The sequence below is a fragment of the Camellia sinensis genome, chromosome 7 (assembly GCF_055761805.1).
Source record: "Camellia sinensis isolate YWXY chromosome 7, ASM5576180v1, whole genome shotgun sequence".
Taxonomy (NCBI): domain Eukaryota; kingdom Viridiplantae; phylum Streptophyta; class Magnoliopsida; order Ericales; family Theaceae; genus Camellia; species Camellia sinensis.
The window spans coordinates 34313762-34374709 of record NC_138967.1 but is presented as its reverse complement, the minus strand read 5'-3'; the positions used below and the strand labels follow the sequence as shown (position 1 = coordinate 34374709).

General features: G+C 38.3%; 1 protein-coding gene and 1 long non-coding RNA gene across 2 annotated transcripts; both read right to left on the bottom strand.

Moving 5' to 3' along the window:
- Positions 1-1340: 1340 nt before the first annotated feature.
- LOC114269016 (long-chain-alcohol oxidase FAO1) lies at positions 1341-13051 on the bottom strand. Its single transcript, XM_028210265.2, has 3 exons — positions 12672-13051; positions 11561-11836; positions 1341-3306 (listed from the first exon to the last, which is right to left on the bottom strand). The coding sequence occupies exons 1-3, from the start codon at positions 12897-12899 to the stop codon at positions 1546-1548; spliced, it is 2265 nt and encodes a 754-aa protein (XP_028066066.2). The 5' UTR covers positions 12900-13051; the 3' UTR covers positions 1341-1545.
- Positions 13052-24399: 11348 nt separating this feature from the next.
- On the bottom strand, positions 24400-26613 carry LOC114269047 (uncharacterized). The gene is made up of 3 exons (XR_014334552.1): positions 26322-26613; positions 24798-24849; positions 24400-24627 (listed from the first exon to the last, which is right to left on the bottom strand). It is a non-coding gene; the product is annotated as an uncharacterized LOC114269047 (long non-coding RNA).
- Positions 26614-60948: the final 34335 nt, after the last annotated feature.

Below are 60948 nucleotides of genomic sequence, written 5' to 3'. Positions count from 1 at the left end.
CCACCTATTACCATCAGTTATTGCTGATTCAAGAGATGTGCTAACAAGAGCAGATGCCCTTGAGATAGGTGCAACTACACCCGGGTTCAAGAGGTTCCTTCCCCTAACTGATGCTGCAAAAGACCGCGAGAATGGGCCTTTCAGGAACTCTTTAATACATGAGGGGGAGATCCAACATTAATCACAATCCACATAGTTTGGATTGCTCTTTTTCTTGTATGCTCTGGTACATTACTGCTTTCTTCTATTCATATAGCAAGTAACAATTTTTTGTGTCAAAAACATGTATAGTGTCCAAACATTTTGACAAGCTTTTTGGGTAATTAAGGGGGGGTGGGGGAAGAAAGAAAGAGCAAAGAAACAAAGAGCAAAGATTTTCCAACTTCATCGAATACATTTGACATTGCTGAAGGACAGGGCCGGCCCTGGCCTAAGGCCAGTAAGGCCTCAAAATTTTGGCCCAAAAATAGGGCCTCCAAATTTGGTAAAATATTATAGGCTTAATGTTTTTCTTTTTTTGGTTTTAGGATCAATTTAAAGGGCCTCAAAATATTTATTGGGTCCATGTATGGTTTAGCCCATACTTATTTATAAGTGTAGTTTTTTGCTTATATTTATTAAAATGAAAATATATATATATAAAAAAAATATTTGGGCCCAAGAAAAACAATACATACAATATATGGGCCCTATTTTTTTTTTTTTTAACCTTCTTTATCTATTAGATTTTAGTAGAATAAATAATTTTGCCCAAATTTTTTTACCTAGGTCTTTATCAGTTTTAATTGAATAATTTTTTCCTTATTTTTTTGTCCTAATTTTGTTTCATTAAATTGTTTTGTTTATAATTTTAATGATTATATGTGTAAGTAAATTTTTTTGTGACTACAAATAAATAAAAAAGCTATAACTTATCGTTTATTCATGAATTTTTTTTTTTCAATGTAAGACGGACCCCCATTTTCAAAGTTCGCCTTAGGCCCCCTCAACCTCAGGGCCGGCCCTGCCGAAGGAGGGGGGATATATCCTTAAATTACAAATTCAACAAAATTTACATATATGTTTGCTTTTTTGACATTGCAAACCTTTAGAAGTCTAAATCACAATGGCGTTATAAGTTCTAATGCTTACAATGAAGACCATGAAAATTCATCTGAGTCTGAAAAAATGTATGCAAACGTTTCTTTTGTCTGCATGGAAGTTGCCAGTATTCCTTGCAAAAGGAATGGACCATACAAGTGACGTAGACATAAAAGCATGTTTTGCTATTAGTCTAGATGACAACTTATCTTTTGGGTTATGGTTTAGAGTTCTCAAGCATGTTCCGTTTGGCATTGTTTAAAAAAAAAAAAATTGTTTTTCTTTCAAATTTGAAGAGATCGTGAACATCTCGAGTCTAATTTTGTTCATTACACTTTCAAAATTTGTAAACTATTACTTCCACAAAAATGAAACTGATACAGACAATGAATTTTTTTACTGAATCATTTATTGCTTTTGTCTCCTAAAACACCAAATATGAAAATGAAGAAAACGAAAACACATCTAGAGAACTTCCCTATTTTCCAAAGACTCTACTATCTTTTTTGAGATGCAATAAGCAGTTGCTTGGATGGTGATCATGGGGTTGACACCAACAGCAGTAGGCAAAACACTAGCATCACAAACAAACAGTCCTTGTGCTTCCCAGCTCTCCCCATTCTCATCAACAGCCCCTTCTCTCTCACTCACTCCCATCCTACAACTCCCCATTTGATGAGCTGAGCAATAAGTGTTCCAATTCTCAACCATTGCCTTTGGTCCTCCAGCTGCCCAAACACTATCCAAAAACTCTCCCAATTCCTCCTCGCTAACCCCTTCACATTTCAATCTCTGCCCATCACTCTGGTGTGTCCCCACCTGCACCGCCCCCGCTGCCACCAAAATCCTCAATGCCCGCCTCAACCCTGCCTTCATGTTTTCCCGGTCCAGCTCACTCAACTCATAACTCACCCTCCCTTCCTGCCTAATCTCCCCCGAGCCCTGGTCCCTGATCATCGAAAACAAATGAGCCGTCCTCGCATACCCGAGCAACCGGTTCTTGATGTCGAGTCTTGACTCCCAAGGACATATTGCGGCGAATTGTCCAGGGCCCAATGTCGGAGTTTCAATCAGGGCTACGACATTGAAGTCCTCCTCGGACATCACTTTATGTACCGAGGTGATTATCCCACCGGTGTAACTTTTCCCTTTGGGCTCTGAATCAGAGTTTGGAGGAAAGTACCCCCACGCCATTAGGACCGGATGGAGGTGGAGGTTGCGTCCAATGTGACGGTTTTTTAGCCCGCTGGCGAGCATTAGGGGAGGTGTCAAGAGGGAGCCACAAGCTGAGATTGTTACTTCGGCTTCGATTTGCAGCCTCTTTGCTATGTTTGTGTTTTGACTTTTTGCTATCACTCCCAAGCATTTGTTTCTTCTTTTTATCCCCCCTCCAGCATTGCTTTTCTCAAGTACTAGTTGCTCGGCTTTGCATCCGGTTATGATCACTGCGCCATGATCCACAGCATCAACAAGCCAAGTTGAATCAGTCCCTTTTTTGTTTCCTGTTTTGCACCCAAAACAGCAAGAACCACAGTAATGATCTTCCGTGGAATTTCGCGGCACTGGCTCGACATCAAGACCCAGCTTTTCGCACCCTTTACGGAGCACTTGGTTCTTGAACCCCTCTTGCACACATTTCTCTGTAACACCAATTCTTTGACACACTACATCCAGGGCAGAGAGGTACTCAGGGCTTGAAAACAGTGAAAGTTTACAGTCCTTGGCCCATTCTTGGAGCACGAAATTCGGGGTTCTGATCGATGCTGACCAGTTCACGGCCGAGCCACCACCAACCGTTGATCCTGCCAAGATCATCATTTTCCCATCAAGACTAGCGAAAATCCCTCCTTGTTCATATAGTTGACTCATGGATGGTCCTTCTAGTGATGAATAATCTGATTTTGTAAAGTAGTTTCCTTTTTCGAGAACGACTACTTTCCGGCCGGAACTTGCCAGAACTGCAGCCGCAACACCGCCGCCACAGCCGGAGCCGACTATTACGACATCACATTTGATTTTGTATAGGTCTTGTTTGGGGTCTTTTGTGACTTTAAGGCCTTTTTGAGTGAGGGAATGGAGTAGGGTTGAGTCGTTAGTCTCATGTATGGTTTCTACAAGTCCTTTTTGAAGAGGTCTCTCCTCCTTTTGGTCATTGGACAAGTTTTCAGTTGTGTCTGGTTGATACCCCATTGCTTCCCATGCTGGATTGTCAAAATTTTCATCAACCTATAACAAAAATGGAAATGAGGTTCAAAACTTTTGCCTATTTAGTGGGAAAATTAAAAGAGTTTTGCTATTAAAATTTATCTTAATTTTTTTATTATTCTAACTTTAGTTGTATTTAGTAGAAAGATTGGAACTGTCTACAGTGTGGAAGCATCTACCAATCTTTGCCAAGTACAAAAAATGGCATCTTCAATTGCATTACATTCCAATTATAGGTTTATTAGTATATAGTATTTCTCTAGGTGTGCTAGCTAAAATTTGTCTTTTCTATAGATCACCATAGAAGAAGAATCAATAAAAAAAAAATTGTGCGGGAGAAAAAGGAAAACTTCATTCATACATAAGATAATAAGTTTAAGTGCATGGGTGAAATTTACAAAATGGGTTTATATCTCATTGTGTAAATTTTTTCTGTATTTCTAACGCACTTGTTATATAAAAATAAAGTAAAAATGATGGGTGTTTTGTTTTAAAATAAAAGTTTCTTAACATTTTGTTCAATAATTATGTAAGAATTTTTTATTAGATAAATTACAAATGCACCCCTTGAATTTTGATTAAAATACGAATCGCACTTGTGATTTTGGAAATTACATTCCACTTTCTGAGGTTTCTAATTTCATAACAAATCGTCATTTTTATTAATAAATCATCAAGTCAATTAACAGTTTTTAATGATGTTAGAAATATGTTTCAATTAATAATTTAAGTAATTTTATTATTGTATAAGAGAGCAATTATAAATTTTATTTTTTTAGTTAATTTTATTAAATAAAAAATACGAACAAGGAGATATTTGTAATTTTTCAAATCACAGGAGGCAATCTGTATTTATATAATCACTAAAGATAAAACTTAGGCCTCGTTTGGGAACCATCCCTTTTAGCCAAAAAGCCAAAAAGTTACTAAATTAGCCAAAAAGCCAACAACCCATATCAAAAAGTCAAAGATTCTCTTTTCTCTTTATTTTTTGCACATCTTGTCGTAAAAAGCTAAAAAGTTATCCCAAACATACTAGTTTTTTTTAGCTCATATTTTAGTCAAATAGCCAAAAAGTTACTAAATTAGCCTATTCTCAAACGAGGCCTTATACATTTTATTTAGAAAATTTTGCAGCAAAAGGTGGGTAAAATTTTGCTAAGGTATATTTGAAATATTTCAATTTGAAGAGAGTTATATTTTCCAATTTAACAAGACTAATATTAATTCTAAACTTTATGGAAAATTCAAACATACACACTCTTCAAAGGGGTGCACCATATACACTCCTAATTATGTCATTTTCTTCTTTAATTATAATCAATTTTTTTCTTTAATTATGATATTGTTTTAGTTATGACTCATGAATTTTTTAGTTATGCCTCATGTTATATTTAGTTATAACATTTTTTTTTAGTTATGACTATGAAAATATAAAATTATATCATTTTTTTTTTTGTGGGGACATAATTTTTGAATGATAACACGTGGCCGAGGTGTCACCGAAGTGCCAGCCGAGGTGCCACGTGTCCTGGTCATGACGCCGAAATGATCTCGGCTAGGCCGAGGTTATCTGCGAAGATACCGGAATCCGGAAGTGCCAGCCAAGGTGTCATGTGTCCTGGTCATAACGCTGAAATGATCTCGGCTAGGCCGAGGTTATCTGCGAAGATACCGGAATCCGAAATAAGCGGATAAATGATAAGAGTCCTAGAATGAGAGAGGACTTTCGTTTGGGTAAAGATAAGACTCTTAGAGAGTTTATCCTAATCCTACTGGGAGTCTAAGATTAGCAGTAATCCTAAGTCCATTGAAGTTAGGCTTCTATTGGGATTATGTAAGTGTTACCTATAAAAGAGAGGCACCCCCATGGGTCTAAGGTATGCTTTTTATGCTCTGAATAGTGAGTTAAGCACTTTTGCTATCTTTGAGAGATTACTGACTTGATCGTCGGAGTGTTCTCGGGTAGACGAACCACCGCTGGAATCTCTTCTTTCTGTTGCAGGTCGTTCGGGCTTAATCTATTCTGCCGGTGTTCTCCAGCTGAATACTTAGTTAGCAGTGTGGTTGGAAATTGACACACACAATTTGGCGCCGTCTGTGGGAAAGAAAAAAGAATAGATGGCCAACAACGGACAGAAAGAGAAGGTTGGGGACGACACCCCTACTGAAAGTGGGAAACATATTGACCTTGACGTTGAAGAAGACAATTGCAACGAAGAGACTCGTGATAAGAATCACGGAGGAAAGAACGTCGGTCAGGAGGGCGGCGTACCGAAGAAATCGGAAAGATAGATGCCTGCGGAGGGACGACGAGATGAAAGGAATGGCGAACAAATTGGCGGACCTGCAAACGGTCGTCAATTTCCTGATGCAGAATAACGTCATGCAGCCACCGTTCCCGCTACAAGATACGCCGATTCCAGTGACCAAGAGAGGTGCCTAGAAAGGGGGGTAGAAAACGGTTCTTGCAGTCCCTCAACATGGCAGGACCAAGGGACATTCTCACTGGCTTTCGCGGGAGGTCGGGCATGGAGAATCCCAGAAGACACGATCTCGGCTTAGATGATTAGGTCCGAGAAGAGAAGAGCTCAGCCTAAAGTGGGCAGATCCCAGATTCCAGAAGACAAGATCTTGGCCCAAATGATTAAGTCTGAGAAGAGAAAAGCTCAGCCTAAGTTAAAGACTTTTTATATAAGGTCCACAAAGGAGTAGGTGGAAGCCATGCAGGGGGCAGATCCCTTGCCCATAGAGCAATATCGCAGGGATTCTTTTGGCCTTACATGCAAAAGGAAGCTAAAGTCTATGTAAAAAAGCGTGAAAATGTTATTGAAATCCACCTGCAACGTGCTAGAGAACAGCAATTCGGCTGGGGGCATACCAGCAACAACTTTCTAGGGCTTACAATAAGAAGGTCAGCCCAAGAGAGTTCAAGGTTAGAGACCTCATCCTGAGAAAGGTTGTCGGCAATAAGAAGGATAATAGGGAGGCCAAACTTGGGCCAAATAGAATCATCTCGGTTGGCGGCAATGGGGCATATCGGCTGAAGTAATAATAAAGTTTGACTTTTGTGAATTTGAAATCTGTGCGATAGGATCGACCAGTCCTATGACGATATTTCTGATTGAAACATGACGAATAACTTAGACTTATTATATGGCAGAGTTCCTACTTGCATATAAAAGAGTTGAACTAAGTTGGCGATATTTCTGATTGAAACATGACGAATAACTTAGACCTATTATACGACAGAGTTTCTACTTGCATATAATAGAGTTGAACTAAGTTGAATTAACCTGGACTTGCCATATCGGCAGAGTCAAACACAGATTGAAACTAAGTGCACTTGGGTAAGATTAACAGAAGAACCAAGGTTGAGAACATCGGCTAGTCTCTGTTTAAATATAGACTTTTACAACGAGGTCAGAGCCACATGCTTAATGAGAACCCAAGTGGAACTTAAGTTCACATTAGGGGGCAGAGGGCTGGAAAATAATGCTTAGGAGTTGGAATTTTCAAGCCAATATCAGTTTAACACTTGTTGAAATTTTTAAGAAAAATTTACGAGTTGAAGTTAAACTGAGGACATGTTTAACACTTGTTGAAATTTAAGAAAAATTTACGAGTTGAAGTTAAACTGAGGTCATGTTTAACACTTGTTGAAATTTTTAAAAAAAATTTACAAGTTGAAGTTAAACTGAGGTCATGTTTAACACTTGCTGAAATTTAAGAAAAATTTATGCGTTGAAGTTAAACCGATGTCATGTTTAACACTTGTTGAAATTTAAGAAAAATTTACAAGTTGAAGTTAAACTGATGTCATGTTTAACACTTGTTGAAATTTAAGAAAAATTTACAAGTTGAAGTTAAACCAAGGTCATGTTTAATACTTGTTGAAATTTTAAGAAAAATTTACAAGTTAAAGTTAAACCGAGGTCATGATTAGAGGAAGATTGGTTTAACACTTGTTGAAATTTTGAGAAAAGTTTACAAGTTAAGCCAAGGTTGTATTGAAAAGAAGTACCTATGTACTTGCTGAAATAAACTGATAGTGGTTTAACCGAGGTATTCCACCCCGAGGAGGTTGCACAGTTAAGGTGTACATTGAAGACATGAAAATTATTCTAAGTACAGAATCATGCAAGAGTAAAAAGAAGATAAACATACAAGCATTTGAGAGAGAAAGTTTGAACAAGAATGAAGATGCAAAAGTGAAAAGACGGAGAGAGATGAGTGATTTTGATCAAACACACGAAATGGCGGCACAAACGCATTTAGTGTACCTAGGACGACGTATTTGTCAGACGGCGCACGCAAGTGAGATGCGACTTAATGGCGCGTATCAGACACGACTCAGTAGGGAAAAGACACGTGGCAAAAACGGTTGAGTTGCTGTGCGTGACAGCTCATACGCGTGATGAAACTCTTGGAGTTCTTAATTTAATGGAGCAGGACCTCGACTAGGAAGACGATCTTGGTTGTGAAACTTGAATAAAACTTGATTTTTTGGTTCTAAGGCATTGATGAAAACAAACTAAGTCTTGGTCATATTTGAGCTAACGAATGATAACCTCGATAATGAAGGATAAAGCGAACTTAGCCGATATGCTAAATGAAAGAAATGATATAGGTTCCATCACCTCAGGATACCGAGGTAATAGAACCTAGGGGGCAGTTGTGAGGACATAATTTTTGCATGACAACACGTGACTGAGGTGTCACCAAAGTGCCAGCCGAGGTGCTACGTGTCCTGGTCACGATGCCGAGATGATCTCGGCTAGGTCGAGGTTATCTGCGAAGATACTGGAATCCGGGATAAGCGGATAACGGACAATAGTCCTAGAATAAGAGAGGACTTCAGTTTGGGTAAAGATAAGACTCTCAGAGAGTTTATCCTAATTCTACTGGGAGTCTAAGATTAGCAGTAATTCTAAGTCCATAGGCTCCGTTTGGCAAAGAGGTTTGGGGCTATTTTAGTCACAAAAGACAAAATAGACTATTTTAGCCACAATAAACAAAACATCACATCCAACTCATAATCATTACACTCTTCTCTCACAAAAAAATTCAAAAAAGCCAAAAAACCCTTCCCAAACCAAGCTTTTTAGCCTAGGCTAAAATAGCCAAAAAAGCCAAAAAACCAAAAAGCCAACCCACTTCCCAAATGGAGGCTGAAGCTAGGCTTCTATTGGGATTAGGTAAGTGTTGGCTATAAAAGAGAGGCACTCCCATGAGTCTAAGGTATGCTTTTTATGCTCTGAATAGTGAGTTAAACACTTTTGCTATCTTTGAGAGATAACTGAATTGATCATCGGAGTGCCCCCGGGTGGACGAACCACTGCCGGAATCTCTTCTTTCTGTTGCAGGTCGTTCGGGCTTAATCTATTCTGCCGGTGTTCTCTAGCTAAGTACTTAGTTGGCAGTGTAGTTGGAAATTGACACACACAATTATATAACACATATGTTACACCTTTTGAATGGTGTGGACCAGTGTTTCCCAAACTTTACATGTTGAGATTGTTATATACCATTATATGTTGACGTTGATATATACAATTGGATGAATTTTATCGTTTTACTTTTTACGTGGATTCACATAGCAAATACTATATTTGTTGTTTGAATTTACATTAAAAAAATGGGGATTTTTTTTTTATTTAAGATTTTTAATATTAAAATTTTATAAAAAAAAAATTACAATATTTTCATGGTAGTTGGAGTTCCTCAACATTTTCACAGAAAAAATTCAATACAGAGATATTTCACCCTGACATAGAAAATTTTTGGCCCGACACAAATAAATTGTTCTAATTTTATAGAAAAATTTTATAGAGACCTTAGTTTATAAAAAAGAAAATATTAGACCACTCCTATTATATAAAGTTATTTCATTAATTTTTTTTAAAAAATAAATAATTTGTTCACCGTCAAAATATCACATTTCTATATATTCAGTTCTGTCACGCCATCTTATCTAATCAAATTGCAAGTAATGTGTAAGAAATAAAGAAAAGACACTAGAAGCATTAAAATTATTTGTCCAAATGTTTAAAGTAAATGAATTGACAGATTACGGAAAAATGAAGAGTGAAAGATGCTTTTATCAACCACGAATTTAGTGCCACCTCCCTATTTGAAAGGGACATAAATCTGTCTCATTATTATCATATAATATATAGGAAAGTGCAGTATTGTCAATGATTATGTGAATACATTTTATATGATTTATGGGTCCCTTTCAATTTAAAACCTACGGACCATATGGTGACAAGACAGTTTTTTAAGTCAATATCTTTTAAAAGTACTTTGATAGTAACAATAATTATTAATATTAGGATTAATTACAATAAAATTCTTTAATTATTAGTAAAACAATAAAATTCTTTAATTATTAGTAAATATAATAGGATTAATTACAATAAAATTCTTTAATTATTAATAAATATTAATTTACTTTTAGTAAATATTAATTTACTTTACTCATTTATAAATTCATATAAATATTAACCTCCTTAACTATGAAAATTATATATTTTACAGATGATTTGGAGTAGGTCTACAAAGTAATATATTTCTATAATTGAGAATGTCAAAATATACCAATTAAAAGATAAAGGGAGTAAAGTAATATTCACTAATAGTTAAAGAGATCTTCGTGTAAATAACCCTTAATATAACAACCAAATTTAATATTAAAAAGTATCATCTTCAAGAATCATATACTGATCTTACTAGTTGAAAAAAAAAATCATCTAATTTTCCCAAAATAAGGCAAGAGATGACCAAGATTATAGTAAGGAATTTTTTTTTAAGGTTCTGATATTTAAATTTTATAAAATAAATGATATACAATAATTTCATAATAATTAAAGTTCCTCAACATTTTTATAAAAAAAATTCGATACAAAAAAATTTCAATTACCACAAAAAAAATTTAAAATTTTTCTAATATGTTATGTGTGTCTTTGTACTGGATTTGCTTCTACTTTTCTTTTAAAATCTTAATTATGGAAAGATATATTTGTGCTTTTAATGACTGAGATTTGTTCCATCTGTTTGAATCATGGCCAATACAACACTTGGTTGACAGGATTCAGATTATTAATATATATAACTCACATTCTATTGTTTGATTAAAAAATTTTTTGATAGATATTTTATTTAACAAAATTGATAAATTTTTAAATAATAGAATTAAAAATAAATTATAAATACACCTCTTGAGATTTGATTAAAATGCGAATCTCCCATGTAGTTCTGGAAATTATATTCTATCCCCTGAGGTTTTCAATTTCATAATAAATCGCTTCTTTTATTAATAAATTATTAAGTCAATTACCAATTTTTAATGATATTAGAAATATATTTTAATTAATAATTTAGGTAATTTTATTATTGTTTAGGAGAACAATTATGAATTTCATTTTTTAGTTAATTTTGCTAAATAAAAAATTCTAACAAGGGAATATTTATAATTTTTCAAATCACAGAAGACAATTTGTATTTTAAGCAAACCTTAAAGAATATATTTGTAATTTATCCTAAAATTAATAATACGAAACAAACATAAAGTTTAAATTATATATTTCTATATCTATTGTAAAACAAACGTAAACAAGAAGAGTTGTATACCGCCAATTCAACTAGCTAACTAATCATTCATTAATCACGCTAGTCAAACATGTCCTAAGATTATTATTAGAGATTCATCACTTTCTATTACATTTTTTTACTGACAATAGGAATGGGATCCACACTCATTATGAGTAGGTGGTAGAAAACGAAATAGCAAAATTTTGGCCAATAAATTCAAAGAAGTAAGATCCCTTTGTGAAAGAGTCAAATGCGCTAGTACTCCTGATTTTCTCAGCATAGGCTATCCAATAATGGTTTCACGTATATTTATTAATTTGAAATTTATTATTTTTGTGTCTAATAATAAGAAAATTGAGTAACAAATCTATTTATATTATCTAGGTATAGGAATTAGAGGGGGAAAATGGGTTAATTATGCCAAAATTACATCCTCTATTAGTAAATATTACTTTACCCAATTAATTTATGAACTCGTACAAATGCACCATCTCAATTTTGAAAATCGTATAAATACGCTCTTTTTTGAAATGGTTTAGAGGGGTGAAAGTAATACATTTTCATAGTTAAAATGGTCAAAATGTATAGATTTATAAATGAAAGAGGTAAAATAATATTTGCTAATAGGTAAAGGTGCTAGTCTAATTAACCCAAAAGAAATTTGACAAGTGAGAAACAATACCTGGGAGAAGAAGACAAAGAGGCATAAGAATTTGATGAACACAAACGCAAGTCTGATGGGAGTAAAAAACCTATGCCTTAGCCATTTCTGAATCACTTTCTCTCTCTCCTCAAGAGAGATATCTGAGAATTTTTTAATGTATGGCCATTTATCACCACAAAGACAAAGAGAACCACAGAGCAACAATGTCCCCAGCCTTGTTGATAGAACTGCTAGAACTAGTTTCAGCAATATCACAGCTTCAAAGAATGTCCTTTTCACTATCATCTCTGCAATCTGTGTTCCCATTCCAACACACAAAAAGGGTATATTTGTCAAGTAGTATATGACTTTATGAATCAACTCTCAATATTTTTAATTACCCACAAATTTAATCTTGCATACACAAATGTTTTGCGTCCCATAAAAGTCAAACATGTGACCACTAGAAATTAGCCTATAATAAAGTTTTCATATTTAACTGTAAAATCAAACTCAAGATCTCTAAAAATTAATTTATAATAAAGTTCTTGTATTTAACTCCCTTCTCACTTGGCCACTAGTACAAAATTTTATGAATAAATTCTAAAATTTTTAAACATGCAATAATCAAAAAATGAAAATGATAGGTTTAAAGAAATTTTGTATTTAATTTATAATAAAAATGATATAACAATGACACTTATAAATTTATGAACACAATAATAAATGTTTTCATTATAAATAAAAAAATCATAACATTGCACATAAAGTATGTTCATATATCATTATTTATATACGAAATACATGTATTGATTAAATCGCGGATGAAAGTCATGTGTAATAGAACTTTCATGTTCAACCCTTTAGGCATTATGCCATTCGTGCACACACATATGGACAAACATATATATATTTATATATATCTTCTATACTAACAAATAAATAAATAAATAAAATTGGCATAGATGTCACTTAATTTTATTTTTTGAAAATATCCATAAATTATGATGATTGTTATAAACTGTTTCAATTTTTTCTAATTACTTCAAATAATTGCTATAATTACCTCTAGTATACATATATATATCTATATATATATATATATAGAGAGAGAGAGAGAGAGAGAGAGGGAGAGGGAGAGAATTGTAACCTCATCAGGTACTGGATTGTGAGAGCCAGAAGCCTTGTGAAAAAATTGAATGGACTTCTTGTTGGTTTGGGCTTGATTTTGAGCGACATCAAGAGAATTGAAAGGTGGGGGAGGTAAGATGGCTTCACAGACACTAGCAAGAGACTCCATCTGAGCTGCAGAGAAGCCATGACTGTATTTAGTTTCTCTCCTTCCTCCCCTCAATAAAGGATGACACTTTCTCCCCATTCTGTCCTCTCTCTCTCTCTCTCTCTCTCACTCTCTCATATATTTATTTATATCATAAGAAGTGGATTATTTATAGAGGGGTTAAACTTGAAAGTTGAAACCTGGAAGTGGGCTGAGTTTTTTTTTATCGGTTATGATACATCTTATTAAAAATGGTGCTCTAAAACATTACTAATAAGTTATCAAGTACTTTAAATAAAAAATAAAAAATAAGATACAAACAGTAAGTTTTGTCCATTACCATATCACTAATAGTGCTTTTAGAATATCACTTTCAGAGATCTCAAGTATTATTGTTTTTTTATTCACAATGACAGCTATAAAAGCAATTGACAATATGTCATCTATATGTTTGTTTTAAGACTTTATTGTTTTAAGTATTTCAAGTGTGCCAAGTTCCCTCTATGTAGATAATTACAATAATATTAGATAAATTAATTAGTATATCAATAAATTTAAGTGTACATATAGAGGATTAAATACAAAACATGACACATATGTTTCGTAAGGGAATAATGTTATATATATCAATTTGTGTACTAATTAGTATACCAATTGATGATGTGACATAATTTAAAAGATTTTTGAAATTTGTAAAGTGATTAATGAGTGAGGTCAATAATAATGTCATAACTAGTGTTGATACACTAGTTAGTATATTAATTGGTGCATGTAGCACCACCGTTCATAAGGAGTGGGGCCCATTTTTTGTGTGAAACTCGTCTTTTATGAGACATTTATATCCCATTATATATTTGGTCTCAGTGTTCCAGATTAAGGTTTGCTACTGTGCCCCAAGGCACAACAATCCTGCTATGAGTTGTTTTGGGAGTGTTTCTCTAGTCTATTTTGATTATCTGAATTGTTTATATTGTAGAGTTCATCGAGTATGCCATCTATAAAAAAAAAAAATCAAATTAATCAGATATCTATAGTCCTATGATCATATCTTATATTTTTTTAAAATTATCAAAAATCGTGTTAATTGTTTATTTTTAAAAAACTAAATTTGCTCTTGTTAATAGGTTACAAATGTCCAATCAATTTGATTTTTTACATGAATAATTTACTCAACGAATTATACAATATAAATAGTTCAGATCATTAAAAGATACTCAGGACAAGCCCTCGTCGAGCGTTTGGCACAACAATCCTCCATTCCATGTGTTCTTAGCATTACTAGTTAGATTTAACGTTAAGAGGGTTTCATGTCAACTGGTGAATCCCACGTGTATATATTTGTTGATATATTAATTAGTATTTATAGTGTTACTACAAAAATTATATCCATATTCAATTTATTCATTAGATCATTAAAAAAATTAAATATGAAAATTTTGAAATAATTGTGAAATAATTGAGACTTTAGGACAGGAAATCCTTACCCTTTGAAGTGTTGCGCTAAAAAAAAAATATATACAAAATTTATATATAGAATGTGCGTTATTGTGATCCTCTTATTTCCATTAACAAAAGACTTATCAATTTCAATATAATAAAAATACAAAAAGACCTGTCAATTGAGCTCATAATATTTATAAAAAAAATGTTATTTTTGTTTTATGATGGAGAATTCTAATCGTTCATGTCATTTTAACTTTGTGTTATAATTATTTTAACGTTAACTCAATTTGTTTATTTTATTCATATTATTATGTTGTATTATTTTTTTTTTGGTTTATGCGGGACCCTACGTAGGGATCACACCAATGTACGGTTTAAATTTAGCGTGCAGCACATTGAGCCTCCGTTTGGGAAGTGGGTTGGCTTTTTGACTTTTTGATTTTTTTGGCTATTTTAGCCTGGGCTAAAAAGCTTGGTTTGGGAAGGGCTTTTTGGCTTTTTGGCTTTTTTGGCTTTTTTTGTGAGAGAAGAATGTAATGATTATGGGTTGGATGTGATGTTTTGTTTGTTATAGCTAAAATAGCCTATTTTGTTTTTTGTGGCTAAAATAGCCAAAAAAGCCTCAAAACCATCTTGCCAAACAGAGGCTGAATATTTTGTGTTAAACAAAAAGTCAATTCAACCCTAAGAGATTTACTGAGTAGTAAAAATTTAAAAATAAAATTTAAGATTTTATGTTTGAATTATTTTAAGAGACCATTAAAAATTTACCTAATCATTTATTTCATACACTATCAGAATTAATTCGAGGTTGCGTAGAGTGGTCTTAACACCAACTTATTAAAAAAAAAAAAAAAAAGATAGTTAATTCTATGTCATGCGTGTTACAAGTTGTCAAAAAATATATATTTCAAAATCTGCGCATGTGGCTTGTAGTCAAATGACCTATTGTAAGAATGCCTTTGCCTTTCAAATGGATTAAGGGGTCTTCCTATTATTGTATTTTATTGAAAAAAATATTATCTTTGTATTAATTTAGTCAATGCTTAGACAAAAAAAAAAAAAAAAATTAAAAATTAAAAATTAAAAATAAAAAAATGTCGGCCATTGAAAATCAAGTAACACACTTATCAAAATATAGAAAAAATTACAATTCAATCTATTTGATTAAAAATATTTATAAAATTATGAGGTATAACTTTTTTTTTTTTGTTTTTTTTGTTTTGTGTGTGTGCGCGCGCGCGTAGAAAAATACAATAAAAATTGCACCCTCAAAATATTCTCAATTTTTGGTAAATTTTTTTCCCACTTTCAACTCAATAATAATTTCCAACAAAATATGTAAATACCTCCCTAAGATTTGGGATATTATAGTGGGGCCCACTAATTTGAAGAATTACATTGCTCACATTTCTTTTATAGTTTGTCTGAAAATTGTACCCAGAGGAAAAAACAAAAAGAAAAAGAAAAAAGAGTTATAGTTTCCCTTACATCGATTTTTTAACATATTATATCAATTTTTAATTTAAATTGTTGAATAAAACACTATGAATTTATGGGGAATTCATGGTTAGGAGAGAATGAAAAAAATATTTAAAAAATAATAATAAATATTATAATTATTAATAATTAAAATCATAAATTTTTTACAATGTTTTTTTTTTTAAACCCACCACTGAGTAATTTCCCCATGAATTTACAAAAACAACCTTCACCACACCATGCCATTATGGTTGCTCCAACATCCTCTTTCGATAGGCCACCGTCTCTTACTACTAGGAGTATGTGTGGCGTGATTTTCACGGTTTTGATAATAAAATTATAAATTAAATAGTGAATGATTAATTGATATATAATTAAATTATAGTTTGAGTAGTTTTAATTTGTTAATTAATTGAATAATTTTTTTAAACAATTATCAAGTATTTATATAATATTTTATATATATATAATACAAACTAATTATACATAATATTTTTCATTTATATAATTATTTATTAATTTGTAATAAATTTTACATTTTAAATTTCTTTCACACTCATTTTTATTTTGATATTTTTTTAGAGGTTAAAAAATATATGTATTAATTATAACAGAATAGAGCGGTTTCGAAAGCGATTATAAATTTCAAAATTTAATCTTGAATTAGTGGATAAATCAATATAAATTAATATAAATCGATACAATTTTAATAAATTGGACGATATTTTGCAGATTATGACGAAAAATTGTTTTAGTGGCAATAAAAATATCATAAAAAAAATCTAGTGACATTTCTCCATGAAGCGGGTCTCTAACCAGTGTCATTAATATTCGTACCGCCATATTGGAAGGAACCAATGTCATTAATACTCGTACCGCTATATTGGAAGGGGTTGGTTTCCCTCCGGTTCGTGATCGGATTGAAAGATATTATTGAATTTATGAAAATTCATCATAGGTCTCGTTTTAATAATTTGAACTGTTAAATGTGTAGAACTCATTGAGTACTATATGTTTGTAGGCATTCACGTTGATCGGATATCGATTGGTAGGTGATCAAATCAATTTTGTATATAAAAAATAGATGATGAAAAAATAAATAGTTAACAGAAATCTGATCCGATGAGATAACTATCGATATCCAATCAATGTGATTTTTTACAAGCTTATAGCACTCTATGAGTTCTACATATTGAACGATTCGGATTATCGAAACGAGACCCGTGATGGGTCCTTACGGGCAGTGACAGAGCCAAAAAATTAAATCAGATGGGGCACTTATTAATTACAATATTAAATTTTTTTATAAAAATATTTAACATAAATTTTTACCATTAACTTCAAGAAAGATAAAAAAAAAAAAAAAAAAATTAATCAGTGTGTTTGGTTTTAGTTTTCTGAATTTAGTTTTCTGAAAACTAAGTTTTTTATTTTTTGTATTTTTTTTGATTTTAGTGAATATTTTTAAAATTTTAAACAATTTTTTACTTTTTTAGATGCACATTATTTAAGATATGTATCCAAAAAGTAAAATATTTGTGAAAAAATATTTTAAAAAATTAATAAATACACAAAAATACAAAAAATGTACTAAATTTTCATATTATTTTTATATTTTTTGGTATTTAGTGTAATTTTTAAAGATTTTTTTCACAAATATTATACTTTTTAGGTATATTTATGTTAGGTGTGTCTAAAAATAAAAAAAAAAATTACTTAAAATATTTTAAAAAATTATTGAAAACATTAAAATACGGAAAATAAAAATATAGAATTTTTTGAAAACTGTTTCTGAAGACTAGAACCAAATAAGCTAAATATTATTTGTAATTAATGTATCATGAACAATATTAAAAAAAGTCATGAATATAAAGTTTTAAAATAAATTATATAATGATAAAGTAATTTTTTTATACAAAATATGCGTAAAAATTCAATATAATAGTTATATCACGTCATCATTAACATGTAATATCACTAACAAATAGTAAAGAAACACATAGAGAATGAACGCTACATGTCAAATGTAACTAATAATTCAATAAATTCTATATTTTCATTGAGATTAATTATGTTTGCATGTCAATAGTGATAGACATCACCATTACATTGAAATTTTCATAGATAATAATATCGTAATCACTTTATTTTCAATCAAAAGAACCATTATTATTCTTATTATTTTAAAAATGTGATTGACATTTAAAATAATATTTTTATAAATTTTTTTATTTAAAGTATTTTTTTTTTTGTTTGCTTTAAAAAAAATAAAAATTGCAAAACCTATGGGGGGCACGTGACCCCCCTGGCCCCTTAATAGCTCCGCCCCTGCTTACGGGCCCAATAATATGTTCTACCCTGATCACAACTAGAGGAGCCCATATTGGAACTACTTCATTGAAACTTATAAGTATGACTAGAACATGATTTGATTGTCATCTTTATTAGTATTTTTGAGGGTCATATGAGACATTTTTGAAAAAATTAGTCTAAGGTCCCTCTCCTATTTTTAGTAATAGAAGAGATTCACAATATTATTTTTTGATATCTAAGGTCCCTAATCATATATTAGAGAAATTTGACTCTTTGTCTCTCCTCCTCTACTGTAGAGCAGCACTTTCAATCTCTCTCTCTCTCTCTCTCTCTCTCTCTCTCTCTCTCTCTCTCTCTCTCTCCGAAACCCTAGAGAGAAGAGATGGGCAAAGTCAACCAACTATTTCATCTTGATCGATGCCAAGAGTGTTGAATGAGACTACTGTTCCTTTTGTTCCAGTGATGTTTTCACCAACCCAAGGGGTTTTTTCCTCAAATTTGGAATGGAATGGTTATCAGGCACTTGTATACCCTACACCAGTAAGGAGCCTCCCTACACCAACAACATTCCTTAACACTCGCTGACGAAGTTTTTCCAATGCAACCTGTACTGCCGCAATCTCAGCCTGTTTTCTGTCAATGGATGTGTCTGCAATGTGTTTGTTAGCGTAAGAATTTAGAAATCAAAAATCCAAATATGAGAGAAAGATCAGTGGCTTCCCATGAGGACACAACTTTGTAGATATCCAGAGAAATTCCTTATCATTTTCTCTGCCTTCAACAACAACAACAACCATCAAGCTTTGAATTTCTCTGGTCCAAACCAGAGAAATTCTCTCCAAACTAAAAAAATTCTCTCTAGTTTACTTAAATTTTTTTTGATTTGTTTACCATTTCTTTGCCTTCAACAACAACCATTTGAATAAATCAACCCCAACTATTAATTAAACAACAGATTTAAAAACATAAACCTTGCAATGGTTTGGACCAGAGAATTTCTCTGGATTGTTCAAATTTCTTTGGTAGGTCTTTGGTTTGTTTAAATTTCTCTGGTTATTCAAATTTCTCTGGTAGGTCTTTGGGTTGTTCAAATTTCTCTAGAAGCTTTGTTATTGCCTCATGCTACCTCCAGTTATTTATTTGTCATGTTGTGTATTTGTGTTGATGCTATCAAAGTGCTGTTGCTTGTATGGCTTTCATGGCGCTACTACAGCTACTTATTTGATGTAGAAAGAAGATGATGATGATGAAGGCTATCAAAGAATTTCTCTGGAGGAAGAATTTAATTTGAACTCAGAGAAATTGGTCTAAGGTCTGTCAAAATGATTTCATAAAATGATATTGTGATCTAGAGAAAATTGATTAAAATGAATCCATAGAAATTTGAATTTTCTTTGGTTTATAAATGAATCCAGAGAAATTTGAATTTGATTTTGAAACCAGAGAAAATTGGTCAAAATGAACCTAGAGAAATTTGAATTCTCTGTGGGTTGAACCCAGAGAAATTCTCTGGGAAGTCCAGAATTTCTCTGGAGCGAATTTCTCTAGATTGAAATTTCTCTGGATCAATGTTGAGGGACCTTAGACATTATGAAAATATTGAATGTCCTTTATGCTATAAAATCTTAATATTAGGACCCTAAAAAAAAAACCCCGACATTTTTTATGGCACTTATAATGAGAAACACTATGTATACATTATTTAAATGATGTGTATTATATATATTTTATAACTAAAAAAAAATATAATTTTATATTTTTATATAATTTTATATTTTTAAGTCATAATTAAAAAAATATTATAACCAAGCATAATATGAGACATAACTAAAGTAATGTCATAATTAAAGAAAAAAAAAAATAGTATAATTAAAGGGAGCTTTTTTGATAAATTCTTTTTTTAAGAGTTTTATTCCATCCAACCCATATTCTTTTTGACTATTTCATTAGGTCCTATTTGAGGTAAGAAGACCAAAATACCCTTTTCATCTACTTATGTTCCATTTAGTCCACATTATTTTCTTATGTTTCAATAAGTCCTATGGGTGACATAATTACCAAAATACGCCTAATGTGAATGTTCACACTATCAATGTGAATGTTTACACTGTCAATGTGAATGTTCCTATTTAAGGTAAGAAGATCAAAATACCCTTTTCATCTACTTATGTTCCATTTAGTCCACATTATTTTCTTATGTTTCAATAAGTCCTATGGGTGACATAATTACCAAAATACCCCTAATGTGAATGTTCACATCGTCAATGTGAATGTTCCTATTTGAGGTAAGAAAACCAAAATACCCTTTTCATCTACTTATGTTCCATTTAGTCCACATTATTTTCTTATGTTTCAATAAGTCCTATGGGTGACATAATAACCAAAATATCCCTAATGTGAATGTTCACATCCTATGGGTGACATAATTACCAAAATACCCCTAATGTGAATGTTCACATCGTCAATGTGAATGTTCACACCGTCAATGTAAATGTTCCTATTTGAGGTAAGAAGACCAAAATACCCTTTTTATCAACTTATGTTCCATTTAGTTCACATTATTTTCTTATGTTTCAATAAGTCCTACGGGTTACATAATTACTAAAATACCCCTAATGTGAATGTTCACATCCTATGGGTGACATAATTACCAAAATACCCCTAATGTGAATGTTCACATCGCCAATGTGAATGTTTACACTGTCAATGTAAATGTTCACACCGTCAATGTGAATGTTCCTATTTGAGGTAAGAAGACCAAAATACTCTTTTCATCTACTTATGTTCCATTTAGTTCACATTATTTTCTTATGTTTCAATAAGTCCTATGGGTGACATAATTACCAAAATACCTCTAATGTGAATGTTCACATCCTATGGGTGACATAATTACCAAAATACCCCTAATGTGAATGTTCACATCGTCAATGTGAATGTTCACACTATCAATGTGCATGTTTATATCATCAATGTGTAAGGGCTCGGCCCAGCCTGAGTCGGGGCAAACCTATGTAAAGCCTCGTGGGTGCTTGCCAAAATTCAGGCCGGGCCGGACCGGCCCACGGGCCAAAAAATTAGGCCTAGGCGCTAGCCCTGGTACAAAGGTATTTAGGCTTTGGGTGCCCCGGTGGGTCGAGCCAAGGGGCTTGGGCCTAAACTTGGGCTTGGGTGGGGCTTGGGTGAGCCTCGCCATTTTTTTTAATTCTTTTTAATTTTTCTTCTAAAATTTTATTATTTTCCACAAAAAAGGCACCGGGCCTCTGGCGGGCTGTGCCTTAAATGGGTATTATGCGGACCGAGCTTCAAAGTGATGGCCCAGGTCCTAGTCCAAGTTCTCAAGCTGACGAGCTTGCCCCGGGTCGCGGGAGGGCTTCGGATGGCCCACGGGCCGCGGGCCAATTTTACACTCCTATTAATGTGAATATTAATATGTCAATGTGAATATTCATATTGTCAACAGGTCGAACTCGTTTCGGGCCGCGGGCCAATTTTACACTCCTATCAATGTGAATATTAACATGTCAATGTGAATATTCATATTGTCAACAGGTCGAACCCGCTCCGGGCCGCGGGCCAATTTTACACTCCTATCAATGTTAATGTTAACATGTTAATGTGAATATTCACATTGTAAACGGGCTGGGCTAGGCCGGGCCCGTGGGCGAGTTTCTGGCCGCTTACGGGCCGCGGGTCAATTTTACACTCTTATCAACGTGAATGTTAATATGTTAATGTGAATATTTACATTGTCAATGGGCCGGGTCGGGCCCGCCGCGGGCAGTCCATGGGCCGCGGGCCAATTTTACACTTCTATCAATGTGAATGTTAACATGTCAATGTAAATATTCACATTGTCAACGGACTGGGCCCGCCCCGACCTAGGGGGAGTTTCGGACCGCCCACGGGCCACGGGCCAATTTTACATTCTTACCAATGTGAATGTTAAAATATGAATATTTACAGCCCGCCCTACCTCGGGCAACGGGCGGGCTTCGGGCCACCCACGGGCCGCGAGCCAATTTTACATTCATATCAATGTGAATGTTAACATGTTTATGTGAATATTCACATTGTAAACAGGTCAGACCGGGCCCCCGGGCGGGTTTCGGGCCGCCCACGGGCCGTGGGTCAATTTTACACTCCTATCAATGTAAATGTTAATGTGAATATTCATATTGTCAATGGGCCGGGCTGGGCCCGCCTTGAGCAGTCCACGGGTCGCGAGTGGGTTTCGGGCCGCCCACGGGCTGCGGGTCAATTTTACACTTCTATCAATGTAAATGTTAACATGTCAATGTGAATATTCACATTGTCAACGGATCGGGCCCGCCCTGGCTCGAGGGCGAGCTTCGGACCGCCCACCGGCCACGGGCCAATTATACATTCTTACTAATGTGAATGTTAAAATATGAATATTTACAGCCCGCCCCGGGCAACGGGCTGGTTTCAGGCTGCCCACGAGCCGCGGGCCAATTTTACATTCATATCAATGTGAATGTTAACATGTCAATGTGAATAGTCACATTGTAAATGGGTCGGGCTGGGCCTGCAGGCGGGTTTAGGGCTGCATGTGGGCCGCGGGTCAATTTTACACTCTTGTCAACATGAATGTTAATATGTTAATGTGAATATTCACATTGTCGACGGACCGGACCGGGCCGGGCCGGGCCCGTCCCGGGTAGCCCACGGGCTGCGGGCCAATTTTACACTTCTATTAATGTGAATGTTAACATGTCAATGTGAATATTTACATTGTCAACGAACTGGGCCCGCCCCGGCCCGAGGGTGATCTTCGGACCGCCCACGGGCCACGGGCCAATTTTACATTCTTACCAATGTGAATATTAAAATATGAATATTTACATCATAAAATTGCTAACCGTTCAAAAAATATTTATAAGGGTATCAAAATTAAATATAAGGGCATAAGAGTCTAAAAAAAGAGTGTAAATCAAGAAAAAAGACTTTATGAAATAAAATTATGCATATATGGGACTAAATGAGTTAATAAATTTCTTCATAGACTTTTTAGATTAAAACACTTCTTAATGGGATTTATCAATAAAAATTTCATAATTAAACGTGTATAAGGTGCAACTTTTTCAAAGTGCGTACGTTAAAATTTCCTCATTTGCAATATATCTGTTTGGTGTCATTTGCAATGCCACTGGAATTTTCACCTACGGCACTTGAAAATGCTACTCTTGACTTGGGGCTGTTTGATAATTTGAATTTTTTATTAAAATAATTAAAAGTAAAAAAATTTAAATTCAAAATTCAAAAAAAGAAAAACACGAAAAATATTATAAGTTATAAAGCCACCAAAAAAAGTCAAACATTTCAGTAATTTATAATTTTCAATACAAATAAAAAAAAATATTCCCAAATATATTTTTTTTTCATCTCATAAAAAAATCCATAAAAAAATCTAAAAAACCTTCTCAAATAAGATCTTATTAGTGGCACTAGCCTCTTAAAATAATCAATTTTTTTTTGCCATAGCCCTCTTATTGAGCTCCATTTTAGTGAAAATGACAGTCTGAAATTTTTTGCTTCATAAACTTCTTAAACAAGAGACGCCTACTTCATGAAGAACGAAAACATATATTTTTATTTTTTTAGACAATCTTGTCCTTTCATATGAGAGACAAATCTTTCATAGGATTGATGTTGAAGCTGTCGTTCTTTCCCTAACAAAATTTTCCTTCATTAATCGCAGTCCACACAGTTCGTAGTTGCAAGTTTGCAGAGCATGAGAGTTTGATTGAGTTTGCAAAACTTCATTTGATCAATGTTCGAGTTGGAGTTTGTCACGACCCAAATCCGCCCCTAAGGGTTTAGCATCGTAACCGGCCAGTATCCGTGATTACCAAAGGCCTGCTTAACAGCAATAACAATTATACAATGGAAGGGGTCGGCGGAAGCTTGTAAATATTACAACATAATGTCCAAAGAGCTGTGAGGACCTAAATGCACAAACAACTGATATATATATATATATATATATACCAATATAGACATAAGTTCAAGTCCATATTCAATATTTATGTAAAAACTGAAGTCCAAAACATGTCTAAGTACAAAATAAAAGCCATGTTGGGGAATTAAACCCCAAAGCCAAAACAACTTATGAAACATTCACTTGACTCCAAATGGCATTCATTCAAAAGAGGTGGATTTAGACCACTGAAAACAAAGCCTTGACAATAACGGTTTGGAATCTTGAGGTGAGGCGCAGTAGGTTGGCTTGACAAAATGAAATTAGGCTGACGTCGCTAATTTTGCTCCGGTGCCTGACCATCTACATATATACAATAAACTGTGAGCTAAAGCTCAGTGAATAACGAATGTGTAAAGGGAGTAAGAACGAATGTCCTTTCAGTAATTAAAACAGTCAATTGTATCTATAGATCAGTTATTCAATCAATGTCTCATATTTCATGTCATAACAGTCATTTAGAAATCGTAGCAATTATACGTGGTACATCCAATAGTAGAACAGTACAGTAGGTCGTCATAGACCGAACAGTCAGTTGATGGCCATCAATACAGTAACAGTAGATCCAAGAATAGGAACTGACAGAGATCTCTGTAACAGTAGCAGTAACAGTAACAGTCAGTCGCTATGGATGTCACGAGTACAGTTCATAAAATAGGACAAACATTCATTCGGTAAACAATGTCATTTCAAAAAACAGTACAGTCAATCATTCAGAAAATAATTATAATTGAACATAACTTTACAACATTGTTACTCACAGTGGGCTCCTCGAAACATGTGCTACAATGCACTAACAGTGCGGCGTCTGTCCTGAACAAACAAGTTCAAGCACAACAATTCAATACACAGTCCACTCGTTCAATCGATTTGTTGTTTTCTTAATCGGTTTTCATTCACTATTTACTCGTTTAGTTCTATCATTTGTTCTACACTTTATGGGTGTTCATGAAATGTAATGCATATGAAAAAATGTTTAAATCATGCAAACGAGGGCCCAGAAGGCGATAAAGTGGAGCGAAAAATAAAACCCAAGCCTGACCAAAACCGCACGTGCAGGATGCCCAATCCGCACGTGCGGACCACAATAGATTTTGTGCCTTGTTTTCCGAAATTTTGTTTCATGTGTGAAGCTCAAAGTTTGCAATTTCCACATCATTTTCATGCATTTCACTCCCAAAAATTCATATAAACATGCTAGAATTCGGGCCTTCAACATTAAATAGGAATCAAACTTGAAATCAACTCCTAAATCTTCCAATTTGAAGAAAGATTACAACATCAATGAAATTATAAAACATAAATCATGTGTTGTGAAGCTTCAATTGTCAAACCCCATGACTAATTTTCGAATTTCTAATACAAAAATCCCTTTGATCATTAAGATTAAAACTAATAATTTCATGAATATAATAATTTCACAATTCTTCTTTCTTTGTTTAATAAAGCATAAATTGAAGCTATAAGGCCTTTTCAAAAATATGTACATGTAAAAAATTTAAATCAAAATCAAACTAATTTTGATTCGCAAATATAAACGATAATTTATTTTCATATTGTCCCAATTTAGATTTAATTTATTTTCTACATATCAAACCCAATTCCGAACTCAAAACTTGGGTTCATACATGGCTTGTCTAAAAGCACACAAACTCTCAATTAATCAAGAAAATATGATCAATTTTAAATCAATTACATCAAAACTCATTTAATTTAAAAATTGAACTCATGTGTTCATAAATTCATAATTTTCCAAAACCTAGTTCTTATTTCATCAAAACATGAGATCAATTCCGAGAAATCTATGATCCATATAAATTTACATCTCATATATATCAAGGTTTCCAAACCCAAGCTCAATTGAAGAATTATAATTATTTTCATATTGATTAACCTTAACCATGTTCATGAATTAATCCTTTAATTTCTCCAAATTATATGCATGTAAAAATAAGACTCAAATTCATATAAGATATGCAAAATCAAACCTAAAATAATTAATTTCTAAGTTGATTTTCATAATCATTAATCTAACTCATTTGCATGGGCCAAATCTTTAATGAACCCTTGTTGCATGTAATTTATAGAACTTAATCCAAGAATAATTCTCTAAATTGAACACAAATTTAACAAATTAAAAGAATCATAACTCATGTTTTTCAACCTAACTTGATTTAACATTCAAAACCCAATTTCCTATCAATTTATATAATTAATCTTCAAATTACTTCTTAATTTCAACTTTTAGCTAAATTGTTTATAAATTCTAAATTTCAATTTCTTACCTTAACTACTCAATGGTTGGATTTCTTGAGTCCCCATACGGTTTCCAGCAAAAAGTGATTCTCTTCTTCAAAGAAATTGAGCCATCTCTCCCTCTCGGAATTCTCTCTCTGTTTTTCTCTCTCTCTCGGTGCTCTCTCTCTGCCTTTCTCTTTCCCACGGTTTCCTTAGCAGAACTTTTGAAGCCAAGAGGGTTAGCACACTTGCACTCCTTTTGATTCCATTTCCTTTATTATTATTATTATTATTATTATTATTATTCCTCCAGCCAAAGAATGGCTCCAGAACTCTCCCTAACTTCATTTCATCTTCATTTTTATTTTATTTTTTTATCTTATTTAATTGATTAAGACTGGTTTGGCACATCATTACACACTAACTTAATTAAACCACAATTAACCATATTTAATCATGATCGATAAATTCCTACATAGCTCAGTTAGTCTAATTGACTTCAATTAAGTCCCAATCAATCATAACTAAATTTATCAATTTGAATAAGATTGTAATCAATATCCCAAAAGGCTCCAATTATTAAATTGAACTTATTATCATAATCAATTTTGGTTTCGTAAATCACCCAAGCCTTCAATTTCAGATCATACTCAAAATTTTTATCAATCAATTACATACTCAATTGAACACCTCATAATTAAATTTAATTCATAATAACCACAATTCTCAATCCTCATAACTTAATTAACTTCAATTCAGACCCAATTAGTTAAATTTCAATTTTATAAACCTGAATCGAATATTTAATTAAATTCCCACATGGTCCAACACTCGAAATTAAAATAATTCAATTCGCTATTTATACTCTCTTGAGCCATTTAGATAATCAATTTGTATTTCCAAAATAAATCCTCAATAGAGTCATATACGAATCAATCTTCATAAATTTCAGAAATCTCAAATTAAATTAGAATAATTGGCAATTAATATTCAATCTCCTTAATTAATTATGTGCTAATCATTATACGTGGTGGGGCCGTCACAAAGTTGGAGTTTTGTTCTATCACTTCATTCGATCAGCATTCATGTCAGAGTTGGATCATTCAATCACTATTTGATTGTTGATAACATGTAATGAACAATCAAACGGTGATTGAACTGTCATTTATTAGATTAATTTTACTATGATTTGTTTTGATAATATATGTCAAATGTTTTGTTTTGCTGATACTCTGTTCAAAAGTGACAGTAAAATTTTACTCTAGTCTTCTATAATAATATGTAATCTCTCATTTATTTGCTAATGCTCTTTTTTAAATTAATGGTAAAATTTTATTCTGTTAAAGTTATTAGTAGTTGACCTATTCAATGAACTTGCTATTTTTTTTTATAAATATTTGATGGTATAATGTGTGTTATAAAAGAATACTTTTAATTTTAATTTAAAATTAAAATTAAAGTATGATTTTAATTATTTATTTTGATAATATTGGCACTATTGTTCTACAAAATTATTACTTGAATACTTATATATATTTATTTTAGTTAAATTATTTGAGCATTTTGATAATTTTAGTTCTATCGTGTTATAAAAATGTAATTATCATATAATAATTTTGTATGATATATATTAAATTATAAAATAGTAAAATAAATACTCATTTCGATATTAAAAATAATAGTAAATTAGAAAAAAATTAAAAACATAAAATTAAAAGTAATTCTAATTATTTAATTTTCTTTTATATTCATTTATAAAATAAAAATATGTAGAAATATAAATTATAAAAAATTTATTAAAAAAATTAAATATAAATATGTTATAATTGGATTATCATATAATGATTTTATATTATATATATATATATATATATATTAAATTACAAGATTGTAAAATAAATATTCTTAATTAAATTAAAATATCAACAATATAAAAGAAATTCAACAACAACTAACCAAGAAAGAATCACATAACATCTAAACCCAAAAATAAAAAAATAATGAAAACATCCAAACTATAGATACATCTCAGTGTGTAAAGTGATTAATCATCTATAACATAATGTCAAAACATAAAGGAATTTACGGTTCAATAATTGAAAAAGTAACTCAAGTAGTAAATCCAAACTGTAAAGGTTCCGCGAGAGTATCATTGTTGTACAGGTTTTTCCTTCTATAAGTTGTGATTATAAGATAATGTAAGAAATGAAATATAATTTCATATATAGAATCACTATAAAATTTAAACGACAAATTCATAATATAGTTTAATATATAATTGGTATTGGGTATAGAACAATGCACGGAAAAATAAGAAGAAAAAAATTGCAATTTAGTATTAAAAACAAAATCCTAATACCCTTGAAAGAATTAAGAAGAACAACATGAAATGCAAAATTGGTATTGGCTTTATGGATTATCTCAATTTACGATGAAAAAGAAATATTTGTCAAATAGAGTTCATATAAAATAGGTAAAGTTAGTATGATTTAAATTATGTTTGGATTTGTGTAAAACTCTATGTAATTAAGAAAAATACGTACTGGCGTGACTCTCTTAGAAAAAAGTAAGACCTTATAATGTGCCACTTAAGTATGGAAAAAACACTACTTTTAATAAAATATATATATATATATATGTATATATGATTATTTCATTTTACTATGTTAAAGTAATATTTTTGTAATTGTTTATTAATAATTATAGTGACTATGGTGTTTAGTGATGATGATGATGTATTTTACTATTTAAAATTTAAAATTTATAGTAAAATTTATTGTTAATCATAGTAAAATTATATTGTGAGACAGAGTAAAATTTTACTATTGACATTAATTTCGACAGTAAAACTCATTTTTTTTTCTCTCTCTCTCTCTAAGTTTTTTCTCTCTTAGGGTTTTCAGTGAGTGTGCCACTTGGGAGGGGGAGGGGGGGTTCCAGCCTCCCTTTGGCCACCTCTCTCCTCTCTTCCCTCTTTTTTTCTTCTACTTTCTGCAAGATAATCTTTGGGAGATCTTTCTTCCCAGAGCAAGATTTGTCATTTCTTGCTGCCGCCACTACCACCACACCACAATCGGATCTACCGCATTCGTTGTTCCTCCCTGCTAGAACCACCATTACCACGCCGCAACTATCCTCCACCAGATCTGTTAACTTTCTTCCTCCAAATCTATGTTTTGCTTTTTGAGTTTTATTTTTGTTTTTATTCTGTATTTTTGTTTGTTTGGACTCCATGGGTGTGTGTAGCTTGCTTTTCGTGCTCCTTTCGGATACGACTAGCCCTACAGTTCGGACTCCTATGGTTCTGAATCTGATTTCACAAGTGTAATGTGACACAATGAAAACACAAAAAAGTTCAAATTCGACAATTCTTTTGGAAATTCGATGTTTGAATCAAATGCCAAAAATAGATTACTTTGCCAGATTACAGAGTTGCTACCTAAATATTTTTAAAAAATTTAAGAAACCCGTGACTCTTGCCAAAGGCCACTTATTCGTCATCACCAAAGTGTCTCAGTTCGGGAAGCTAGGTATGAGAGGGGAAGGTCATGAATTGAGCACCCCACTCACCCGATTAAAGATCGACCTCTACTAATCATGATGCGATTTTCATTATATGCTCTTGTTCTGATTTTTAGGCTAACATTACTATTTGATGCATGCAAGTATAGACTAATTTGCAAAAGTTAGAACATTTGATTTCATGTTTGGTTGAAAACTGGTTTGAATACGCGTCACTTGAAAAAGGTGAGTTTGTACATTAATCAATTTATTCAAATTTTAGCAATTAGCCTTTATCCACAGACATTCTAAAGAGTTATATCAGTTAAGCAATTAGCCTCATGGAATATGTTTGACATGGAAACACTAACACTTATGCAATATACTAAAGCAATAAATGCTCACCTAATACTCCAAGGCAAGCCAAAAAGAAATAAAAGAGTTAGAAAAATGCATAATCCTAACTAATGCAATATGACTAATGCAACACATACAAGATGCAATTAATAGGTTCGGCTTCTAATATGACATATGAAACAATTTGATAGCATGCAGTTTTAAGCACGTATTCAAAGAAGCAATAACTAACAATGCGCGTTAGAGTGATGAGCCGAACCCTATGCATGCAAGACTAATGGATGATTTATACATGGAAAATGCTAAAATAAACATGATGTTCTAAACTAACCATCATAAGCAAATAAATAAAAGGGAGAAAGACGTGAGGTTGGAAGACATACATATATTATTACATATTTGCCCTCATGCAAGAGGGTCCGAATGAGTATCCGAGTGTCCCAATTAAACTAAATATTACAAAACCGAATGAATGAATAACTAACTAACTAGCTAAAGCTATAATTAACTAACTAGCTAATTTATTACAACAAAATAAACTAACTATCTAATGAATCATTGCTACAACAATGCCAATTACAATGATAATAATTACAACAATAATGAGAGTATTAATTTATAATTTACAATGGAAGCACAAGGATGGCATGCACGTAATGGTTTCAGAAGTAACTATGTCTGTCTTCGTTGGAATTTGCCCTATTTTACCTTCAGCCATTGCCCTTTATTTCTGTGAAACACACTGCGTATCAAACTTTGAAGGCCGATCGACCCCCAATAAGGCTTGGTCGGGCCCAAATAAAGCCGGTCATGCCCTAATTTTGTGCAAAACCCTGTTTTGTGCTCTGAGGTGAAAACAGTGCAGACAGAGTTATTCTAAACTTTGTTTGTCCCTTCTGCTCTTCTCTGTCATGGAAAGCCTCAAGAGAAGAATGAAATCGTTTCCAAAACCATCAACGAGCAAGTTGATTGCTTGATACTTTCGGATGCGATTTTGGGCAAAAAAATCAATAAATGTAATGAACAACAACCGCTACTCCCTTTTATCATGAAATGAACTCAAAGAGAGAGGTAGAGACACTTTAAGGTTCATCAAAACATCATGAATTGATATGTGACGACTCTTGACACGATGGACTCGGCATAACGTCTGGCCAAACAAACTATTCTAATTCCTTTTCTTTATGTCGATTTCATTGATTTTAGGCCAATTTTATTAGTCCTTGCCATTCTTTAATCAATTTGTCCAAAATGATGATTAAGTCCACTAAATAAGAGGATAAGCCAAACGAGAAGTGCTTCTAAGCGTGAAAGAGAGACCGTGCCATTGACGATGAACCTCCGTAGAGATTAAGCCATTGAGCATAGATCTTTTTCTCATGCCTTGAACAACAAGCACTTGTTTGAAATAGCTCTCGAACAAAAGAAAAGAAGAAAGGAGGAAGGGTGCAAAAATGATTATGCGAAGTTGATTATTTAAAATGAAACTCTTCGCATAAAAACTAGGTAAATAAAGCTTTCAACTCAAATGACTCGGCGTCTAAGGCCTAAACAACCGAAGCCATGAGGACTTACAACACAACAAGTATGATATTCAAAACATAAACTATTTAAATAAATTAAAACAGCCCCTAAAGTGCAAAAAAAGTAGCTAAAAGCAAGAGAAAATAAGTAGAAAGAGTAGAGAAAAAGCTATGGAACAAAGCCTAAGGAGGAGTGGCTAACCTCTCATCTTTTTACAATTTTAAATCATATGTTTCAGCCCCAAAACAGTCCAAGAACAGTCCCAAAACAGCCCAAAAACAGTGAATAAAAGTGTGTTTAAAGAGCACAAAAAGATATAAAAAGTAAGAGATATAAAGCTAGTAAGCAAAATTAAGGAGATGTGGCTAACCCCTCCACTTTTGAGACCTTTAAACCATGTTTTTTAGCATTTTTAAACTCTGAAAATCAGCATGTAAACCAAAAAAAAGAGTGAGAAAACAAGAGGTATGAGCTCTGGGATAAAGAGCAAGAAAGGTTGTTAAACCTCTCTACCTTTGGTAGCCCTTTAACCCTAAGTTTCAGCACTTGGAATGAATCCAAAACAGTGTATAAACACAAGAAAAGATAGAAAAATATAGAAATGAAATCAAGAAAAAAGGTGACGAGCTTATACCTCTTGAAGAGAGAAAGCTTTGGTTAAACAAACTTGATTCCAAAGCACCCTTAAGTTTATGAAATATGATTTGAAACTCTAGCAAAGAGCTTCAAAAACAAGCTCCAATGGTGTATGTATTGTATATGTATAGTTAAAAAAAGGTTTGAAAGTTAAAGGAAGCAATGAGGATGTTTTCGCTCTCAATCTCCCTCAAATCCCTTAGGAAAATCTTCTAACCTTTTATCCTAAATGCAGGGAGTCTATTTATAGAATTTGAGCCAATTTGGTAAAAAATATCTTCAAAAAACAACAGTTGGCGAATTCCCTTCAGCAGTCTTGTTTCTCGCCACTAAGACCTGGCCAGTCCAAAAACACACGGCCCGGCCTAAAAAGCAACCCTCGAAAAGTTTTCATTGAGACCTGGCCGGGCCTAAATGGGGCACGGCTAGTTCTAAATGGACTCAGCCGGGTTCAAAAATCTTCATTTCATGCTCGACTTCAAATGGGCATATCTCCCTCATTCGGACTCAGTTTTAGGTGATTCTCAAGTCTAAATTGAATCTCCGGAAGTCTACTTTCCAATGGTGGTGGTCTCACATCTAAATTCTAAGTGTGCAATGAGATATGCCTAATTTAGTGAAGGCTGCTCATTCTTTCTCAAAGGTTTGATACTCAACTTCTTCCTAAACTAGTTTTCTTCCCTCCCCTCCTATTTCCTTCAAATCCAAACCTATAAATAAGATGTTTTAAATATTTTTCAAAGAGTTCACCTCCCTTCCATTTATTTCCACTTTGTCCTTACTCGGTTAACCGAAAAGTGCAATGTTTTAAACAAAATGCGAGCCTCGGAACATCGTAGAAGCATTTGAAAAAATATTTGAAAGGAGGGTTTTAAGGTCTAAAATAGTTTGGCCTAAATGGGGTGCAAGGTTTGGGATTAGAGCTTGAATCCAAATTTCTTCTTTGAGAATTCAAAAGATTACACAGTCTAACTTTCATCATTGGGTGTTTGGAATAAAGCGCCCAAGTCTTAAGGGCGGTAAAAAATGGAGTGTCTACAGCGTGTTATTGGTAGCTTACTCTCTCTGGGGTGGACACTTTTGTGGTATCTCTGACTAGCCCTAGTGTTGATCTCTTATAATCGCTTCTGCGTTGTAGTACGAGTTAGGATCTTGTATAATCATGTCTTTGATACTATTTTGGTTTTGCCTGTTTGCCTCTTTGCTAATTTTTCCTTTCTTTAGAGTAAGCTCTATTTGAGTTGGCATGGAGTCCATTGTAAGTGTCGTTTGGCTTCTCTTTCATGGATTTTACCCCGTTGAAAAAAAAAAAAAACCTTTTCAGTCATAATTAAAAAATAATAATGAGTTACAACCAAACATCACATAACGTATAATCAAAGACTTTTTTGATCATAACAAAAATAGTAATCACAATAAATCATAATACACATCACAACAAGTCCATCAAAGATTATAATATTATAACTGAGACATAATATGCAACCCAAAATTCCATTGGGATACTTTTTCTTTTGGAAGCTAAAAAAATAAAATTCCATTTATAAAATACAAATAGAAGGCCAATGAAATTAACAACATATAATCATAATAACCAATTATATTCGAAATAATTTATTCCAAACAAACCGAAAAAAATATATGGTGACTATTTCAAACATATCAATAGTCTTGAACAATGTTATGTCCCTCTCTTTAAGAAATTCTAGCTCTTCTCTCTCTTTCTCAGTTGTTTAGAAGAGAGGCGATACTTCTAATTTTCATCTCCTCTCCATTTCTTTTCCCGCAAATTCTCCTTTTTTCGTTTATTGCATTGTATAAAACATATAATTTAATTAAATAGACAGATTCGGAAAAATATATTTAAATAATAGAACAAGAAATGATTTTTTATTGATAAATCTCATTTAAAGGTGTTCTAACCCAATAAGTCCACCAAGGAAAATTATAACCTAATTAGTCCCATATATTTATATTTTTATTCCACAAAGTCCTTTTTTCCTGATTTATATTATTTGTTGGACTATTATACCCTTATGTCTATTTTTTATATGTATTACATAGAAGAAGTATATACACATTTCATATATATATATATATATAATTTCACATCACAGCACAGCACAGCACACACCAACTTCATCGTCTCAAATTACTTCAGAGAACTTCACAGCACACCAACTCCATAAATGAAGCAACAACTTCGTGCCAAATTCAAGCAAATTTTCAACCAATCCATAACCACCTTCACTTCTCTACAAGCTTTATCTCTCACTCAATCTCTTATCCTCAACCCTTCCACCTCAGACTCCACCATCTTTTCTCTTCGCCATACTCTCTCTCTCCCCTCTCCAACCTTGCTGCCCACCGCCGCTACCTCTCTTACTCTATCTTCCACACTATTCGCTCGTTCTCTCTCCTCTGCAACCCCACCTCAACTTGAACCCTCGCCGAAAGCATGATAATATATAGATAGTGCATATATTTTTACTGTGTTCATTATCACTATGCAATTGTGATGTTAAAGTTCAAAGCAGACTGTTGTATTCAATCATCCACAATGTTTATTTGGACACAAAAATGATGTGAATATTCACAATGTAACAAATAAATGTGAAGATTCACGTTAATTCTAGTATATTTGTGGATGGATCATACACGTTATTTATGTACAATGCGAATATTTACATATGTAATCAACTATAATAAACATAGGACATAATGTGATTGAAAATAGGTCCTTAACATAATTATGACGTGAACATTGACACCAACTTCAACATAAGAGACCAGATATGGATGTTCACACTTCATATTGTTTAGAACATTGTTTGGTTAACTGCCATTATGTGTAGTCAATATACATATATATTTTTGGATATATTTGTAGATGAATCACACACTCTACATATGTAAAATGTGAATATTAACATCTGTAATCAATCATAGTAAACATAAGACATATTTCAAACATTCACATTAATTGAAAATGGGCATTAACATAAATTACGATGTCATTCACACCAATTTCTAATATGTTTGTTCATGGGTCGTGAGAGGGTAATTTATGATCTGGAGTTGGGCCGAGATATTGACCGATCAGGTTGAGAGCCCAGCAGTGCATTGGGCCGAGATGATCCACTGTTCGCCCAGAGAAGGGGAGCCAAAACTTGGGCCGGGCAGAGTTTGGACCGAGTGTGTGCCACCCCGGACCGTACAGAAATTGCTCGGCCAGGAAGTGACCGGTCAGACCAGGATGTTCGGTCCGAGGATGGTCGAAGCCGGGCATGCTGAGAGACCGGCGCCCGGAAAGGCGCGGTCAGCCGAGGTAGTTGATTGACCGGCAGGAAGGCCAACCAAAGGAGGTGCCCGGGCTAGGCTTTGCCGAGATGCCGCCTAGCCCGGTCATCCACGTGTTTGTCCGGCTAGGCGCATGAGTATGGAGCATGACATGGCCGAGGAAGAGCAGCTCGGCTGCCGAGCTCCAGCTGCGAAGTCAGGCAGTTGAGGTTAGGTGGTGAATGGCATGGTCTATGCTGACAGATGTGATAGTAGAGCCACGTGTCAGGAGATGACTGGGAGTGGATATGGGGCTCAGAAGGTATACAAGCATGTCTGCGCCCCCCATACGCAACACTCGAACACTCTGTAAGGAATTTCTTACACCTAAACACTCTCCCTTCTCTCTATTCCCTCTAAGGTGTGTGCTAACTTGACCGTCGGAGGGTTTTTCCGGCCACACACCGTCGGGTAGCTCACCGTTATTTGCTGGCAGGTGATCGGATATCGACGGAGCTCGGAAGAAAGGAATACGGGCACGCCTGAATATTTGCTCCCCGTACAATTGGCGCCGTCTGTGGGAAATTTTCAAACAAAACCTTGTCTTCCAGGTTCATCTGATCGCCGTCCATGGCGAACAACGACGAGTTCCCGTTGTCCGCCATCGACGGAGCCACCCCGGAGTATACCCGAAGGAGAGAGGGACCTCCTGCCGTCCACCCAATGGCTGACTTGGGGACGCCTACTGGAGGACAGTCAGGGGACGCGCGGGATAAGCGCGGAAGGAGTCATGGTCTTTCACGGAGTCCAGACGGTCACCGGCGGAGAGACTCACACGCCAGGCGACTGGAAAGCAAGTTGAGGGATCAAGACGCTGTCATCAGGCGAATGGCGGCAGAGATGGAAGATCTCAAGCGGCATGTCAAAGGGAAGGGTGTAGCTGGAGTGGGAGACCACAGTGAGCGCACCCCATCCCGCCGGTCAGGCGATCAGAGTCAGCGACGTACTCAGTCCATTTCCATCACCAGGAGTTACCAGGTTGGTGATTTCGACATGCGTGCAGAAAAGTCTAGCGCGCAAGACAGCACTTACAAACCCTCACGTCCGGCGACGACGTCGAGGTACTCTTATTCTGCTCAGTCAGAGGACCTACGGGCAGTGTTAAGGGAGCGGGCTCGCCGGCGCGAAGCTCAGAGAATACCAGCTTTCCAGCGGCTCTCCTACGGGGTTCACGGCAGCGAGGAGGTCGGAATGCCTCCACCCCGCCAAGCAGTGCCAATATTTGAAGATATAGACTTGGCAAGGCTGAGTGCCACTCCTTTTTTCCTGGAAATAGAAACAACACCGCTTCCGGCAGGCTTCCACCAGCCTAAGTTCACACTTTACGACGGAAAAACCGATCCGTACATGCATGTGAGCCACTTCCGACAGGTTATGGCCGGACATCGGCGCAATGACGGTCTTATGTGCCTAATCTTCCCGTCAAGTTTAGGCGAGCTGGGCCTAAAGTGGTTCGAGAGGTTGCCGGAAGGGAGCATACAAAGGTGGCATCAGTTGGCCGAGGCGTTTGTTACGCGCTTCAAAACCAACACAAAAACACCAAAGGAAGTCGATCACCTGCTAAGTGTCAAGATGGAACCGTGCGACACACTGAAGGCGTACAATTCAAGGTATTGGGAAACCTTCAACGAGATCTTAGACTGCCCGGTCAACCTTGCTATCACGCAATATAAGCGCGGTCTCCCGGTCGGACATAGACTGCGGGACTTGCTTACCATGCACCAACCGACCTCCATGGGCCAGCTCATGCAGCGCATCAATGAGCACATCCAAGTAGAGGATGATGCGTCGGCTTCCACCGTGAAGGCCACTCCGGTCGGAACAGACAAGAAGACAGCAGGCAAGGTGCACGTAGTTGGGCAAGAGTCCAACCGCTCAAATGACCGAGCAGAGGAATCAGACCGAGGTTCAAATCGAAAAAACCGGGGTAGAGGACGTCGGAATGACCGGGATGATTACCCCCGAGATGACGTTGAGGACGCAAACAGAAGAATGAAGGCAAGGACTGGCATAACCACGGTCTTCAAGATTCCAATCTATCGCATACTTAGTGAAATCCGAGACGAGGAGTATGTCCGGTTTCCTGCTAAGTTGGGCGATGGACAAAAGGGCTACAATCCGCGGTATCGTTGTACGTTTCACCGGGAGAGGGGCCACCGGACTGAGGATTGTTTGCCTCTGCGACAACACTTGGAAGAATTAGTTGCGGCCGGGCATCTGGACCTTTACATTGATGGCGGCGTGAAACCGAATCAGGCTCCGGTCGATCCCCGGGGACAGGATGACCGAGATGCACCACCCCAAGGAGTTATTAATGTCATTCACGACATCGTGGAACCGGAGCGTGTTTGCGAACTCCGGGGCATGATTAAGAAGGCAGAGCATATGAGGGAAGTTTTGTCAGTACAGCCTGCCATCAAAAGGGGGAAGACAGAAGAGAAAGACGTGATCAGTTTCACCTCAAGGGATTTAGAGCGTATCCAGACGCCGCACAACGATGCTCTTGTAGTAACACTACGCGTCAAAGAATTTGATGTTAGGCGGATCTTGATCGATCAGGGAAGCTCGGTCGAGATCATGTATTATGATGCGTTCAAACAGCTCAAACTCCGTGAGACAGACTTGGCTCCGGCCACTTCGCCACTGGTTGGATTTAACTCGTAGCCAGAGTGGCCATTGGGAAAGATTATCCTGCCGGTAAAAGCGGGATCCGTGGTCAAGCAAGTAGAGTTTTGGGTGCTACAAGTGCCTTCAACGTACAACCTTATCCTTGGAAGAGGATGGCTTCACGCCATGCAAGCCGTAGCATCGACCTACCACCAGGTGATGAGATTCCCCTCGGCTATGGGGGCAATCGAGGAGATTTGGGGAGACCAGGTCATGTCCAAGCAATGCTTCGTGGCGGTCAACGGGAGCCGGGCTGCCAAAGGATTCGTTCAAATGATCGACGGACCGGAGGACCAGAGTGTCTTGGATGATGTTGGCACCAAAGCCGAAGACAAGGCTGTTGAAGAATTGGTTGAGGTGCGGATAGATGCCGAGCAGCCGGACAGATTCTTCTTGCTCGGTTCGAGTCTCTCGGCTATGGAGAGAACCGAGATGATTGAGTTTTTGATGGCTAATATCGAAGTCTTTGCATGGTCGCCCTACGACATGCCTGGCCTTGACCCAAGTTTTATCTGCCATCACCTCAATGTCTTCCCTGGAGCAAAGCCAGTCATCCAGCGAACAAGGAGATCGGCGCTGCATCACGCCGAGGTAGTAGCAGAGGAAGTAAAAAACTTACTTGAGGCACGAGCAATACAGGAAGTGCAATACCCTCGGTGGATTTCCAACACGGTAGTGGTGCCAAAGAAGAATGGAAAGTGGCGAGTTTGTGTCGACTACAAGACAGTCAACCGAGCTTGTCCAAAAGACAGCTTCCCTTTGCCGCGCATTGACCAGCTAGTGGATTTGACGGCTGGACACAATCGGCTCAGTTTCTTGGATGCGTACCGCGGCTATCACCAGATTGCCATGCATGGGCCTGACCAAGAGATCACCTCTTTCACGACTCCAAGGGGACTCTTCTGCTATCGAGTTATGCCCTTTGGTTTGAAAAACGCCGGGGCAACCTTTCAGAGGATGGTGACCAAAATGTTTGCTCCTTTGCTCGGTCGGACAATGGAGGCTTACATCGATGATATGGTGGTAAAGAGCCGACATGAGGCAAACCATTTGTCCGACTTAATCGAGATGTTCGCCATTCTGAAGAAGCACAAGCTGCGCTTGAACGCCTCGGAGTGTGCCTTTGGTGTGGGATCCGGGAAATTTTTGGGATTCTTAGTCACGAACCGAGGAATCGAAGCAGACCCTACTCAGATTAGAGCCGTGCAAGAGTTGAAGCAGCCCAGCTCGGCTAAGGACGTGCAGCATCTGGCCGGGATGGCCGCCGCGCTTAATCGATTTATAAGCCGGTCATCAGATCGCTGCCGCCCTTTCTTTCAAGCATTGAAATCAAAGTTCTCATGGGATGACGAGTGTGACCGAGCTTTGGCCGAGCTCAAGGATTATTTGTCTTCTCCACCGCTGTTGGTTACACCAGAGCCCGGTGAGGAACTCTACCTTTACCTTGCTGTCTCCCAGCACGCAGTAAGTGCGGTGTTAGTCCGGGCTGAAGGAATCAAGCACCTCCCAATTTTTTACGTAAGTAAGACCTTGTTGCCGGCTGAGACGAGGTACTTGCCGCTGGAAAAGCTTGCGTTGGCACTGATGATGGCTTCGAGGAAATTGGCACATTATTTTCACGCCCATACCATCGTCGTACTGACCGAGTTTCCCCTCAAGGCCTTGTTTGAGCGCGCAGACTTTTCAGGCCGAATTTTAAAATGGGCGGTCGAATTGGGACAGTTCGATGTGAAGTTCCAGCCGCGCACCGCAATCAAAGCCCAAACCTTGGCCGATTTTGTTGCCGAGTTCTCACCTGGTACTCATCCGGTATGCCCGGTCGACATTGCCGAGGCAGATGATGAGACGCACACAATGCCAACCGAGGAACAACCAGCTGAAGAAGGTCGCGCCGCGGAGTTAGCGCGCACCTTCAAAGTTCCCTCAATTTGCACGGTAATACCACCCGGCGATGCGATGACGGAGTTGTGTATCACCAACCCATCCACTCTGTCCGGCACCGCATCACCAAGGGGGGAAGGAATGATTCCACACAGCTCAGAACTTGATGATTCGCCTACGGACTTGGGCATTCTGAACCAACTCGCCGAGTCCGGTGCCGAATCATCAAGGGGGGAAGAAATGGTTCCAGACAGCTCAAAACCTGCGGCCGGCTTCACACCGCAACCTGGTGATTCGCCTACGGACTTGAGCATTTCAGACAAACTTGCTGAGTCCGGTGTCGAATCACCAAGGGGCACTGAATTTGAACCGGTCAACACCAAACTTGACACCGCACAGCCGAGCAGTTGTGATCCCATTGCCCTTCGCAACTCTCAGGACCCATCTGACTGCTGGAAGCTTTTTGTGGGGGACATGTGGAAGCTTTTTGTTGATGGAGCGTCCAACCGCCATGGTGCCGGCCTAGGTATTGTTCTTATATCCCCGGACGGCCTAACCATTGAGCATTCTATCACACTTGGCTTCCCGGCATCTAACAACGAGGCTGAGTACGAGGCGCTTCTCGCCGGGCTCAAGAGCGCGATTCAAATGAAGGCTGCCGAGCTCCTGGTATACAGTGATTCCCAGCTTGTGGTTAACCAAGTTTCAGGGATTTATGAAGCGAAGGACGATAGGATGGCGAAGTACCAAGCTCTGGTCAGGGACCATATCAAGCAGTTTGAGGCAATCAGAGTCCAACGGATTGGCCGGGAAGAAAACAGCCGGGCTGATGAACTCGCCGGCCTCGCTTCCATGGTCGATAGTACGTCTCCAAACCCATTGTTGATTGACTTTCTTCCGCGGCCGAGCATTGAAACCGCCGGGCAGACGGATGTACTCTGCGCCGAGCTAGGCCCTTCATGGATGGACCCCTTGATCTTGTTCCTCAGAGACCGGACTCTTCCAACAGACAAGAAAGACGCGCACAAAATCCGGGTGAAGTCAGAGCGGTTTTGGCTCTCTCCATCTGGCGCGTTGTATAGGAAGTCCTTCACCGGTCCTTATCTCAAATGCGTGCACCCGAATAGTGTGGAGGCCTTCTTGTTTGAAATTCATGAAGGCATTTGTGGCAGCCACATCGGGGGCAGGTCCTTGGCCTACCGAGCTATTTCGCAGGGATACTGGTGGCCGTGCATGCAGGCCGACGCGCAAAAATATGTCCGCAAATGCAAAAAATGCCAGAAATTCGCCCATCAGATCCACCAGCCTGCCAGGGAACTTCTTCCCCTCACCAGTCCTTGGCCTTTCGCCATGTGGGGGCTAGATATAGTGGGACCACTGCCAACAGCACCGGGCAACCGGAAATTCTTCATCGCGGCCACTGATTACTTCACAAAGTGGGTTGAAGTTGAGCCCTTGGCAACCATCAAAGAGAAAGACGTGAAGCGATTTGTCTGGCAGAACGTGGTCACGCGGTTTGGCGTCCCCAAGATTTTGATCTCCGACAATGGCACCCAGTTTGACGGTCGCCTATTCAGAGGATTTTGTGAAGCTCTGAAGATAGAATTCTACAACTCCACCCCGGCCTACCCGCAGTCCAATGGTCAAGCCGAAGCATCAAACAAGACTATACTGGATGGGTTGAAGAAACGGTTGGAAAAGGCTAAGGGCAAGTGGGCTGAAGAATTACCTAGCGTCCTTTGGGCATACCGAACAACCCCGTGACGTTCGACCGGGGAAACTCCATTTGCTTTGGCTTACGGCATGGAGGCGGTCATACCCTTGGAAGTTGAAATGCCCACCCTCAGAACTGAGAGTTTTGAGCCCGAGCTAAATGCCGAGGCTATTGCCTTGGAGTTGGACCTAGCGGAAGAGCGCCGGGAGAAAGCCCTCATCCATGTGGCCGCCTACCAACAAGAGCTCTCCAAGAAGTATAACAAGACAGTGCACCCCAGACCGTTCAAAGTTGGGGATTGGGTTTTGAGGAAGATTATGGGCAACACCCTGGTGCCAGGAGAAGGCAAACTAGGGGCAAATTGGGAAGGACCCTACAAGATCACTGGTCTGGCTGGCAAGGGGGCTTACCACTTGGAGGATCTAGAGGGAAGAGCCATACCCCGGCCATGGAATGCAGCCAACTTGAAACTGTATTATTTTTAAGCTTTTACTTTCCTCTTTTTGTAAAGAAATTTTTTGGCTTGCAAAGCAGAATGTAATTCTTTTTGTCAATTTATAGAAGTAATTTCGCCTAGCACTAGCACTTGGATTGTTCTTTTAATGTTTAAAACCGAGATGATGTACTCCGGTTGGAAGAGTTGGTGTTTTGTCCAACTTAGGATCCCCAACCGAGATGGTGTATTCCGGTTGGAAGAGTTGGTGTTTTGTCCAACTTAGGATCCCAAACCGAGATGATGTACTCCGGTTGGAAGAGTTGGTGTTTTGTCCAACTTAGGATCCCCAACCGAGATGGTGTACTCCGGTTGGAAGAGTTGGTGTTTTGTCCAACTTAGGATCCCAAACCGAGATGATGTACTCCGGTTGGAAGAGTTGGTGTTTTGCCCAACTTAGGATCCCAAACCGAGATGATGTACTCCGGTTGGAAGAGTTGGTGTTTTGTCCAACTTAGGATCCCAAACCGAGATGATGTACTCCGGTTGGAAGAGTTGGTGTTTTGTCCAACTTAGGATCCCCAACCGAGATGGTGTACTCCGGTTGGAAGAGTTGGTGTTTTGTCCAACTTAGGATCCCCAACCGAGATGATGTACTCCGGTTGGGAGAGTTGGTGTTTTGTCCAACTTAGGATCCCCAACCGAGATGATGTACTCCGGTTGGAAGAGTTGGTGTCTTGTCCAACTTTGGATTCCCAACCGAGGTGATGTACTCCGGTTGGAAGAGTTGGTGTCTTGTCCAACTTTGGATTCCCAACCGAGATGATGTACTCCGGTTGGAAGTGTTGATTTGTTCAACTTAGTTACAGCCGAAGTGGCTATTTCGGTTCATGAATTTGTCTTGTTCTGCTGAAGTACTTAGACCGTGTTATGTATTCCGGTTCGATGAGTTATACCGAGATGTTTTGTTGAAGACAGAACTGATTATAACCGTGCATACACTTGCAAAAATTTGAATTTTCATTGATAAGAAATTCATTACAAAAAGTGGGGACCAAGCCCGGTTACATCAGCAGTGTTGAAAGCAAAAATACAAAAGAGAAGAAAATTAAACTAGAGGGGATAGATGAGTGAATTCGTCCTCGCCGGCTTCAAGGTCAACGGTTGGACCGGTATCTTGGGCACCGGCCTCCTCATTGCCGGGCTGCTCTTGCACCTCAGCCTCTTCTTCCTCAGAATCTGTCTCCCCGTCCCCATCTTCAAGTCCCTCCTCGGCCTCAGTCTGTAAAGCGCTGAAAACATCGTTGGCATATGGCACGAGGTAGACCGGTAGTGAAGCTTTGGGAGGATTGGCAAAAACGTCGGTGTCAGAGCCCTGGCCGAGCTGTTCGCAAGCTGATTTCCAGCCAGCCTTGAAGTATATGTCTTGTGTTGCAAAGACTTGCTTCTTGTAATTCTTCTCGGCCTCGTTGAAACCCGCGTTGTTGGCAGCCCGGCAAGCCTTCCTCTTCGCCTTCTTCAAAGTGTCAACCTCGGCCTGGAGCTCGCTTTGTTTTTTCTCGGCTGCATTCAGTTGACCGAGCAGCCTGTTATTATCATTGTTGGCCATCTCGAGAGAAGCTTTAGCCCGGCCGAGCTCGGCTTGAAGGCTTTCAACCTGGCTGGCAGTGTCGTTGGCTTTCTGCCTAAGCCGGTGGATGTGCTCCAAAACCAAGTGTTGTTTTTGAATGGCCTGCACAAAAAAGGAAAGTTGATCAGAAAGAAGACCGAGCAGAAGGGAAACCGAACAAACACTTATGAAATTTTTTGAAGCAACATCCACTTACCCTGGCCATGGACTTCACCGACGATTTTACCAACCGGGTGTCTGGGACGTGGTCGCAGCCGACCACGTCGCCCGGTAGTAGCAGAGCTTTTGACAGATCAAAGGCGAGCAGATGCTCTTTGTCAGCCTTGATCGAAGCTGTTGCCGGGATATCTTGTCCCCGGTGCTTCAAATGTGGGCGCCAGGCCGGCACTGGGGCGGGCACGTCTGTTGGGTGCTCGGTGGTAAGCTCGGTGACTAGCTCGGCGGACGGGTCTGCCCGAGCTCTCTTCCCGGCACGCCTTGCAGAGGGTTCTCGGCTGGGTTGCCCGGCGGATGGAGAGGCAAGGGCGACCACAGCACCGCTGAATTGACCGGCGGCTGGTGACCGGGTCACGACGCTCGGCAGCTCGGCGGATGTGGCAGTGAGTAGGTTCTTGATTCTGCTGCGCTTTGCCATCTCTTGCTCCTCGGTCAGGCGAATGAATGGAACGTCTGGAAGGGTAGGATCTGGAGGTGGCGAAGGAGCTCTGAGGAAGTCAGTTACTCTGCTCCGGCGCGGAGCGGAATATCTGTAAGTCGGGGTGTAGCCGAGCAATTCGTTGCAATCTCGGTGACGGTACCTAAGCACGGCCCGAATTGCCTCGACGTTTGGGAATTGATAGTTGGCTTGTAAGGCTTGGATTGCTGCAAAGGAGACAGAAAAACCGGTTAGATGCAGAGTAAAGAGTTAGACCAACCGAGCAAGGTGAGCGGCTTACATGAAGAACCGAAGTTTTTGTTTATAGACCAGCCCGGTACCTCGGCTGTTTCGTAGTTGCCGGACACCCAGAAAAAATCGTCGTCGTGCATGTCTTTATCCGGGGTGCCGGTTATGATTTTTTCCTTGCCCGGTCTTATTTTCAAGTAGTAAGCTAGGCCGTCACCGGTGTGGCCCATTGTGTATTGCCTCAATATCTCGGCTAGGCCTAAGTTGGTGCCTAGCCGTTGGTTCAATTCGTGAACGCCGTTGATTATTCTATAAGTGTTGGTGGACACCTGTGTGGGTGCCAGCCCGGTGCGGCGGAGGAACTCGGTTATGAGAGGATTGAGCGGGAAACGAAGACCCCCTTCAACGATGGATAGCACGATGAAGGGGCACTCCTCCCTACCCCAAGGTGTGGTCTCCTCTTCTGCGAGCTGCAGGTGGACATCGGCCGGGACGCCGTACTCCTCCCTGAACGTAGCCAGCGCAGCCGGAGTATCCACTAGGAAGCGGAATTTCCCCATTTTTGGCCGGCTTAGTGTATCCCGGCTGAGGGGTTTGGCTCTGGGTATTGGATGTTGCCCGGTCCTGAGAGCCTCAGGAATGACAGTGGTCTCCTTGGACTCTGCAGGAAAAGGATGGCAAGTGTTAAGTGTTAGCGCGGTCGCGCGAAGGTGCTGGATTTAGCTCGGTCATTAAGTGTGCCAAACCACCTCGGTTGTCTATTCTATCTAAGGAGCCCGGTCGACCAAGCGGACTAGATGTTAGCCCGGTTGAACGGCCAAGTCCTTTTGTTATCTCGGTTTTCGCTTTGGTTGAAACAAACATGTTGTTTGCCCGGTTTGGTCGGTTTTTTGGATCAAAAGAAGGCCCAAAGCCCGGTTCACCCCAGTTCTTCAGTGTTCTTCAGGAAGACGAAGAACACCAAGAACAGTGGGGGGGTTTGGGACGGATTCTATGGCCTTTGCCCTAAATGCTACGTTTTTATGCCCTAATGTGTGTAAAATGAAAGAAAATAGCAACTAGGGGGATCGAAAACCTTACCTTTGGAGGATGGGGGCAGTTCTTCCAAGAATGAGAAATGGCAGTCGAGTCTGAGGTAATGGCTTGAGCCACTGAATCGGCAGGAAGAAAGGCAACGGCAGGAAGAAATGCAACAGTAGGAAGAAATGGAATGATGGGGGTCATGTATTTGTAAGCATGAGAGACCGCCCAAATTCAAAATCTGACAAGAACGGCGGGTTGGCTTCTCGATGACCAATGGAAGCTCGCCACGTGTCCCCATTTATGGCTTCGACTGGATTGAAGCGACGAGATGAAGAGACGAAAAGCCAGCCGAGCTACTTTCGCCGAAAAGGCTGTAAGCCGAGGAACATGATCGGGAAAGGATTGCAGATTAGCTCGGTGAAGCTTCGGCATCTTGGGAACCGGGGAAACGTCATCTCGGACGAAGTGAGTAATCCCAGTCACGCTTCCGCGGACGGAATTAAGGGGCAATTGAGAGGGTAATTTATGATCTGGAGTTGGGCCGAGATATTGACCGATCAGGTTGAGAGCCCAGCAGTGCATTGGGCCGAGATGATCCATTGTTCGCCCAGAGAAGGGGAGCCAAAACTTGGGCCGGGCAGAGTTTGGACCGAGTGTGTGCCACCCCGGACCGTACAGAAATTGCTCGGCCAGGAAGTGACCGGTCAGACCAGGATGTTCGGTTCGAGGATGGTCGAAGCCAGGCATGCTGAGAGACCGGCGCCCGGAAAGGCGCGGTCAGCCGAGGTAGTTGATTGACCGGCAGGAAGGCCAACCAAAGGAGGTGCCCGGGCTAGGCTTTGCCGAGATGCCGCCTAGCCCGGTCATCCACGTGTTTGTCCGGCTAGGCGCATGAGTATGGAGCATGACATGGCCGAGGAAGAGCAGCTCGGCTGCCGAGCTCCAGCTGCGAAGTCAGGCAGTTGAGGTTAGGTGGTGAATGGCATGGTCTATGCTGACAGATGGGATAGTAGAGCCACGTGTCAGGAGATGACTGGGAGTGGATATGGGGCTCAGAAGGTATGCAAGCATGTCTGCGCCCCCCATACGCAACACTCGAACACTCTGTAAGGAATTTCTTACACCTAAACACTCTCCCTTCTCTCTATTCCCTCTAAGGTGTGTGCTAACTTGACCGTCGGAGGGTTTTTCCGGCCATACACCGCCGGGTAGCTCACCGTTATTTGCTGGCAGGTGATCGGATATCGACGGAGCTCGGAAGAAAGGAATACGGGCACGCCTGAATATTTGCTCCCCGTACAGGTCGTACATCTAATTAATGTATAATGTGAATATTAACATCTGTAGTCAAAACATAGTATGATGTGAATATTCACAATGTAATAAATAGATGTGAAGATTCACATTGATTCTAATATATTTGTGCATAGATCATACACCTAATTAATGTATAAAGTGAATATTAACATCTGTAGTCAACCACAGTAAACATAGGATATAATTTGAACATTCACATTTATTGAACATAAATTACGATTTGAACATTCACACAGTAAGAAAACAAATGTGAATGTTCACAGTTTATATTGTTTAGCATACGCAACACATCAACACCAAATATATCATCAAAACACATTGGTCTGTGAGAAGTATATCATTGATTTATATATATGTTGTCAAGTGTTTTCAACTACAAGTTATCAAAATTACCAACAAAAAAAAAAAAAAAAAAACTAGCACTATATTTTGGTATAGCTAGTGTATGGTGGACAACCCCACCATCGAACAACAAAGTTTGCCTCAAATAGTTTAGCTGAGAATTCGAGAACTTGGTGTTTGTCATCAATTTTACTTAGCCTATAATGTTTGATTGATAATTGACATGCCGCATGTCAATGTGGGAGTTGCTCTCTGGAGGCATGCTCTCTTCTTTGACATGATACTCCTCACTCTTCCTCTTTGTGCAAAATTTAGATGCAACATCTGTTACGTAGGCATGTACAAATAGTGAGTGTTTATATGAACATTAAATTTGATTTCAATAGAATTGGTTGGGCAGGCATGCACATTGACATCAACACATCATTAGTCAGTGTGGATGTTCACATTCAACGATTCATATAAACAAAAGCAACAAAATACTATTTAGGTGACAAATATAAAAATGTGAACATTCACATCATTAGAGATGTAAATATTCACATTACTGCTAGGGTACAAATAGGAGTGGTTACACCGAATATTAATATTTACACATCCATATAAAATTAGGTATGTCCATGTGTATAGAAGGGAATGTTAAAGTTCACATCAACATTTGGTTACAACAATTCATAGTAAGGCAATGATTATATGTAGACATTTATAAGCAAATAGCACCAATGTGAATATTCACAGTGGCTATAAACAACCAAACAACGTGACAGCATCACCCATTCATTAACCACAAACCACATATTTTTAGTGTACACATGTGATGTAAATATTAAGTGGACAAATATGAATAACATTAGTGTTCACAATGTCAAGGTTCACATCAAAATCGAACTACAACTAGAAGAACATTTTTATTTGGGCATTTTCTTGACACAATGTTCACAATCATATAACAAATTTATTTAGGACATGGTCCCCATGTGAATGTTGACATCATGTGAACAACAACAACAATATCCGACATAACGACAATTTTCTGCTTTCTAGGAAAAGCAACAAATTTGGGAGTTCACATCATTTCAACAATACCAACAACAGCAAAAAGAGGGAAAATAACAACAACAGCATAAACAACAAGGACAAAAAATAACAATGGCAACATGTGAAAAAGTTTGCATTGGGGCAAAAAAAAAAAATGTAATTTGATTACACAAAAAAGGGGGAAAAAAAAAAGGTGCTTACATTTGGTCCCCATGTCGAGTTGATACACTCCAATAGATATGAATGTTTACAGCGTTGTTTCTTCTACATTGGAGTATGGTTTTAGTAGCCGACAATGCTTCGATGACGGTAGGACAATGGGATGGTGGGAGAACGGAAAGATGCAAACGATGGGTTAATTTTGCGATGGCAGCAGTGAAATCGCGAAATTGCCAGTTATGTCCACAGTTGTGTCCACAGTTGGATGTGAATATCCACATTTGTCCATAGATGTGGATGTTCACTATGTCAGTATAAACACAGTGTGCACAGTGTGTGTGTTGATATAACCATGAATAACATTCAATAACATGTGAATGTTAACCCAAATAGATCAAATTATGTTGTCAATGTTCACACTACTAATTTGGATGACAACGCACAGACTTATTACAATCATGCAAATGCCGGTGTTATAGTTCAACCTCAAAATTGAAATACAGTTTCAAACATGAAATAACAAAAGTGATATGTTTCCTCTAAACACAGTGGTGAATGTTCACAAAATGTCTAATCAATTCACACATGTTATGAATATCCACAACATAATTATATATAACAACAATATCTGACACAAGCAAGTTAGACCATGATTCTTTGTTTTCATCAACCTAAAATTTAAATACAATTTCAAACATGGAATAATAAAAGTGATATGTTTCTTCTAAATACAGTAGTGAATGTTCACAAAGTGTCTAATCAATTTACACATGTTATGAATGTTCACAACATAATTATATATAACAACAATATCTGACACAAGCAAGTTGGACCATGATTCTTTGTTTTTATCAACCTCAAAATTGAAATACAGTTTTAAACATGGAATAACAAAGGTGATATGTTTCCTCTAAACACAATAGTGAATGTTCATAAAGTATCTAATCAATTTACACATGTTATGAATGTTCTTTCATGTGAATGTTCACTATAGTTAACAACAACAATATTAGGGGCAAAAACAGTAACAATATGAAATTCTACACATTGTATGAATAGAAACAGGGGATATGTGTGGAAGTTCATATTGGTGCAATTTGAAAAGGACGTTCACGTGATTAAAACATACAACAACAACAACAAGAACAACTGCAATAATTGGCTTGGCCTAACATATTGACTTCAATGTGAATGTCTACTGTTATTAACATCAATAATATTAGGGGCAAGGACAATAATAATATGAAGTTCACACATTGTAAGAATAGAAATAGGCACTATTGTGGAAGTTCATATTTTGGTGCAATTTCAATAAGAAATTCACATGATTGAAACATACAACAACAACAATAACATCTGAAACAATTCGCTTGGCACAACATTTTCAATTCCATATGAATGTTCACAGCTTTTAACACAACATAATGGCCAGTGTAATATTTCTGGGTGAAAAAACCCATATAATTTGGGATTGGGATTGAGGGGTTCACATTCACGATTAGGACATGATCAATAACAATATGAAGTTCCACACATTGTATGAATAATAACATCACTTGTAAAAGTTCACAATGTTGTATTTTGAACGAGAGATTTAGGGTTTACATACAAGATTGGTGAGATTACTTACATTTTTTGCCCATATCGACGGTTGGGTTGTCACAAATGGTCGTCGATGGTGATTTTGACGAAGATGGAATTTCAGGATGTTCAGCAATGGTGATTTCTATGATTCCGGCAACGAACGATGGAGGGATGACGAAGAAGACGATAAGATGCTGCGACAATGGGACAATGAGAGGCGTGTGGGTGTTAAGACAACATGGAATACAGTTTTGGGTTTTTGGAAGGTGGAGATACTGTGCATGATTTTCTGCAAAATGAGAGGGGAAGAGGATAGGCGGTTATTTGATTCAAAGAGACGCGGGTGTTTGTGTGAGGGTGTTTTGGTCTTCTACTATGTAACAGGACCTATTGGAATAGTAAGAAACACTATGGGTTTGATGGAATAAGACTCTTAGAGAGTGGATTTACTAAAAAAGCTCCCAACAAGAAATCATGGAACTAGTTTATGTTGAACATTACATTCTAAAGAACAGAAATATGAAACACATACAACATGAAACAAAATAGTAAAGTAAATCAAGAAACGAAAAGCAAATCGAAGCCTGTGAAACCACAGTTTTTTTAAAAAGATTTGCCGCCTCACCATGGGTACTGGAGGTATGCCGACGTCTGTTTTCAAGGATAGGACAGTTAGAACTAGCTAAGTCAGAAGTACCTTTTATATAGTTTCGATGAACTGACAATGGTAGCACTTTCTTACATAGGAAGAATTATATGAGTAGACTGACTATATATTACAAAAGCAAAAAAATTTGTACTCCAAACCAAAGAGAGTGTCTTTATTTATACACAAGGGGAAGAGAGGAGGAGCCTTCTAATGATAAAGGCTAACAACAAATGCAGAAATGAATTTTGCAAAATTGACGAAACAACTGCATGCAAAACTGATGGAGTAAACCCATCATTTAGTGTAGAGGTTACACACAATATACACATGTTCTGTATCAACAGCCACCAATCTGACCTAGCCCAAAAATATTAGACTGGTGAGCCACCAACTTAGCCTAGTGCCTTAAGCCCAAGCCTAAGATCCATGGCCCACAAACCCAGTGTGGCTCGAGTTTTTGTGCTTCTTTCGGATACGACTAGGCCTACAGTTCAGACTCCCGTGGTTTTGAATTTGATTCCAGAAGTGCCATGTGAAATTGATAAACACAAAAGAGTCCAAATTTGAAAAAATCTTTTGGAATATCGATTTTGAATCAAAATGCGATAAATGGACTGCTTCGCCAGATATAAAGTTGCCACCTAAATATTTTTGGGAAATTTAAAAAACCCATGACTCGTGCCAAAGGCCACATATCCGTCATCACCAAGATTGTCTTGGCTCGGGAACTTAGGTACGAGAGGGGAAGGTCATGAATTGAGCACCCCGCTTGCCTGATCAATGATCGGCCTCCACTAGTCATGATGTGATTCTTATTTACATTATATGTTCTTGTTCCGATTATTAGGCTAACTTACTATGTGATGCACACAAGTATAGACTAATTTGCAAAAATTAGAACACTTTGATTTCATATTTGTTTTGAAAATTGTTTCGAATATATTCCACTTCAAAAAGCGATCTCATATGTACATTACTCAAATTATTCTAATTCAAGCAATTAGCCTTCATCCACAGGTATTCAAGAGTTATATCGATTAAGCAATTAGTCTCATGGTAATCATGCTAGACATGGCAACAATCACACTTGTGCAATATGCGAAAGCAAATGAAAGCTCACCTAGTACTCCAAGGCAAGCCAAACAAAGCAAAATAATTAGAAAAATGCATGTTCTTAAATAATGCGATATGACTAATGCAACACATGCGATATGCAACTAATAAGCGCGGCTACTAGTTATGTCATTTGAAACAACTTGATAGCATGCGGTTTAAAAACGTATTCAACGAAGTATGTAAACTACAATGCTTTGTTAGAATGATGAACCGAGCCTCGATGTATGTAAGACAAGTGAATGCAAACATGGGAAATGCTAAAAGAAACATGATGTTCTAAACCACCCATTATAAGCAAGTAAATAAAAGGGAGAAAGACGTGGGGTTGGAAGACATACACATTATTACATGTTTGCCCTCGTGCAGGAGGGTTCGAATAAATATCCTAGCTAATTACTACAAATTAACTAACTATTACAAACCGAATGAAATAAATTAACTATACTAGCTAATTATTACAACATCACAAATTAACTAACTACTTTAGCTAATTAAATAAGTACAACACAAAACTAACTAGCTATTCTGACTAATTTAACTAATTAGTTACAAGTCCGCTACCCTAAGCACAACATACAAATATTACAACATCATTTTAGCGGATCCTAAGAATCGAGGGATGGCTCATGCATGGATGTGGATTTCCACCCAATAATGCTCTCCATTTTGCTACCGGAATGCCTCCGTTGCACATTTAGAAAATTGCACTATTTGTCTACCTCAGACTCTACTTCGCTCTGTTGGAAAAGGGATACTACCTGGCTTTGGCCACTAATGTTGGTTCTTTCGTGCTACAACAGAGCACAAATAAAGTACAAACAGAGCATTCCTAAGGGATGTTTGTCCGTCTCTCCTTATCAGCAAATAGGTCAAATAAGGGGTAGGCTTGATTCACAAGCCATCAATTGACGCAATTTCATTGCATGATGACTTATGAAGCAAGGGATACAATTTCAATAAATGATAAGGAAAGACCAACAAATGCTCCTCCCTATCATGGATTGATCAAGGAAAGTGGTTGACCTTGAAAACTTGAACCATTTCATCACTAGCAAGTATGAAATAACCCAAATCTCCATGTGTCAATTAACGTCTGATTGAACACCAAATTAATTTATTATCTTGGTCCATTTTTAAACCATTGATTTCATGTTTCAAATTACCTTCCATTCATTAGTCAATTAAGTTCGATAATGAGCTTTAAGCCCACCAAATGAGGGAAATACCAAACTAAATGTTGTTTTAGGCATGAAAGGGAGATCATGCTATTGGTAATGAACCCTCAAAGGGATTAAATCATTAAGCACAATATCACCCTTCAAGCTTAAACAACACTCCTTTTGGAGCAACTTTCAAAACAAAGAGAAAAAGCCAAGAAATGAGGAAGATTGCAGAGATGCTTAGAGGTGAACACAAGTATGGAAAGCAAGAAATAAATGCTATCAACTCAAATAGGTTGGTGGCTAAGACCTAAACCTTCAAGCCTATGAGAACTATTACACTGCAAGCATATTATACAAAGCATAAATGAAGCTAACATATAAAAACAGTCCTAAAACAGTCAAAAAAAGTGCTGGAATGAAGACAAAAATAACTACAACAACAAGCTAAAATATTGAGGGATTAACACTAGGACATAAGCATAAGAAGGGGAGGCTAACCCTTTCATTTTTGGGACTTCAAAACATAATTTTAGCCTTTAAAAAACTCTAAAATTCAGGGGTAAAAAAGCTCAAAAACAGTTGATGAGAAGATGGGAAACACAAGGGCAAATGCCTTAGAAGCAAGGTTCAAAGAAGGGTTGTCAACCCCTCTACCTTTAATGGCCTTAAACCATAAGTTTCAGCCCAAAAATACAGGTAAAAAAACAACTGAAAAATAGCAAGAAAATATGAGAAAAAGATGGTACAGAAGAACTAGAATGTATACCTCTTGAAATGGAATTGTCCCTTGAATTCCCAAACCACTATTTCATATTCTCAAGTGCTAAAATTCAAGCTTAAGCACCTCAACCAAGATCCCTCAAAGTTTGGTTTAGAGTGTATAGGCAAAGGTTATGTAAGTTGCAAGAGAGAGACATAATTGTAGAGAAAGAGAAAATTTCCAAACTTTTGCTCTCCAAAATTTTCTAAGATCAAAATTTTTTCTAAACTCTCTAACAAAAGAGAGGGTCATCTATATATAGAAATATACGAGAGACCCTCGAAAATATCCTTACAAACACAGCTGGAATAATGCATGTATCTGTGGAGACAACTGGTCAAAAATATCTGATTTTTGCACTAGTGGCCGGCAGGCCACTAATAATGGGCAGCAGGCTACACTAGTGGGTTTGCAGGTCCCTGGATGCTCAGGCCTAAAAAACCACTGTTTGGTTCCAAAACAAGGCACAAGGTTTGTAGGTTCACACTGAGGTTTCTTGCTGAGGAAATCAAGCATTTGACAAGCGTACACATTTATCATTGAGTGATCAATAAGTGGCACCTAAATCTTAAGGGCGGTCAAAAATGAGGTGTCTACAGTTGTCCCTCTTTGACAGAGCTTGGAGTCATGAAGTGACGTGAGTGAATGTCAAAACCTAGAGACGACCTATTTTGACAAGACTGTAAGACTTGGGTAAACAATCAAAACATAAATAAGATGGTTGAGCCGAAAGCTGCCTATATATCTCTTTGTAGGGAATTAAACCAGAGTAGTTTAGGGGTAGGATGCAAATGATATGCACAAAAAATATACCTGAAGTTAGACTTACATGCTTCGCGAAGCAGGTTGTTTTGAAAATTCATGACCATGCAAGATAATTCACTCAGCAATAACAGCTGCAGTAAGCAATAACAAAATAACAGCATATAAATGACCTTCAAGCTTAAATCGAAATGGATTTCACGCGGAAAACACTAAAAATGCGCACTCTAACCACGCCGAAGCCGTGAAAAGAGGAGAGAAAAACCGCTCAGGGTCGCATTTCACACGTCCTGAGATACTATAATCATGCTGAAATCATGAGAATAGAAGAAAAAAATCGCTCAGGGTCGCGTTTCACGTGTCCTAAGATACTCTAATCATGCTGAAATTGTGAGAAGAGGAGAGAAAAACTGCTCAAGGTTGCATTTCACGCATCCTGAGATAGATGCAAAAAGTATGAAATTGTACAATAGATACACCACGTAATGAAAGTGTGCGATAGATGCACGAAGTGAACAAGTGCGATAGATACACGAAGTGAACAAGTGCGATAGATGCACAAAGTAAACAAGTGCGATAAATGCACAAAGTGAGAAAGATTATAAATCAATACAGTGACAATGCATGTTCTATGCAAGATAAACAACCGACGTATGACGTTAATTAAAAGCATGTTCCATGTAAGAATCGAAAGCATGTTCAAAATGAAAGCATGTTCTATGCAAAATTTGAAAGCAAGATGAAAAGCATGCAAAAGGGCACGTTTTATGCAAAAGAAAGTAACAAATATGTAACTTGACAAAACGCACAAAAGCGATGTTTAGCAACAACCTCTGACTTGCCGACTTTGCAAAATACTCAAAAAGGATACGCCTTATTCATATTGGCAAGTGGAGCACGTTTGCGTGCCGGAACACAACGGGTATTGGGAACGGCGCAATCGGAACACAGTTTTGAGCTCCTCGAAAACCAATCTGGACCCGAAAGGGAACCTTTCATACACTGTTAGGGCAAAAAAGGAACAAAACCAGCACCAGGCCACAAAAAAGAGCTGCCAGCCACTAATAGTGGGCGACTGCCCACTTTCAGTAGCCTGCTGGCCACTAATGCAAAATCAAAGGCAAAAACGAAATTTCGACATGGGTCTTTTTATACACATCACCACACCTCATTTCCTCACACACCAAAGGCCGAAATCACTCTTCCTCTCTCTCTAGTTGCTTTCTCTCTCTAGATTTGTGCTTTGTACGCGTTTTCCAATGCCCCACACAAACTTTATTCATAAACCCTCTTTGATCTTCTACACTTTGAACCGATCAAATTTTGTTTTCGTTGATTTTCTCGAGTTTTCAACACTTTGGGCTTGTTTCCCTTCAGTTTTTCTCTGGTTTCGTCAACTTTTTCAGGTTTTGACTTTTTCTCCCATTTTCTCTCTCCTAGGGTTGACTTTTCCAAGTTGTCCTTATTTTTTCTGCTTTTCTTCATTTTTCACCAGTTTTCACCCAATTTTCAGATGGCAGACGATATTCGTCATGATGATGCTCCTCCCGAGGTTCTACTTGCACTTTTACCCCATGTCGAGGTCAAGGAACCGACAGTTGCTGAGGCCGACGGGGTAGCGGAGGACATTGTTGCCAACTTCGAGGTAGAGTTCGCTCCAGGGCTTGAGCCTAAGCCACTACTATTACGGATGAGACTGTTTGATCCGGTCACTTACCGTCCCCGCATACACATGATGGCGCTTGAAGGCATGACGCACTTTGACGATTTCATTGATGGCATGCCAGAGGATGTTTTGCTGAGGGAGGCGGACTCCCACTTTTCCCATAGTGCTACTGAGGTACAAACTTTATTTTCATGCCTTCTTGCTTTTCATTTAACTGTAGTTTTTGCACTGCCTTTCATCTAACTGCTCTTTTATTACTATCTTTCATCTGATTCACTATTTCTTTGCCATAGGGGGACTCCTGTTCTTACAGGGGTTACGGGGTAGTGATGCCTAGAGATTGGTATCATGAGCTCTCACTCGAGGTCCTTGACCTTGTTAATGAGGTTGGATTTGGCTTGCTCTGCATCGGGCTTTCATAGCATATGGCTAGCCAGGCCTTATTCGGAGCATTGGTGGAGAGGTGGTGGGATACCACCAAGTCTTTCCACTTCTCTTTTGTTGGGGAGATGACAATGACTCCCTATGACTTCTCGATGATCACAGGCTTAGGAGTACGGTGTGATCCAATCCCCTTTGATATGGATATGGGCGAGTGGGAGGTGGCTTGGATCTACCTGCTTGAAGTGAGCCCACCTCTATACAGGCCAGCGATGGTCTGATATAGCTGGTTCTCCAGGCACTTCCTCGGGAGTCAGTCCGAGACACAAGAGGAGGTAGAGCAGTACGTCCGGGGTTTCTTGATGTTCCTCCTCAGTACCACCTTGTTCGCGAACAGGTGAAACACCATGGGTTTGTACTTACTGAGCGCCCTTGTGACCTTGTCCCAAGTTTGGTTTTACGACTGGGGTAGAGTCGGCCTCACCACACTCTACGACTATATGAGTTCCACTTCTCGCATGAAGGGGGAGCGGGTCGGAGGCTACTGGAGAGCTTGGGAGATATGTACCACACCTTTCTGCTTTTGCACTTTTTGTTCAATATCTGTTCATGCATCGTGCTTTTTATTTTATATCTGTTGACACATTGTTGATAACACTGCTAACCTTTTCCTACAGTTACGGGTTACGTATATCTCCCAGCTCTGGCTCCAGAGCCAGTGGATGAGATCCCTCCAGTCGTGCCTTACTCGCGACGATATGACGACCGGTTCCAGCGCTGGAGCCGCGACGATATGACATTTGCCTTCTACTGCCAATACTTTGATACAATGGTTTAATCAGAAACTCACAATCATTTCTGCCTGTATTCTGATTCAGACTTTGATAACTGACGACAACTAACAATCTGTACATTCTCTATTTGCAGATTATGTGGCAGCCCTGGGCGACGTTGCCAGCCGGAGACAGGGACCAGTATGATGGAGTTTGGGTACCTCCCGGTACCGAATATTGCTGGAGGGCCCAATCTGCCTGGCCTGGTTGCTAGGTGAGTGTTTCATACGCCAGACTTTGGGCTCACCCGCCCCAGTCGTCCCTATGCCACCCCAACATCCATGAGGACAGCCGATAGCCTCCCAGCCAAGGCTATTATTCAGTTTATGATGGGGGCTGGATGCCGACTATTTCAGAGCGGAGGGCGATTATGTGACTTTCATCCAGACTCTTCTCATGCCGCCTCTGATAGGAGTTCGTAAGGGCGATGTAGCAGGTGCTCCTTTGGCGAGAGAGGTTGCTCAGGAGGCCGAGGCTAATATTGGGGAGGCCCCTCTTGTTATGCAAGTTGCTAGTTGGCCGGCGATTCCCACTGTGCTTACATGTTGGCGTCCAGGTGGGATAGCCTATTAGATACCAACAAAGCCAGCCGAGGCAGGGCACGGGTATGTCAAAACTCGAGGTGCACCTCAGGTATGGACCACACTTTTCAACTTGCAACCGCTCTCTCCTTTTTCAGATATTGATTATTCCAGATACTGATCATTCAAATGCACTTGCAGGCACCCACTGAGTACACAGAGGGCCTACTTCAGCTGGTTGCTTCATTAGTTGGCATGGTGTAGAGGAGAGAGACGTTGCTTGGTCTCCATGGTATCCAGGTACTTTCTCCTGTTTTCCGTACACATTTCACTGTTACCTCACACTGTTGTGCACCACACTAACATATTCCCACTAATACACTGATACTCAGACTGTAACATTCACATCACCCCACACTGTACTGATTCACTGCACTGACAAACTGTCATCATACTGTACTTTTTGCCCTCAGTCCGTATATTACATTTGGTAACAGCAATACATACACTGTATCTGATTTGTCGACACTTGTTTTTTTTCAGAGCCCATTAGTACCGAGAACACTAGCAGCAGCGGCAACACCAGCACCTGCAGCACCTCCTCCAGCGACAGAGAGGAGAAGTAGACAAGCCCCAGCACATAGCCGAGATGAGCACCGAGATCGAGGCAGAGATAGGGGTGCTCAGGACCGGAGTTGCTTTTCAGAGCCAATTTTGAGTAGCGATGATATTGAGACCAGTGACTTTGAGGAGGCAGTGAACCGACGCTCTGAGTCTGAGAGCGAGGACGATGATGCCGGCTCGGGGTGAGGGAGCGGAGATGACACCGAGGCTGGCTCTAAGGCAGGGAGTGGAGATGATGATACCGGCTCTGGCTCAAAGTCTAATTCTAATAGCGGTGCTAATAGAGACAGTACCCCTGAGTCCCCTCCGAGGAAGATGATGAAGATGGCCTCTTGAGCTTGAGATGACTAGCACTGATTTTTTGTACTTTTTTGCTTAGTTTCTTTCATTTTAGTAGTTTAGCACATGTATAGCTTCAGTTAGGCTTTACTTTTTGCTTTTGAAAACATGTACTCTCTTTTGTAAAAACTATGATCTAGGGAAAACCCTGGAGTTTTATGAAAAGAGTTATTGTTTTTGCATCATGAGCACCACATTTGCAAAAATAAAAAATAGAGTTGAATTTGAAACCAAAAGAAAGAACTTGTATTGACATGATGTTCTTAATTGGATAATAAGCCACCCAACGACCAAAATACAACTCGATAAATAAAGTAAAAACAACTCAAACACAGATATGCACACTTGCTAAAACCAAAAGACTCAAAACATGACCTTAAAACACAAAGATCAAGACAAAACAAGACTGCCAAAACTGCGAAGCCCACAAGTGGACGGTAGGCCACAAAAAGTAGGCAGCAGGCCACTTGTGGTGGATCCACCAGACGGCTAACAGGTGGCCTCCACTCACAGCCCTATCTTCTACAAAAGATCTTTCTTTGTGATTTCTTCACTAGAACCTTATTTTTGCTGCTGTTTCTTCCACAAATGGAGATATTTCTTACCGAGAAGCTCACGGATTGGATAGCTACTTTGGACGGCACGGAAAAGGTAATTTTTGAGGTTTGGCATAAACGTGCTTTTTTCATTGAGTCGTACTCCACTTTGTTTTTCGTTCCTCCATGTCGCGGTCTGATGTTAGGACCTAATTACGTATGTATTTTACTTTAGCGCACAAGAAATGTGCCCGACTCTTGAAGAATTTCGAGCATTGATGGAAACCTAGCGTGATGAGGAAATCATGCCTCAACCCCATTTTGGCCACACCCAGGCTTTGGGGCGAATGTGTGGGCTCACTTTTCATGAAGCTCGATCTTTGGCCCATGACAGAGAGCTAGATATACCTAGCCCGATTCATCGATTTTCTGACATCGGTGACAGAGGCTATCCTCCCTGGCGAGGTTTTCGGCAACATGTCCTCCGCTTATGCATGCTCGCACATTTTCTTCTTGCCCCTAGTTGTGACGGAGCCAACATTAAGCCGATCGAAGTAGCCCATTATCTGAAAGAGGATAAGAGTTGTATTGGTTTGATACTGGCCAAGACCCTGATGGGCTTAGATGCTTTTCATCGACGAGAGATCACCAGATTTGTGGGGAGTCCACTACTTCTTCAGGTATTTTCCCACCCTTTCTGATAAATACCTCGCATATCACTCGGCACTCATGCTTTATTTTCTCGCAAAGCCCTTTTCTTTACTTTTTTCTCCACACACACCTCTCTATTCTTTAATCTCTTTTATTTTTCATCCCTTCCCAGGTATGGCTCATGGATAAGCTGAAAGTGGTGGACCTTTGCCCTGAATATTCAGCCCAACTTTACTTCTTCCGCCAGCGACTAGTGGACTTTCCCAATAAGAGATGGTGGTGCAACTGAATGTGCAGCAGATCTACAGCTGACATAGCTTGGCATTCCCTTAGCTTAACTTGACTAAGATAAGCTACAACATGTCTCAACAACCAGGCATACAGTTGATTAGCCTCACGCACTGCGTGTTCTACTTTTCCTTCCGGTTCAGACACCAGTTTGGACATGATCAGACCTGCCCAGAGGAGGAGGTAGAATATCTGGCTTTATTCTCGATTTGTGCTTCACACTTAACTCGGTACCCCATTACCTGGAGGACGAGAGAGCTTCTGGCCCCTGCCCCTAGTTTCAGTTATACCCTTTCTAGTGAGTGCTTGGCTTGGCTCGACGATGAGGCACATGTCGGGCTCACTTCGGCTACAGAA

Excerpts from the sequence above, each read along its gene's own strand:
- LOC114269016 (XM_028210265.2), bottom strand. The coding sequence starts at position 12,899 with ATGGGGAGAAAGTGTCATCCTTTATTGAGGGGAGGAAGGAGAGAAACT. Across the intron at positions 11,837-12,671 it reads ACAATCCAGTACCTGATGAG|ATTGCAGAGATGATAGTGAA; the intron begins GTTACAATTCTC and ends ATGGGAACACAG. Across the intron at positions 3,307-11,560 it reads TCTTTGTCTTCTTCTCCCAG|GTTGATGAAAATTTTGACAA; the intron begins GTATTGTTTCTC and ends TTTTTGTTATAG.